Below are 72,089 nucleotides of genomic sequence, written 5' to 3' on the forward strand. Positions count from 1 at the left end.
AAAATCAGGTATTATTTAAAGTACAAATGCATAATTTAGTGAAGCAATTCTTATTTAAATACTTTTATTTAATTAATTTGTGTATCTGAAATGTATTTATAAGTGGGTTTTACTATTTATCACGGTTTTATATATATATATATATATATATATATATATATTGGAATTGTTACAAAAGGTTCTTTTAAACGTAACTTAGTACATTAATTTATTTTGGAAGTTCAAAACGTATTAAGAGCCCTTCAGAGTACTATAAAAGGATTTCATTTACAAACTAAATTAATATTTTCTTCAAACTTTCAATTCGTTATAATTTGAATTTAAATGAAAACATCATGGATTATAGGTGCGTAATCTACTATTAGACCGAACGGATTAAAAAATACTTAAAGTGGTTTTACTGATAAACTCTAAAGGAATTTTGGAATTTTCTAGAATAGCAAAGTAAAACTAAAACGTAAACCAAGTTTAAAACGAAACTAATAACTGGGAGAAAGGTTGAAGTAAGTATTTTTTTTGATTTTTCGTTTTTTAATTTTTGAGTTCCCTATATTATTATAAACTAAATTAAATATAATTTTTGAAAATTTGTGATAAAAGATCTGCTCCTTCGTGTTTTACATATATTTAAAAACTCGAGATTTTAATGAATTGTTTTCAAAGCATGAAAAATATAGCAGATCCTTTGATTTTAATTGTAGTTAATAGTTACTTAAAAAAAAAGTCGCTAGCTGACTTGGAGCTGGTGTAGTTAAATTTTAAAAATGTGTATTTTAAATTTTGTTTGTAAAAGTTTTTTTTGAAAAAGTTTAGTATTATAGTTTAAATTTATTAAATAAAATAAAATAAAATATAAATTATACATTTGGTTTAGTATTTTACTATTGCAAGTAAAATTAATAGTAATTTCAATTACTTTTTTAGTTTTTTTTTGACAAATATGCAAACTATTTAGTTATTTCAAAAACAAATACGTCGAATTATTTGGTATTCGAAATACTATTGGTTAGTTTTTATATCTTTAATTTTATTTTTCAGAACAATTTCTCTTTGTCTAGCTTCTTCTAACTTTAATTTAGATGGCCTTAAAGCCAAGTATTTAACAAATTTTGTAACCAAGTAGATGGAGCTTTAAACAATTTTTCAGTCATGTAGTCAAGGAAATGTTCAAATATACGTGTATTTGGTCATTTTGATGGTCAAATAGCCCAGTATGGAACTGCGAGATGATAGTCAGACATTGAGACGCGGGTGGCGCCCGTGCCCCAGCGTCCGCGCCCTCGCCCTGATGGTGCCCCGAGCCTCCGTCGACGTCTGAAATGTGAAATGGGGCACTATCATCTCGCAGTTCCATACTGGGCTATTTGACCATCAAAATGACCAAATACACGTATATTTGAACATTTCCTTGACTACATGACTGAAAAATTGTTTAAAGCTCCATCTACTTGGTTACAAAATTGAAATTACTATTAATTTTACTTGCAATAGTAAAATACTAAACCAAATGTATAATTTATATTTTATTTTATTTTATTTAATAAATTTAAACTATAATACTAAACTTTTTCAAAAAAAACTTTTACAAACAAAATTTAAAATACACATTTTTAAAATTTAACTACACCAGCTCCAAGTCAGCTAGCGACTTTTTTTTTAAGTAACTATTAACTACAATTAAAATCAAAGGATCTGCTATATTTTTCATGCTTTGAAAACAATTCATTAAAATCTCGAGTTTTTAAATATATGTAAAACACGAAGGAGCAGATCTTTTATCACAAATTTTCAAAAATTATATTTAATTTAGTTTATAATAATATAGGGAACTCAAAAATTAAAAAACGAAAAATCAAAAAAATTACTTACTTCAACCTTTCTCCCAGTTATTAGTTTCGTTTTAAACTTGGTTTACGTTTTAGTTTTACTTTGCTATTCTAGAAAATTCCTTTACAGTTTATCAGTAAAACCACTTACTTTAAGTATTTTTTAATCCGTTCGGTCTATTAGTAGATTACGCACCTATAATCCATGATGTTTTCATTTAAATTCAAATTATAACGAATTGAAAGTTTGAAGAAAATATTAATTTAGTTTGTAAATGAAATCCTTTTATAGTACTCTGAAGGGCTCTTAATACGTTTTTAACTTCCAAAATAAATTAATGTACTAAGTAACGTTTAAAAGAACCTTTTGTAACAATTCCAATATATATATATATATATATATATATATATATATATATATATATATATATATATATATATATATATATATATATATAAAACCGTGATAAATAGTAAAACCCACTTATTTTTCAATAAATACATTTCAGATACACAAATTAATTAAATAAAAGTGTTTAAATAAGAATTGCTTCTCTAAATTATGCATTTGTACTTTAAATAATACCTGATTTTGAAATTATATTAGAATAATTATATTGTTAAACTTCTTTCATTTTTAAAAATGTAGTAGAAAATGAAAGATATTTTAATTAAAACATTTCTTAATTTCTTTATTACCTAAAAATATTTACAATATTTACAAATTTTTATATTGTTTAACTTCTTTCATTTTTAAAAATGTAATTGCTTGACTTAAATAAAGCGTGAAAATTATTAGTTTCAAATGATATTTACAAATCTTATCAACTCGAAAGTCTGTTTGTTATATTTAAAAAATAGGCTTGTTCACTTTCGATTATTTAAACATTTAACAATTTTTATTTAACTATTGGTTATTTAAATAAATACCACTTTTATTCAAATAAATGCTTGGTTGGGTAAAAAACACAATTAAATAAGTTAAAATGATATTCTTTTTACCAACGTTTTTTAAATAAATCGGAAAATTTGTGGATAAAAATTAATCGACTGTCGAACACTAGAAGCAATTCTAATTTAAATGCGTATATTTAAATAGGAAAAAATGAACGATTCGATCGGACGCATATCATTAATTTAACGTATTGAACGTAGAGTAAGAGGCTTTTGTAGTAATTACTACCTATATTTGCATTTCAGAAATCTATTTTAACATATTGAACGCCAAGAAAAGAGGCTTTTGTAGTATTTACTACCTATATTTGCATTTCAGAAATCTATTTTAACATATTGAACGCCAAGAAAAGAGGCTTTTGTAGTATTTACTACCTATATTTACATATTGGAATGTAATTTAACGTATTGAAGGTAGAGTATAGAGATTTCGTAGTATTTACTACCTACATTTGCATATCAGAAATCTATTTTAACATATTGAACGCCAAGAAAAGAGGCTTTTGTAGTATTTTTCCTCCTATATTTACATATTGGAATGTAATTTAACGTATTGAAGGTAAAGTATAGAGATTTTGTAGTATTTTACTACCTATATTGGCATTTCGGAAGTATATTTTAACGTGTTGAATGTAGAGTATAGAGAGTGTTGTAGTATTTTTCTTCCTACGTGACTACACCGGAAACGTCTCTGTGTTATTCGCTTTAGTAATCAAGCCTACTCTGAACATATGTTTTACTCTTTATTCTACGAGGTTTAAACATACACCATTTCAGTACATTCTTAACTTATTCCATACGCTATTTAAAACACATGCGATAAAGATAACGAGGAAACAAGTTAACTTTGAACATATATGTTATGCTCTATACGTGAAGGATGTTGTAAGCTTAAATTCATAATGGTTAATGTGTAGTATTTTTCTACCTTTTTACATTTTATAGTATTTCTTTATCTATATTTGTGTATCGGAAATGTATTTTAACGTATCGAACGTAGAGTAAATTTTTCTTTATATATTTGCGTATCAGAGTTGTGTGTTGTCGTATTAAAAGAAGAAAAAGGAACTTTTCATAGTATTATTCTACCTATTTACATATCGGAAATGTATTTATATTTTACCGTATTTAAAATATAGGTAATTGTTTTTATTGGCTTGACTTAAATAAAGCGTGAAAGTTGTTAGTTTCAAAATGATATTTACAAATCTTATCCACACAAATTTAATTTAATTTTAATTTTAGTGTTTTATAGTATCTTTCTGACTATATTTGTGTATAAGAATTATATTTTACCGTATTTAAATAGTAATAAAAGCGAATTGAAAGTTTGAAGAAAATATGAATTAAGTTCGTAAATAAAATCCTTTTATAGTACTTTGAAGGACTCTTAATACGTTTTCAACTTGAATAAAATTAAAAACAATAATCTAAGATACCCTTTAAAGTTAAATTCCTTTAGAGTTTATCAGTAAAACCACTTTAAGTATTTTTTCAATCCTTATACCTATATTTACATATTGGAATTGTTACAAAAGGTTCTTTTAAACGTAACTTAGTACACTAATTAAGTATTTTTAATTTACCGTAATTAAAATATAGGTAAGTGGTTTTTATCTTATTTTATACCTACGGAAGCGATAAATAAATTAAAGCAATAAATTTTTGGAGTTTGGAGATGGGTGGAAAAAATAAGGCTCTTCGTTTTTCCAACTGCTTTTCTGATGTACCCAAAAATGGACCAAAATAGAACTAAAGTACCCTTAAAACGACCAAAGTCACCATTTTCGGCCCTATGTACCCCATTTCGGACCAAAAGTACCCCAAACTGGACCTATTAGCTTTATTGTAATGTTAAACTCCCATAGAGATTCCCCTAAAAGAAAAAAACTTGCGGTCCAATTTTGGGTACATGAATTATTTCGGAGAGGGAATCCATGTTTTAAATTCAAATTAACCGCGCGCCCGGGCAATCCGCGCCTCCCAGTTAATCCGCGCCTCCCAGTTAATCCGCGCCTCCCAGTTAATCCGCGCACGCGCGCGCTATCTTCCTGCCTAGGTTATCAATCATACAACTTACATAATTTCCACTTATTTCGTACGATAAAACGCGATCGAGATATTCGTTTTAAGAAATACTCGTGAGATTGGTTCAAGTGTCAAGCGTACTACAATGATATTAAAATGAAGTTTAAAAATATTTCCATTCTACTTTAACAACGAATATTCCATGACGTCAAAACACTCTTAAATTCAAATTAACCGCGTCCCCCGGGGTAATCTGCGCACGCGTCGCCTAGGTTATAAATTTTTACATCATTTCAACTTATTCCGTACGATAAAACTTGATAAGATATACGTTCAAGTATCTTTCGAGATAAGCGTAGATAAATGAACAAGTTGGCCTGGACACAATTGTTGATATACGAAAAAACAAATCGTCGCGAGAAATACCCTAAATACATTGACTTTTCGACGATTTTACCCCCATTTCACCCCTTAAATCCCGGACCCCGATCCCGAACCTGACCCCGTCCCCGGGGTCGGAGCCTCGCCCTCACTTTCCTTCTACTAGTTCAGCCACCAAAAAACATAAACAAGTAAGCGAATAACTTTATACATAAAAGAGTTAAGTCATAAAAATTGTGATTAATAGTTTATTTACGGATTTTATTAACAGATAATAAAAGATTACCATACAAAAATAATTATTTATTTTTGGAAAATTTTCGATTATGGATAAAAAACAAACGGATTTATTATCCAAACGCCGAACTCTATTTATATATAAATTATACAATTGCTTGAATTATTAATAAAATTATTTTATCCATAGGGCTCAAGTAGAAGATTTAGTAAAAATCCTTAAACCATTACAAGTAGCTACTGACCATCTTCAAGCAGACGGAGTGACTTCGTCCTATTTAATTCCAATTATTGTTTTTGCTATTAACGAAGTCGACCAAGTTGTAACTCAATACTATCAAAATTTCACACAAGCCCTCCTAACCCAATCGAAATCGAGATTTGAAAAAGAACTCTCTGATGATTCGTTTATAATTGCAACGATTTTGCATCCACGACAGAAGGTAGCCATTTTTGAAAGTAAGGACATTCAAAATTGGAAATCCTTATCAGTCAAAAATTATGTTTTTCTTACTTTTTAGCAACCATGGCAAAATCTCTGAAAATAAAATCTAAGGACGAAGCAATTGAAATTATCAAAGATACCGTGGATTCATTCGAAGCTCTCAATTGTCGTCCTACAGCAGTGACTTCATCAAATCCTAACAACTTTTTAGAAGAAAGAAAATTAGTTGGAAAGAACAAGGAATCTTGTGAGTATATATTTAGAATTTCAATGATTTGTTTTTAACATTTAACTTAATTTTAGCTTTTCTCAACTTTATGGATGATTTATACCACCGGGAAAAGTGGTTCACCAGATCCACGAAATAGATAGATATTTAGCGGAAGCACCTTATCAAGGAGATAAAATCTTCCAATATTGGAAGGAAAAAGAGTAAGACTACCCAAAGTTTGTATGGAAATTATGTGCAATTCAATATTTAACTAAATCTTAGTTTAATTGTAGACTATCTGGATTAGCCAAGTTATACTTGTCATTTTCTGCAAGTTCGGGGGATGTTGAGAGACTGTTTAGCATTGCGGGTTACCTTAAAAGAGCAAGAAGAGCAAGATTGTCACCCAAGAAGATCCAAGAAATTATATTTTTCCGGGAATACCGCTATGGAGAATTGGGAAAGAAGTAAAAGTTTTCAGTTCGATTGGGACTTGGTAATTTGTTATACATACATTTTTAAAGTTCCTAAAAATATTTGTTTTAATTTTGGATTAAATAAGTTAATAAAAATGCTTTAAACGTTCCTTAAATATTATAACATTAAATATAAATTGTTATAATTTAGTAAAAATTTTGAAGTATTAACGTTCAAATAATTGTACATTTTAAAAAGTGTTTAAAATGCGTGAGTATTAACGTTGAATTAATTTTTTTATGTTGAATAAAATTACAAATTTCATTTATGAAAAAAAAACAAATTTTTAATTTTATATTAATATTACTTAATGTAAAACGGTCTTAATATTATGTAAAATATATTTTGTATTGGCATTTGGTAATGGCATTGAGCCAATAAAGTTATATTTCCTTTTTACGTCGTCTAGTCGTTTTTTTGTGATTGTTTATTCGTCATCGGACATTACGTGGCCAAAAACACTAGAATTTTTGGCCAAGAAATTTTTGAAAGAGTGGTTTGTATATTTTAATCTTAAAGTACCATATAGACTAGGGCCATGTTTGTATAGTCTTAAGTATTTCAGTCTCCAGAAGGTTTTACTTGACTCTAATGCCAGAAGTAAATTAACTACTGATAATAATAATCAGCTAGGCTAATACCCAAGGCGCCACCTTAGGCTCAAGTCATCTAGCGACTTTTAATGCCTTTAAACAGGTGGCCGGGTTACTAATAATTAAGTATAATTATGTTATTCATTTATATATTAATATGAAGTTGATAATTAAATGTTTTAGATTAAAATGAATTGATAGTTAATTATATTAGTATAAAATTAATTTATAGTTAAATGCTTTAGTATAAAATTAATTGAGTTAAATTTTATTATACAACTAATTGTTAATTTTTTTAACATTAAATTAATTGAAAGTTAAATATATTAATATGAAAGTTGCTCATAGCTATAATTATGGGAATGAATTGATATGAAACCTTTACCCATTCTGAAAATTTGAAAATAATTTGAAAAAATATTTTGGTATTAACAAATCCTTAAAATAAATTTATATGAATCATCACAAATAAAAAAAATTAAACATTCCAAATGATAGATTGTTTATGTAGAAAATGTGAAATTTTATTTGACATTACACTTGTTCAATAGTACTGGAATTGAAGTGAAAGAAATCTTTTGATAACCATAAAAAATAATCGAAATGATGTCTGCTCTCTAATATGAAAGAAATTTGAAAGAGCGCTATAAAGATTGCATAGTAAATCACTAAAAATTTTTAAAGATACCGAATGATTTTACCGCCATCTACCTTAGAAAAATGAAATAATGAGATAAAATTTCCAAATTTTAACGAGCGAGAAAACCAAAATATAGAAGGGCCACCGCCATCTATGTTTGAGTATATGAAAAAGATAGACCAAAAACGTTTTGTGCATCACTGCTTCTAGGCCGGCATGCGCGTTGTTCCCGCTTTTTCGTTAATTTTTCCAATTATTTTCCCCTGTTCTTTTATTCTCCTGTCGTGAAATTTGTTGTATGATGCCTCTGGCTTTCTTTCGTCGTACGACTCGTCGTAATTGTTTCAGTATTTTTAAACTTGCGCTTTATCATCAATCTCATGCCTCGTGTTTTTCCTCGGACCTTGGCTGCTTTTTTCTTCGGTATTTCGGAATTTTTCTCGCTTTCTGTGCATACGGACCCGCGTCGTTGCCACAAATGTTTTAGTCAAAAGTCATGATTTCCTTTCTTTTTGGCATTTACACGGTGCAGCCGGATCCGCAACGTTTTAAACTTAACTTTTTTTTTCCTTCCTACATTATGCCTTCGCAAAACGATAAAATCCTTTGTTTACTAGTCTAAACAGACAATTTGCTCATTCGCGAACCTGTGTCAAGCCCTCTCGGGAAAGAGAACGGTCCTTCTGACCCATCGTCCCCGACTGAAGGGTGTGATGATATCATTGGTCTGCTTTCAAATCTCAAATTGACCCTGCGCATTATACGTCGAATCCCGAAGGCGGCCAGGTCAACGGTGGCTTGGGCCCTTTCCAATGCCCTGGGGAGGGTAGTTCGCGATAATTCGGCGGAAGCGTGGAAGGGTCTTTTTTGTTTCTCTGCCATGTGTCTTCAGGTCCCGGGCAGGTGTGAGGGAACACCAGTCTCTCTTGCCACTGCCGTGAAAGCTAACTTCAAATCATTCGAAGAAGGTTCGGTCTTTCCCGCTATCTCACGACGGGCCACACAATCCAAGAAGAAACCTTCGAAGCCCAATGAAATCGGCAAGATTGTCGAATATAAACTCGCCGACGGGGATGTTACAGGGGCGGTGCGTGTCATTTCTTCGGACGATTCTTTTGCCCCCAACGACGTGGCGTCTCTCGCTGTCCTGCGAAGTAAACACCCGCCCGCCACAACGCACCAGGATTTTGAGTTCGAACCCTCCGATTTAATTTCGTTACCGCATATTAACGTGTTAGAGTCTGTCGTCCGAAAGGAGTTTCCAACTGGTTCAGCTGGCGGCCTCGACAACATTAAACCTCAGTACCTGAAGGTCTTAATCGCCAACGGTACAGGAACGGCTGGCGAGTCCTTACTAAAATCTTTAACCAGCCTATGCAACCTGATGCTCGTGGGCCACGTTCCTCCATCCATCTGCCCGATTCTCTACGGCGCCTCCTTATGCACCCTGAAGAAAACAGACGGGGGCATACGCCCGATCGCTGTGTGTAACACGTTCCGTCGCCTTGTCGCTAAGTTAGGGTGCTCGCATATCATGCCATCGCTCGGGCCCATCCTTTGCCCAGTGCAGCTGGGTTTCGGTACTCGCGGGGGCGCCGAAGCCGCGGCCCATGCCGCTTGGAGTTTTGTCAACCACTCCCACCTCGATGCCAAAGTATTACTCAAAGTCGACTTTCGCAACGCTTTCAATATGGTGCGTAGAGATCGCTTACTCGAAGCTGTCTTCAAGTCGCTCCCGGAATTATATCTTTTCCTCCGCCAATGTTATCGGTTTTCGTCCCATCTTACATTCGGCGACGCTCTAATATCTTCGGCGACGGGTGTTCAACAGGGCGATCCTTTAGGCCCCGCCCTATTTTGCCTAATTGTCCATCAAGTGGCTTTAAAAATGGATTCTCAGTTTAATGTATGGTACCTGGACGATTCCTCTCTGGGTGACAGCCCTGAGGTTGTTTTGAAGGACCTGGGCCTCCTCCACGAGCTTTCCATTGCTCTCGGCCTCGAGCTTAACCCCTCCAAATGTGAGCTCCTTATCCTCAATGCTGGAGAGTTTGAAGATCATCAATGAAATCTATGTTCGAGTTAGCTGCCCCAGGCATAAAAGTTGTCGATCGGCCCCTCTCATCCGTGGCGATCTCGCAATGCCTCGCCATTAAAACAGAATCTTTGAAGGTCATGTCTTCGAACCTCCAGCATGTTCACGGCTTTTTCTTATTGAAAAATTCTTTGGCCATCCCTAAGTTGCTATTTCTCCTAAGAAGCGCTCCTGTTTGGCTCCACAAGGAAGGCCTAGCCTCGTTTGATAACACCCTCAGGCTGGCACTACAAAACGTCACTAATACCTTGATGGACGAGCTTTCGTGGGAACAGGTATCTCTCCCTGTCGTTTAGGGGGCCTCGGCATACGCCACTCTTCCAAACTCGCTCTTCCGGCGTTTCTTTCTTCAATCCACAGTGTGACCGATTTGGTGAAAGATATTCTCCCTAATCTTGTTGTCGACCCGCCCGTTTCTGTAGTTTGCGATGCCCTTAGCTAGTAGGGTCTATCCACAAGCGAAGCCCTTCCATCTCCGGATCAGCGGGGTTACCAACGCGTTTAGGAGGCTCCGATCATCGACAAGTCCGTGTCGGATTGTGCTGTTAGCGACCGCGACAAGGCTCGCTTACTGTCAGTGAGCTCCAAAGAATCGGGTGCTTGGCTCAACGCCCTTCCGTCGCCATCCTTGGGCACTCTTCTAGACGATGACTCTTTTAGGATAGCTGTCGGTCTACGTTTGGGAGCCCAAATTTGCGTCCCTCATACGTGTGTTTGCGGTGGCCAGGTGGACTCTTTGGGCACCCACGGCTTGAGTTGTAAGCGAAATTAGGGTCGCTTGTCGCGCCACGGTGCCGTAAATGACCTTCTAAAACGTGCCCTGGTTTCTGCTGGCGTTCCTTCCCTTCTGGAGCCACCCGGGATTTCTCGCCATGACGGTAAACGCCCCGATGGCATGTCAATGGTCCCGTGGTCGGGTGGTAAAGCCATCGTTTGGGATTTTACCTGCACGGACCCCTAGCACCTTCCTATTTGGTCTCTTCATCTTCAGCAACTCTCTGGGCCGCTACCCAGGCTGAAACAAAGAAGAGATCCAAGTATTCGGATCTCGACAGCAAATTCATCTTCCATCCAGTGGCCACTGAAACCCTTGGCGCTTTCGGTCGCGATGCTTTGTCGTTAATTAACGCCATAGGCCGTAGGATTCGAGATATCTCTTCCGACCCGCGCTCCGTAGAGTATCTGGTGCAACGCATCGCGATTGCGGTTCAAAGAGGAAACGCCGCCTCTGTTTTGAGCACCTTTCGGCCGGGTGCTTCTTTGGAAGACTACCTCTTCCATTTGAACTAAATTTTTGTTTTGCTGTAACCATTTGTCAATAAATATGATATGTTCTAGGAGTAGTAAACACACCCTAGACTACTTCTTGTGTACACTTATGAGATCCAAAGAAAGTTACCCTAAATTTTAACTTTTATTATGGTTAAACTATTTATAATTAACACTTACTTGAGGTGTTTATTGCCAATTTTGTTCAAAGTCGGGCGTAATGTAGACCTATAGTAGATATGAAATTTCCCAAATCAGACGTTACACTACCCGTTCGTTTTGCCATGGCAACCAAAAATGTTTTTGACCACTTACAAAAAAAAACCTCCATTTAAAAAGCATTTTTGGTTGCCATGGCAAAACGAATCCTTTTGGGTAATTTCATATCTCATATAGGTCTACATTACGCCCACCTTTGAACAAAATTGGCAATTAACACATCGGGTATTCTCCTTGTTTGTTAAATTTAAATGATTGAAACATTAATGAGCAAGATTTATCACAATTTTAGTAAGGCACTTCTTGCGTAAACTTATTAGATCTGAAAAAAGTTAATTACTGCAATATAAAGGTTAAAATTTAGTTTTAAACTATTTTTAATTAACATTTTTTACACGTAACTAATTAAGAAAATATAAATAAAATTGTTGTAACTTAAAGTCTTTGGTCTTTTAAAATTATTTAGACTAGGTCAGTAGGTATCTTCTATACGCTTAGCTTAACAGTATAACGCCTTCAAAAAAATAATAACTTCATCACAGTCCTATAGTTTTAATCTTAGAAAACTAACATTTTATAAAAAGATTGCAAATTAAATTTAAAACTTATGGCACTGGTTGGCTTTCCTGACGTTTGTAGGTAGGTTTGTCTTCACTCTTGTCGTCCACCACTTCTTAATAACTTCCTCGATATCCATGTGAATCACAAGCCTACTGTTTGTGCTTAGACGAACAGCTTCTGGAAATATAATAAATGTATAATTGAATTATAACAGTTGAATAATTTAAGATACTTACCAATATCCACCTTCTTCAGCTCTAGTTCTTTGAACGATATTTCGGAATTTGCCCCAGACCAATTCATTTAAAGTGATAACGAATGACTTAGAGTATTTTTAAAATCCTCTTTGTACTTCCCAAAAAGCTTTTGGAGCCAAACTATTTTCAAAATACAAGGTGAATAAATTAGTAACAGTGCTATCCCCAATTAAAATAAAATAAATTACTAACGGCCAATTGTCTCTTCTGGAGGTCTAAGAGGAGCAGTTCAGTAGCTTTTAAATCATCATGTGTTTTTAAGGGAAACATTGACGCACCCTCCAACTTATCCCACTCGTCACTGTCATCGTTATTGACAACATTACTCTTGGCAATACCTTTTTTTTTCGATTTGGTTGAACTTCGATTTCACATAACATAGAGAGAACTGATTTCCTGAATGATACTTCATCAAGGCCTTAAAGAATATCTCTTGTCCATTCATTAATATTATTTAACGAATTTTAGGAAATATTTCTTAGAGACAAATACATTAAGAGTATAAATAAATATTCTGCATATCTTAAATTAATATTCATAAGAAAGTTTTATTTTATTTGAGAGAAAAAAAACCTTAATTATAACCTGTTACAATACTGGAAAAACTTGGTTCTGGATGTTGGGAAGCGTGCAGTTCCGAATATTCGTTGGCCCGCAGTTCCGGATAGTGGTTAGCTCGCGGTTCTAGTTGTGGGGAAACCCGCAGTTCCGGATATTGGTTAACCCGCTGTTCTGGTTGTGGGGAGGCCGGAGTTCCGGATATTGGTTAACCCGCTGTTCTGGTTGTGGGGAGGCTGGAGTTCCGGATATTGGTTAACCCGCTGTTCTGGTTGTGGGGGGCCGGAGTTCCGGATATTGGTTAACCCGCTGTTCTGGTTGTGGGGAGGCCGGAGTTCCGGATATTGGTTAACCCGCTGTTCTGGTTGTGGGGAAGCCGGAGTTCCGGATATTGGTTAACCCGCTGTTCTGGTTGTGGGGAGGCTGGAGTTCCGGATATTGGTTAACCCGCTGTTCTGGTTGTGGGGGGCCGGAGTTCCGGATATTGGTTAACCCGCTGTTCTGGTTGTGGGGAGGCCGGAGTTCCGGATATTGGTTAACCCGCTGTTCTGGTTGTGGGGAAGCCGGAGTTCCGGATATTGGTTAACCCGCTGTTCTGGTTGTGGGGAAGCCGGAGTTCCGGATATTGGTTAACCCGCTGTTCTGGTTGTGGGGAAGCCGGAGTTCCGGATATTGGTTAACCCGCTGTTCTGGTTGTGGGGAAGCCGGAGTTCCGGATAGTGGTTAGCTCGCGGTTCTAGTTGTGGGGAAGCCCGCAGTTCCGGATATTGGTTAACCCGCTGTTCTGGTTGTGGGGAAGCCGGAGTTCCGGATAGTGGTTAGCTCGCGGTTCTAGTTGTGGGGAAGCCCGCAGTTCCGGATATTGGTTAACCCGCTGTTCTGGTTGTGGGGAAGCCGGAGTTCCGGATATTGGTTAACCCGCTGTTCTGGTTGTGGGGAAGCCGGAGTTCCGGATATTGGTTAACCCGCTGTTCTGGTTGTGGGGAAGCCGGAGTTCCGGATAGTGGTTAGCTCGCGGTTCTGGTTGTGGGGAAGCCGGAGTTCCGGATATTGGTTAACCCGCTGTTCTGGTTGTGGGGAAGCCGGAGTTCCGGATATTGGTTAACCCGCTGTTCTGGTTGTGGGGAAGCCGGAGTTCCGGATATTGGTTAACCCGCTGTTCTGGTTGTGGTGAAGCCGGAGTTCCGGATATTGGTTAACCCGCTGTTCTGGTTGTGGGGAAGCCGGAGTTCCGGATATTGGTTAACCCGCTGTTCTGGTTGTGGGGAAGCCGGAGTTCCGGATATTGGTTAACTCGCTGTTCTGGTTGTGGGGAAGCCGGAGTTCCGGATAGTGGTTAGCTCGCGGTTCTAGTTGTGGGGAAGCCCGCAGTTCCGGATATTGGTTAACCCGCTGTTCTGGTTGTGGGGAAGCCGGAGTTCCGGATATTGGTAAACCCGCTGTTCTGGTTGTGGGGAGGCCGGAGTTCCGGATATTGGTTAACCCGCTGTTCTGGTTGTGGGGAAGCCGGAGTTCCGGATATTGGTTAACCCGCTGTTCTGGTTGTGGGGAAGCCGGAGTTCCGGATAGTGGTTAGCTCGCGGTTCTAGTTGTGGGGAAGCCCGCAGTTCCGGATATTGGTTAACCCGCTGTTCTGGTTGTGGGGAAGCCGGAGTTCCGGATAGTGGTTAGCTCGCGGTTCTAGTTGTGGGGAAGCCCGCAGTTCCGGATATTGGGTAACCCGCTGTTCTGGTTGTGGGGAAGCCGGAGTTCCGGATATTGGTTAACCCGCTGTTCTGGTTGGGGGGAAGCCGGAGTTCCGGATATTGGTTAACCCACTGTTCTGGTTGTGGGGAAGCCGGAGTTCCGGATATTGGTAAACCCGCTGTTCTGGTTGTGGGGAGGCCGGAGTTCCGGATATTGGTTAACCCGCTGTTCTGGTTGTGGGGAAGCCGGAGTTCCGGATATTGGTTAACCCGCTGTTCTGGTTGTGGGGAAGCCGGAGTTCCGGATATTGGTTAACCCGCTGTTCTGGTTGTGGGGAAGCCGGAGTTCCGGATATTGGTTAACCCGCTGTTCTGGTTGTGGGGAAGCCGGAGTTCCGGATATTGGTTAACCCGCTGTTCTGGTTGTGGGGAAGCCGGAGTTCCGGATATTGGTTAACCCGCTGTTCTGGTTGTGGGGAAGCCGGAGTTCCGGATAGTGGTTAGCTCGCGGTTCTAGTTGTGGGGAAGCCCGCAGTTCCGGATATTGGTTAACCCGCTGTTCTGGTTGTGGGGAAGCCGGAGTGCCGGATATTGGTTAACCCGCTGTTCTGGTTGTGGGGAAGCCGGAGTTCCGGATATTGGTTAACCCACTGTTCTGGTTGTGGGGAAGCCGGAGTTCCGGATATTGGTAAACCCGCTGTTCTGGTTGTGGGGAGGCCGGAGTTCCGGATATTGGTTAACCCGCTGTTCTGGTTGTGGGGAAGCCGGAGTTCCGGATATTGGTTAACCCGCTGTTCTGGTTGTGGGGAAGCCGGAGTTCCGGATATTGGTTAACCCGCTGTTCTGGTTGTGGGGAAGCCGGAGTTCCGGATATTGGTTAACCCGCTGTTCTGGTTGTGGGGAAGCCGGAGTTCCGGATATTGGTTAACCCGCTGTTCTGGTTGTGGGGAAGCCGGAGTTCCGGATATTGGTTAACCCGCTGTTCTGGTTGTGGGGAAGCCGGAGTTCCGGATAGTGGTTAGCTCGCGGTTCTAGTTGTGGGGAAGCCCGCAGTTCCGGATATTGGTTAACCCGCTGTTCTGGTTGTGGGGTAGCCGGAGTTCCGGATATTGGTTAACCCGCTGTTCTGGTTGTGGGGAAGCCGGAGTTCCGGATATTGGTTAACCCACTGTTCTGGTTGTGGGGAAGCCGGAGTTCCGGATATTGGTTAACCCACTGTTCTGGTTGTGGGGAAGCCGGAGTTCCGGATATTGGTAAACCCGCTGTTCTGGTTGTGGGGAGGCCGGAGTTCCGGATATTGGTTAACCCGCTGTTCTGGTTGTGGGGAAGCCGGAGTTCCGGATATTGGTTAACCCGCTGTTCTGGTTGTGGGGAAGCCGGAGTTCCGGATATTGGTTAACCCGCTGTTCTGGTTGTGGGGAAGCCGGAGTTCCGGATATTGGTTAACCCGCTGTTCTGGTTGTGGGGAAGCCGGAGTTCCGGATATTGGTTAACCCGCTGTTCTGGTTGTGGCGAAGCCCGCAGTTCCGGATATTGGTTTGCTCGCGGATCTGGGTGTCGGGAAGCCAGCTGTTCTTTAGGTTGGTTGTGACTGTTTGAGTGTTCGGGATATTTTTCACCACCTGTATATATATTTAAAAAATATTCAAACTCTCAACGTTAAATAGATTCAGCTCTATTCCTCATAATAAATCACAAAGTTTACCGTTAGAATTATCGGGTGGGCCCTCAGCTAGTTGTGTGTTTCGAGGCATTCCACCCCAGTATGACACCTCTCCCCCTTTTCCCCGCAAAAATAACAAAAAACTTGCCTTTCTCTCTCGTCGCAAACACCCCTGTACTCAATGGCAGATTTGCTCCCCCCTCATGGCGAACGGAAACAAATACGCTCTTCCCTTAAAATTTGAAGAGACTGAGAGACCACCTCGACACATACGCGCAGATTTTACGACTCGGCCGGCTTATCAGGGTAAGGCAGTCCCGACTTCCTTAGTGACTACTCCAAAGCCCGAACGTCGGTGGTTCAAGATCGACTATACTTACTTTAGCGGGGGGGGGGGGGGGTGGAACGTTGCTGGCGCCTCGCTATATCTACCTATAGGCTAGTCGAACCACCACCAGTGACAAAGCGAAAGGAAGTCCCGGTTTCTCTGTCCCGTGCCGCCTTTGTCTTCGCCCCCCGCCTTTGGTACCCTTACTGATTACGCAAAAACACTAAAAGGCTATAGTTGAGCCATTAACAAAGCGAAAGGCAGAAGCTTCTCTCACCGTACCGCGTTGGCCTTCTCTTCGCCGCCCCACCTTTGGATTCATGGCTGACTAAGCGAACATTCCATAAAGCTCGGACGTACCAAGCGCTCATTATATTACAAATAAAAATATTTTTTAGCTGATAACTGTGAGCCATGCTTTGCAATTGGTATTATTTTCTTTAAAGACGGTGGGAATGTGGTTTCTGAACGTTGCTCTTTAACTAAACGTTTTTTGAGATAAGTTGATTTTAACAGAGTTCCATCTGCCCTTTTCTTTTATGCCCCTAAGAAATCCGCTTCTATATATAAATAACGTATCAAAAGTTATATTTTTTTCATCATATCAGCGCTGCCAGAATAGCAATTTCGTTTTTCACCCAGCAAATCATCATCCTTTTCACAACGCCAAGACAAATTAGATGCATATTATCATGCGGGAATTGTTTTACCATGCCTATTTGATTATTTCTAATTCCAGCAAAGGGGAGTTTTCACCAGACAAATGATATTCATCGTCTTCCTGGTTTAAGAAGGACTCATGGGTTCTTAAAGAGCAATTTAGGTCCAAAAATATTGTTATATTTCCAGGACGTTCTAAGTGGACTAGGCATTTATCACAAGATGAAAATCCAGTATGGCCTTTTGTATGTTTGACCAACGCCTTAACGGGTGTATCCATTATAAATGGACCATTTAACAAACATTTATAAGTTCTGCCTTGGAAGAAAAAGCCACTTTGATGTAGTTCTTTGAGCTCATTAATGACAGGCCCTAAATATTATTTAAGAGATAAGGGTTTAGATTCTCCGAAAAATATTCCTACTGGAAATTCTTTCCAATCATACCATTTGCGAAACTAAACACGCATACCAAAATTGGCCAAAAACTCTTGCCTGAACTTTTGTGTAGTGGCAACACATCAATATTAATCGCAAATGATATGTCTTCTTCATTCAGGATAACTTTCAAAATGCTGGTCCAATCCATTCTCGAAACCGATGTGGTAGTATTCCCCACCACTGATTAACTTTACTTCGGTTTGTCTTTGAGTATTCAAAAGGGTTCTTCCCTCTTTAGGTAATTTCAGACCGTTTTTAGTAAGGATACCTAATAATTCATTCAAACTAGAGAAAGTCACATTGTGATCAAGAGCCCATTTTCTTATATCAGATTGAATATTTAAACATTCCTGATCATATTCTAGAGAACTGTCAGAACTAAATACGCTTGAGACAGAAATGTTTGATTCAGTTTCCCCATCGTCTTCACTCGCGTCACTAAATAAATTACACATGGGAATATTTTCCACAAAGACAGGATTTTGCCTTAGGTTTACACCGCTAATAGTTGCATCTGGGCGAGGCATATCTGGTACGTGAATAGCAGCATCTTTGAACAAAGAACTAGCTTCAGCTACCTGTTCTGCAACATTACCTAAATATGCCCTTTTAATTCTATAAATTTGCCTCTCACTCAATTCCTAGTCACTGTCACTTTCATTCATTTGATCTTATTTACCCTTAAAACAAGGCTTACTTTTCATTTGAAACTGGATTATTCCGTCCACGTAGAATGACTAAATCGATAACGTAGCCACAACAACAACGCACTCAGTCAAATATGGCGACCAAAGAACGCCTCGGGAACAACAACGTACATGCATTAACCGTCTCTCCTCAATCGTCTTCTTCGTAAGACCTGCGCGAACTCGACTGCGCATCTGTTACGTCACCGTCGGCCAAAACGCCGAAAAGTAGTTGGCATATCTGTCGAGCCAAATTAGGTGTTCCGACTATTGGTTGGCCCAAGGTTGGCCCGGGGTTGGTCAAAAACTCCGACTCCTGGCCAACTGTTGGCCAACATATTATTAAACAACTTCGTGCTGATCGGGTTTTCCCAATGGTACGCCTTGGTTTTGAATGGGTGTGTAGTTTATAACCATTCCCTGCTATTGCAAAAATGGTGGGTTGCGCTAGGTCTAGACCTATTTTGCCTATTGCTCGTTTTCTTTTTGGGTTTATTTTTTTATCTTCTTTACAATCAGAGGCTCTATGCCCAACTTTATGTTGTCTGCTTTGTATTAGTATTGTATGCTTTATGCGTACGACTCTACGTTGAAAAAGCTCCCACAGAATGCACACTGGCCATTTCATTTTGAACTTGCCGCTTATATTCAGCTGTCAACATTTTCTTAATATTCTCGAGCTTGAAATCGCTATCGCCTAATTGATAAACCTGTAGGACTAGTGATTGGTACGCATCAGTTAAAGACCCTATTAATTGTTATGGCATACCGCCTGCCGATAAATGCGTGCATGGTTTGACCCTTTTAATAGCTTACGGAATAAAATTATTTAATTAAAATTGCTATCCTTGACCTTGACTTAGGTTCAAATACATTCAAGTTATAGGGGATTAGGGCTAAGTCATTTTTGACTTGTAAGCCCTTGCTGATTAATTACGAAAATAATGATTACAATTATTTTTTGGTATAAATTATCCTTGTGTAGAAAATTTGGATTTGGGTTTACACCGATTTTCTCTGGTTTAATTTTTTGGTTCAGGGAGAGCTATATTTTACTTTATATCGCCGACTGAAAAACGATATAAGGTTTTTTTTATCGTTTTGTTTTGGGAGGTTTCTAATTGCGCCTATATGATTTTGTTCCGGACTAAAGTTTATCTAAGTAAAATGACAAGTTTTGTTTTTAAAGTTTAGTTTTATTTTTAGGAATGGTGGTTTTTTCCATCCTTGTCGACTTCGAGGCTAGGTCGAGAGTGCCAATACATTTTACAATACAAATGAAAGAAAGTTCGGTTGTGAAATCAACGGACTCGATGCGGGAATCTTGGACGCCTGGGGAAAACGGGGGAAATTGGCTCAAAGTGGCGAAATTTTTGCGCCAAATCGGCGCTGTCCATTTCCCCGGTTCCAAGAATCCCACGTCGACAACCGAGCCTACGCGTTACAATATAATAGACATTTTTAGAGGATTATTTTTACATTTGGAAAGTTTTTAAGATATTATTTTTGCAATTGGAATTTATACATGTTTGGATTTTATTTTAAATTATACAATTTTAGTTCTACACTTACATTTTATTATTTTATTTATTTACGACATTTGATTTAAACATTTTTAATTAAATTACTAGGCGGTTTTTTAACACTCCCCCCGGTGATAATGCTAATTATCACCAGAAAGAAATGTTTTAATCAGTAATTTCTAAATTTGCTAAGTGCTGCACAGAACGTTTAATGTCATATCCTTTAGAATTTTTTACAATGCAAGCACGAATTTTATTGCCTCTACCTAAAATTATTTCTTTGACAATTCCTAACTTCCACATATGACGTGGTATTTTATCGTCATAGACGATTACAACATCTCCTACTTTAAACAATGTAGATTTTCTTTTATTCGGGTCGGCATGATGAGCTGATCTCAATTCCATCAAGTAATCATGCCGCCATTTTTTCCAAATCCGTTGCATAATTTGTTCGCGATGTTTTTGTCTAATTTTTAATTGATCTCTTTTAATTGTAAGACTTTCTTTAAATTGGAGAGGTGGCAACGAAGTTAATCTTCGGCCAATTACTAGATCAGCTGGACAGAGAGGTGATGGTTCATTTGGGTCATTATAAGTGTACGAAATGGGACGCGAATTTATTATAGCTTCCGTTTCGGAGAGTACAGTTTCCATCTCTGTATAGTTTAGCAAGGCTGTACCTAGCGTTTTCTTTAGGGATGTTTTTATTGAGCGAATTAAACGCTCCCAAAATCCCCCCATCCAAGCTGATCGTTCTATTATATAACTCCATTTTATACCGTGATTTCCAAAAAATTCTTTTATTTCCGCATCATTGAGTTTCTCCCATATTTTTTGTAATTCTTTATCAGCTTTCTTAAAAGTTAGGGCATTGTCTGAGTAAATGACACTGGGTAAACCCCTTCGGGAAATCACGCGTCTAAAAGCTAATAAAAACTCTCGAGTGCTGAGTGATGGAAGGAGTTCAATATGAACTGCTCGCGTAACGGCGCATGTGGCTAACAAGACGTACGCCTTTTGTTTATTGTTTTCAATTTTGATCATTGTAGGACCGCAAAAATCTACGCCTATAATGGAGAAAGCAGGATTTTCGCTGATACGGTCTTTGGGTAACGGAGCGGTAGGCACTTCGCCTAGTTTGGCTTTAAACCGTTTACATTTTGGGCAATCTTTTACAATTGTTCTGGCCAACTGCCTACCGGCCGTCAACCAATATCTTTCCCTGAATTGGGCGATGGTGTCTCCGATTCCCCCGTGATTAACTTGAGTATGACTTCTTATCATTAATAATTTTGAAAACCGAAAAAGTTTGTTTAAAATGATGGGGTGCTTCTCGTTGTATGTCAGGTCTTCGGATTCCCCGAGGCGACCCCCCAAACAAATAATACCCCCCTCGTTTAGTATGGGGCTTAAAGAAGCGATGTTGGACGAAGGGTGCACTTTTTCACCCTTTTCGAGTGATTTTAATTCTGGGCGATATTCTTCGGCCTGAATGTCTTTTACGAATTTTAATTCCGCGTATTTCATTTCTTCCGCGGTTATAGGGCCTGTAGTTTTGCCTAATTTCCTAGCCGCTTTTACAAATCTTAACGCGTAAGCTGTTACGCGCAAAATTTTATCTAGGGCGTTACTTCGATCTAAATCGACTATTTTTTGCACCCCTACAGTTTTGACTACGTTCACCGACATGACTAGTTTTCGCCTCTCCTCGGCTACTAATTTTAAATTGGGTTCTGGCATTGTTTTTGGCCAGTGCTCTTTTGTTTTTCCCAACCAGGGTGGTCCGTTAAACCACAGTTTATTTTTGGGCAAGTTAGAGGCTTTAATTCCTCGGGTTGGTAAATCCGCGGGATTATCTACCCCTGGGCAGTGCGCCCACTCGCTGTTTCTAGTTAAAGTTTGAATCTCACAAGCTCGATTGTATATGAAGGGTTTCCATATTTTTGGAGAGTCAGTTACCCACGACAAAGCTATTGTCGAGTCGGTCCAAAAATAAAATTTAGTTATTTCCTCCCCGAAAGTCCCCTTCACACTATTGGTCAATCTAGCGCCTAAAAGGCATCCCATTAATTCGAGCCTTGGGAGCGTAAGTACTTTTTCTTTTAGGGGAGCTACCCTCGATTTGGCCGTTATTAGGGAAACTCCAATTTGGTTTGTTTTTGTTACGTACCTTACATAAATAGCAGTGGCGTAAGCTTTTGCGCTAGCGTCGCAAAAACAATGCAATTCAAGTTGGACTACATCTTGGTTCGCGTCGCGAAAATAATGTCTGTTTATTCTAATTGCATGCAGTAGGTGTAACTCTGCGCACCAAGATTCGAATTGCGTACCTATTTCTTCCGGTAATTCCGAATCCCAGCTTAATTTTTCTAGCTTCCATATCTCCTGAAAGAGGATTTTAGCGCGAATCGTGAATGGAGCTAATAAGCCTATCGGATCGAAGATTTGCGATACGAGACTTAAAACTTGTCGTTTAGTTCGTTTAAGCGGACTTACGACCGCTATTAGTTTACTTAGGTCAAAGGTGAAAATGTCTGAATTTGGATCCCAATTTAATCCTAATATTTTGGTTTGTTTTTCCTCTTCTACTTTTTCGAACATTTCGATTTCCCCCGGAATGGAATGATTGTTCCAGAGTTCCCTAAGTTTTGGGGAATTTGTTGCCCACTTACGTAATTTCATCCCCGCTCCATTTAAGACTCGAGCTGACCCAACCGAGATATCGTAGGCCTCTTCGACGTCTTTTCCCCCCGATAAAAAATCGTCAACGTAAAGATCATTGTTTAGTTTATCAATGACTCTCTCGTCCGCCCCCCTTGAATTTTGCAGGTGGTATTTGATGGTGCAACTCAGTAAGAATGGGGAAGAAGTGACACCAAACGGAACGCGAGTCAATCTTAAAATTGCGTATTCGTTTTCGATTATTTCACCGTTTAATTCTTTAATCCATAAGAAACGGACAGAATCCCGGTCCCCCTCGTCTAAAGCTACCTGAAGAAAAGCCTTTTCTATGTCGCTGACCACCACTACGGTATGCTTACGAAAGTTTAATAGAAGGAGGAGAATGTTTGGGTTTTGATTTGGGCCTGGCTCGAGACAGTCGTTTAGAGATGGTTTTCCCGAGGAGGCGTCCAGTACCACGCGAAGTTTAGTCGTGGCGACATTTGCTCTGACAACCCCCTGGTGTGGTACGTAATAGGTCCCTACCTTTTTGGTTTCAACGTTTTCATAAGGAACTATTTCAGTTACACCCGTTTCTATTTGTTCGTCGATTACCTTTTTATAATCGGAGAAATATTGAGGGTCTCGTTTGAATTTTTTAATTAAACCCTGTAACCTTTTTTCAGCTATTGAGAAATTGTCAGGCAGAGCTTCTTTGCTTACCCTCCAGGGGAATTTAACGCAGTACCGTTCCCCCGTGAATTCTACGTCTTCGAAGAATCTAGCTACTGTTACGTCATTCGCTGGGTCTTTCACGTTTTCATTTTCTATCCCAATGGATTCTAGATCCCAAAATTTGTTTAGGCTATCGTTTATTTGTTTCTGCCCTAGGCTAATTAACATAGTAGTGACTGAGCCTTCAGCGTACCTATTTTTTGATACCCCTATAGGTCCTTGAATAGACCAGCCCAAAATAGTTTTAATCGCTACGACGTCTTGACTGAAACTTTCAGTTTCTCTTTTTTCAGACACTACGCGCCAATAATAATCCGCTCCGATTAAGATTTGTAATTCGGAATTTGTTTCTCCGGATTGATTAGACTCGTCAGCTAATTGTAGGCCTTTTTGGTTCATAATGGTTTCAATTTCTAAGTTATCCATACACGGCACAGCGTGGCAGATAAAGGGCACCTCTACCGCTTGGATTTCGACTTTTTGGTTTGGGTCGTCGCGGTTTTCTAAAGTTAATTTTACCCTATTTGTTTTTCTTTCAATTGGTTTCTTATCTCCGAAACTAAAAACGTCTAAATTTTCTTTTCCGATAATCGGGAGGTCTAATTGTCTAGAGAGGTCTTCCCTGACGAAACTGATTTGACTCCCCCCGTCCAACAGCGCTCTCGCCACCCCATGGGTTTCGGGGAAAGAGGGATTCCGGACAATGGCCGTAGCCGTTTGTAACAGAACTATTTTTGCGCCCCCCTTTACTGACGACACTACCGACGTGGTACCGCGTAAAGTATTTTTATCTTCGGGAGTTTTGGATTTTAAATGCGATTCGTTTTGATCACATACCGCGAAGTTATGGGTTCTTTTATGGCATTTTTTACAGCTTTTAAATTTTGAGAAACAACTGTCGGCAGTATGATTGAATTTTAGGCAATTAGTACATCTAGCACTATCCCTTATGATTTGTTTTTTTCTGCTCTAACGTGAATTTTTTACACTCTATAGTTTTGTGAGTTTTTGCATCGCAAAATATGCAATACATTTCGTAACCTTGCGGTTGAGCCTGAACTGACAACGTAGAAGCGGAGCCCCCTGTATGCCTGTTTTCGTTTCTATTTTTCCATTTTGGTTTTTCGTTTGGTTTATAGTTTGGTTTATCGTAAGAATTTTGGTATACGTTTTTGTTTAATCTCTGCTTTCCACCCATTAAATCGGCCATCTCTCTGCATTCAACTTGTTCTCTAAAAAATGCTATCAACTCTTCCGCGTCCCAGTGTTTACTAGTACCTGGTTTATTTTTAAGGAAATATTCGGTTCTTATATCGTGCGGGAGACATCTCAACAATGCGGGACAGACATAGCTGGCTTTTTCAGCAGCTGTTTTTACACCTAACGATTTTAAACATCTTAAGCTAATTTCGCACGTGTCTAAAAGACGACGTAGCTCTTTTACGTTACTAGATTCGTAAACTGGTTGTATAGACATTAATTTCGTAATATGTTCATTTATAGCTACGTGAGTTTTATCGTACCTTAGTTTTAACAAATCTACAATTTCATCGTAAGAGCTATCTAGCTCTGGGAACCCCTGGATAGCCTGAAGGGCTTCTCCTTCTAAATAAGAAGTTAAATGAATCATTTTTTCTACCTTCGAATACCGCTGGTTGTCTTCGACGGTGACTTTGAACCTCGCCCAGAAGCTCGGCCATTTGGTGTGGTCCCCGTTGAAGACGCTGAGTGGGATCGGCTGAAGTTTGATGCCTGGATTTCCACCGCTTCCGGCGCCGTGTTGTTGGTTGAGCGGCGATGGTCCCGCGATCAGGGTTGATCCACCGTAGCTGGAGCTGTTTTGTCCGGTGGCTTTCCTGATGGCTCTCGTCGTTTTCGACTTGTAGAGGATGATTCTTTCTCGTTCGGTGATCGCCTCGTTTCTTTCGGCGATGAGGTCGTTCTCGTCGTCAATGAGAGATTCTACTTTTCCGTCGATATCGATGAGTTCTTCTTCCTTTTGTAGTAGAATGTTTAAGTTGTCTTCCAGATCGTCCGCTGAAGTCGTTGAATTCTTTAGGAGTGCGTCGAGATCATTTGTTTTTCTTTTAGCCGCATCTCGGGCACAGGCTCTTGAAGCGCGCAGAAGGGTTAGTTTGTCCAACCGCGCTTGTTGGGCTTTGGTTAAAGTTTTAGCTGATTTATCCTCACTTAGATCGTCCGGTTGGTTAGGCATTTTTTGTTTCCACGTTTAGTTCCCGGGTTTCGGCACCATGTAGAAAATTTGGATTTGGGTTTACACCGATTTTCTCTGGTTTAATTTTTTGGTTCAGGGAGAGCTATATTTTACTTTATATCGCCGACTGAAAAACGATATAAGGTTTTTTTTATCGTTTTGTTTTGGGAGGTTTCTAATTGCGCCTATATGATTTTGTTCCGGACTAAAGTTTATCTAAGTAAAATGACAAGTTTTGTTTTTAAAGTTTAGTTTTATTTTTAGGAATGGTGGTTTTTTCCATCCTTGTCGACTTCGAGGCTAGGTCGAGAGTGCCAATACATTTTACAATACAAATGAAAGAAAGCTCGGTTGTGAAATCAACGGACTCGATGCGGGAATCTTGGACGCCTGGGGAAAACGGGGGAAATTGGCTCAAAGTGGCGAAATTTTAGCGCCAAATCGGCGCTGTCCATTTCCCCGGTTCCAAGAATCCCACGTCGACAACCGAGCCTACGCGTTACAATATAATAGACATTTCTAGAGGATTATTTTTACATTTGGAAAGTTTTTAAGATATTATTTTTGCAATTGGAATTTATACATGTTTGGATTTTATTTTAAATTATACAATTTTAGTTCTACACTTACATTTTATTATTTTATTTATTTACGACATTTGATTTAAACATTTTTAATTAAATTACTAGGCGGTTTTTTAACACCTTGATTAGAAGTTAACAAATATAGAAATAAAAAAATATTGAAAACAATCACTAAGAAGTAAAACATCCATAACAAAAAAAATCAATTATACAATTCATATAATCAACAAAGATGATGTACAAATCAGTTTAAGGTTATTATGTTAAGACCAAAACAATAAAAAAACTGAAAAAAAAAGATTAATGAAGACGAAAATAGTTTAGATTGGATACGAGATTTTTGTTTCGTTTTTAAGAAATAACAATTTCAAGTTGCGTTTAAAGATATAATATAATAATAATATCGAATTAAATAGTTATATTCCGTTATAGAATATTGATGCTATTTTCTTACTGGTTTTACATTGTGGCAATTTAAATAAAAAAAATTCTCGTGTTTCGTGGATTATTATTGGGTTGCAATATTAGTCTCTTTCCATGATAATCGTTGTATAAAAATAGAATTGTTACGTAGTCAACTAATAGTTGCGAAATGATTAATAACTCTTTCGTATGCGTTAGGAAAGGAACATTATTTATAGAGCGGGGTATAGAGCGTATAGCTCTTTTTGTAGAACACTTATTCTGCTTAGATTGTGCAGAGACCATATATCAGTTTTGAATAGAATAAGGCACTATACACTTCCTTTAATGTTTTACGGTTCATTATTGTTTTGCATTTAAACATTATACCACAAGTCGTTCTTAATTATTTACAGAGGTTGTCTATATGGTAATTCCAATTTAAGTTTGAATCGAAAGTTATTCCGAGGTATTTGTAAGATTTATCTGTTTATTTTATAGTTATCTATAGTTACTTCATTTGCCGTTTCTGTGTATTTACCTACGTTACTAAAAATAATATATTCTGTTTTAGATAGATTCAGTTCTAAACTATTTGTTTTTAGCCAATAATTAATTTTTTCTAGCAGATGGCTAAGTCGATAGATTTGGCACCATATAAGAGTAACGTATCGTCTGCGTATAATATTAAACCGGATTTAATAGTTTCTGTGATGTCGTTAAGATATAGATTGAATAGTAACGGTGATAGAACCGACCCTTGAGAGGTGCCGTTTTTGAGAACTCTAGCATCAGATAGCTTATTATTAACTTTAGTAAGGCAGGTTCTATTGGATAAATAGCTTTCCACCCAGTTATCTGCAGTGCTCTTATAACCATATTATTGAGTTTTCTTATCAGGTTTTTGTGTGGGATGGAGTCGAAGGCTTTGCGTAGATCCAAAAACACGCCTATGCATATTTCACTTTGATCGAGATGATTTATTATTGAGTTATAGGCTTCTGTTAATGCGTTTATTGTACCAAGACCAGTACGAAAATTATATTGATTATCAGAAATGAGATAAAGTTTAGTTGTAAAAGAAAGTAAGCGATTATGAAAAGCCTTATCAAATATTTTCGAGATAAAAGGTAAAATAGATATAGGTCTAAAGTTTTGACAATCACCTTTTTTATGTATTAGAACTATTAAAGTTTTTTTAAGTGCGACCAATTTTAGTAACGTATTAATGTTAGTTGATTTAGAAGCCCGATTTAATTTTTATTCTGTAATAATGTTTTCTTTCCCACGTTAGTCAGAATTTGACCTTGTCGTTTCCAATAATGTTTACGGGCTGGGTAATTTTGGGCCACCTGATGGGGATGCTGGTCGTCACCTCCAGGGGGGACCCGTGAGAATTTATTCTTAGCCTTGACTGTTCTCATTGAAGTGACCGCCAGAGGTAGCCTAAATTCCCTCTTCGTTATTTTATCTCTCTCCGTACATCCATCTTCGGGATTAGCGAGTCCCCCTATTATACGAACAATTCACAGCAAACCCGCTAAAACCCTTTCCCTGAGGTTTCTTTTACAACAAGTCCGAATTGAGGGTTGCCAACTATCTTATTCGGAGTATTTCTCCTTTTTGTGTTATATTTTTAAAAATAGCTTTAAGTGATGTGTGATACATGCGAGGGGCTAACCACTCTTAGAAAATCTGTACACCGGATTACGCTTAGATTAGCACTGCCAAAGGCAGGCACTTCAAAGATTACGCGTAATCCCATTAGTACCGTCAAAGGTACGGCTCTGTACACCGATTACGCGGAGTGATCAGCCCCTCGGATACATGCCTGGCGTCTCGAAGGTGCCAGGCTTGACATAATTGCAAAACTTGATTTATTGGGGACGCTACGGCTGACCCTTTGAGGTGTCCCGCTCGTGGGAACAGAAAAATTAAAAGTAGCGTGATAACGCTTTTCTGGTGATTGGTTGGGTCCGGCCAGGACTTAAGGTCCGGCTCCTCTGATTGGAGTGAATGTGCGCGGCTCGTGAGCCACGTGACTTTGGCCACGAACAAAACCAGGGTGTTCGCGCCCTTTTGGTCAGAACTGGCTTGGGTCTCACCTTTATTCGATAAGGTCGAAGACTCTCTAAGTTGTCCCGGGAACGGCCTTTGAAAATGCGAGTTTGCGGTGGCGGGAATCAGTGAAGCCGCGAGATTCTCGACCACGAAGTGCGGGTACCGTTACGGTCTCGCGGAACTAGAGAAGTTCTCGGTTCCCAATTACGGGGAAGTTGCCGCGTATATGTGTGCGTGATCATGAACAGCAAGAGGTGCGGTTAAGGACTCCGACCAACATGGACCGCCGATCCGGACGTAAAAATAAGTATTTTGAAATAAGGAGGATGGCTGTGCCATCAGGTGTTATGTAAATTGAATTCTTCATAAGTGTCATATTGTTAAAAGTGTATTATTTAGTTTGGTTTCCTTGGTAACCTGTAGCGCTCAGTGTGTGTTTAGTGATTGTAATTGTTTTCTTGTTTTATTTGGTTTACCTTCTTTAATTAAATGTTAATTATTAATTTTGAATTTCGTGTAATGGCAACTCTCAATTTAATGTTTAAGCTAATATCCCCTAGACATCCCTTTTCAAACTCGCTAACCCCGAAGGTTACGCGGGAGGGAGGATCAAACTCACCATTGTAGGCTTGGTCGCTGGGTCTCCTTTAGGCTAGGAGGGCGGAAGTTGTAACTGATAAATAAGTCTAGGATTTTGTTTGAGCAAGGTGATATGGACAGAAGGTCGATATTATAGTCACCAGCAATTATTACTTTTTTACTGTGGTTAATTTTCATAGTGAAACGTATAATTTGTTCTAGGTAAGTAAAAATTTATCAATGTTGGCTGAGTGCGGGCGGTAAATTACAATATAAATTTCTTCGGACTTATTATTTTTGATTGCGTAACTTTCAATATCTTTGTTAAAAATACAGCATTGATGGATAGTGGAAATTTGTAATTCATTTCTATAATTGAAACCTATGCCACCTCCAATTCTATCACCCAAGCCACAGAACGTTTAACCGGCATGATAAAAAACAACGTTATTTCTAAACCATGTTTCCGTAAGTGCGAATATTTCTGGGTTTTTAAGTTTACGAGATTAGCATAGAGGGACGGGAAGTTACAGTGTGCGCTACATATATTTGAATAAGCTATATTTTATTTCTTATAAACAATTGATTTCACCTTTTTAACTCTACACGATTTTTAGTATCATTAAAGAAGTAGATTTGGTCGTCTTTAACCACTGTAAATTGTGATTTAAATTTGGCCGAACTATTATCTGGACTTTTAATGAATTGTCGAAGGTTGTAACGGGCTAATTCTTGTTTAATTGTATAGTCATGTGCTATAAAGATTTGCGAGCCTTTTAATTTATCGGCGTTTTTCATATTTTCATTTCTTAAGGTAAGATTATCTAGCTTAAAGATTATTCGTTTATTTCCCCTCTACTATAGACTTGCTGGGGTAAAACATTGGCCTCAATATTAAGTAATTATTTATGAATAGTTTTTACTTCGCTTGCTAGTTGGACAAGGTCTTCTCCAGGCTTTCCTGGGAGACCAGATATGGTTATGTTACTAAGTCTTTTATCTGCTTCCATAGAATCGACTTGGGATATTAAACTCTGGATTCCAGATTTTCTTTAAATAACTCTTGTAATTTATCAGTTTCAAACTTGATAGTGTCTATTTCCTCAATTTTATCTTCAAGTTTGCCGAGTCGGTTCTCATGATCGTTTAACTTTTTGCATATTTTATCTAATTTTAAGTTGAAATTTTGATTGGATGTATTTAGCTTATCAAACTCAGCTTTATTATCAGATCTCATTTTTTGAGTTCTTCGAGGACAGTAGCTAGAGCCGCCTCAGATCCCATACTTCAGTACAAATATCGTTGGGGTGTAGGAGTCTGCTTATTGTATTAGAGCACCAGCGATATTTCAAAAAGGTAAGAACAAAAACAAAAATAATTTTTTTTATTTTCCTGGAATACAATATAACGAGTTAGACCATGCTTAAGTGATGCTGACGTTCTGAAGAAGTCGGCGATACGATCGGTCTTTAAATAACTTCGGAGTGAGAGCTTTTTTTTTTCCTTTATATTATTTTTTAATCTGTTTAGTTTTTTTAGGTCTTCCTATTGCGTAACAGTTGTGTATCTCTTTATCAGGCGTGTAGGCAATCGAAAAAAAACGAGATAAAGCATAGCTTTACACGCGATGTAGATGAAAGTGACACACTTAGCGAATGATCTATCAATAACAAGAGACTGGATCTGATGTTTCTTGTAGATGTAGGTTTGGTGTTCAGGACGTAGTAAAGGTGATTTGGCGAAGCACTTGTTTCGAGTGATAACCAGCGAATTTGGAGTATTCTTCCATGCTTCCCATATATCAGTACTACATATTGCATATCTTCATTAACACTAAGACCAATAATGCAATATGCTTTAGACTGCTTTGACTGGTATTTCGCCCTAACACCTGAAGCAGCTGATTCCCCTGGGTCTTGTTCTGTCTTGTTTACTATGCCCCAAAGATCTCTCTCCATTATCCGCAACACCATTTTAGTTTTCCATGTCTTATAATTATATGAGTCTATTTTAGCCATCTGGCCTACAACCAAATTCAAAGAATTCTCAGCCATTGCACTTACACGTTTTTTTCAACTCGGCAATCGTCAGGTATAATCATATAAATAAATATCTTCTTACGTGAAAACTTGCAATATTTTCTTGACTAAGACATGATAGACAAACGTTCGAGGTGCATCGTGGAGTTAGGCTTTGGCGACAAACACGTTGACCTTATTGACAAAGAACCACCATGTTGGAAAAAAGTTACATCTTAAATCTCTGTCAGTATCAAAGGTGTATTTCACATTAAACATTAAAGGATTAAATTAAAAGGTGTTAACAGAATCATTACGATCGATCGATTGCATTACCCACATGTTCAAAAACATTTATCTCAAAAACCGAAACCAGCAAGGCTGCCAGATTAAATTTCCCAATTTCTTTTACAAAGAGCTAGAAATACGTAATAACCCATTCTCAAAGTACTATTTCAACAAGTATGACACTAAACGAAGCTCTGAATGGTGTGTTTAACGTACAATCAAAAGTAACGCAATCCTTTAGTATGACACTAAATTAAGCTGTGAGATCTGTAGAATCAAAAGTAACAAAATCCATTAGTATGATAGTTGTTGAAGCCGTGTAACGTACAATCATAAGTGACATGGTACTGAATGAAGCTGTAAGCGTTTTTACACGATACTGGGTTCCCTTTGAGATATAAATTTAAATAAAATGCTTTGGACATACCTGGGGAATTAGCTTAACACATAAGTTATGGAACCTATTCAACGGCTTGGCTGACTTCTTGTGCTTTCGTTTTTCTGTATCCAGGGTAATATCCGAGCAAGGTAGCTCATCAATTTGGTCTTGTAGCATTATTACGAAAGTCGTTTTGTTGAAAAAACTTTGTGGATCCAGGATCAATAAAAAAACTGTGATATTGCTTACAATAGGCTTAGGCTTACTCTTTTTTGTCTCTTGAAGTAAAACTGTTATGTTAATTTAACCTAGGATCATGAAAACTCGGTACCTTACAATTATAGGTCAACTCCAAGAGCTGGGCTCGAGCTCACCTTAGTGTCACCAATTATTGGCCGGCCCTGGGGCTCGAGCTCGCCGTCTAAATTTCCCCGCCGATGTGATTTAAAACTTCCAAACCGTCTCGGGCTTGGCATCACTGGCACCCCCGGTCAGGCAGCCCTGAGCCCGGGAATCTAGACGACGCTAGCTTGTAACGCTTTTTTGGCAAAATAAATTTCGAACGTGGGCTTATGGCTTTGAAAATATCGCGAATTGGAAGGATATCGAGCTCATCATCAGATACGAAAACGGTATTCAAATCAGCCTCGGGCTCGATCTCACCTCATGTATGAAAACTACCAAAACCAGTCTCGAGCTCAGGCTCAAGTATTATGTCGAGCTCAAGGTTGAGCTCTTAGTAAGTTAAATTTTATCGTGAAATGGGTTCAAGCTCGAGCTCGGAGTAATTTGTATTTTAACAGGGGCTCGGTTTTCACGTGAAAACTTATCGGTCTCGTCTCAGGATCACAATATTTATTTAAAATACCTGAGCTCGGTTTCAAATTGACCTATGCCTACAATAGAAAAGTGTATTCCCCCACTACGGGCTCCTATATATCTCCCTCTACGGCAACGCAGCGCGAGCTAGAATCACGGATAAAGTGTATAGCGACATCTTTTCTACATGTTTAAAAAAATTCGTCTGCTAGTTTTTGTTATTGAATTATTGGCCCATGCGTGAATAAGACGAATACTCATCGCCATATATTCACTTTAGGAAATTAGTTTGTGTGTAAATTCATAAATTTTTATGTTATTTTACAAGCTCATTAATTTTATTAATGCTATAATAATTGTCGAATCGACTCTGGGTGTCATAAGGATATAGTTTTTTTTTATCCCATACCTAAACCTGGTAAGAATGGGGAAAAGAAATAGAGAACCCAAACAGTAATCGAGCGAGGGGCTGATCACTATCCGTAATTGGTGTACAAGCCTGTAGCTTTGACTGTACTAAAGCTATTATGTAATCGATAACATATTTAGCACTACTACTCATTGTAATCGGTGTACAGAATTTGAGGAAGTTTTTAGCCTCTCGGGATCGAGTTGATTAAAAGTCAAAAGTATTAAAGTTGAAACTTTAAAACAACATCATCACGTTTGTAATTTGCATTTTGTGGATGGTAAGGGACCCACCAAGGAAAACCGTTTCCGTTAGCAACTGTCCAATGAAGTAGTTCGGGATTCATAAGTTTTGATAAATGTTAACAAAACTGGGGGTAAAACTATTCTAAAATGGTAATGAATATTGAAGCAACTCTAGCTGACACCTTCAAAACTGGAAACTCGAAATAATAACAGCAATCAATTAAAATTATCAGATCAGATAAAGACAATCAACGAAAAAAAGACATATCAAAAAGAGATGGGAACACCTTTGATAGTAAGTCTTCTTGCTACCTGGCCTTACATTTGTTCATATTGTTTAATAAATAGTTTACTACTTTCAATTTAGGAGGAAATAAACGGCACTAACAGTTTGCATTCGGAACCAGTCATTGAAGTGTTTCCGCTTGATAGATTACAGAAAGAAATAATTAGAAAATAAGAACCTATTCTTGGGGACTATTGTGTCTAACCCTTACCTTTTGCTTATATCTAACCGTAAAAAGAGTCTTTTATCAGATCGACTTGAAGTTCAGAAGTCATGGGACAGAAAAGTGTTTATCTTAGAAAAGAACATAGAGAAAATAAACAATCTTTATTCCAAAGGTCTTCAAATTTAATCTTACAAGGATATAATTGATATGGCATCGAATTTTGATCATTGGGGTGTTACAGAACTTTGCATTTGATCCGTTGCAAACGCGGTTAACGACCTTGTGGATCAGATGCGTCAAACTGTTAATTGAACAACTTCTTCGATTGCAGCAACGTACATGTAAGAAATTTAACGGATGGGAAACATAACAAAACCTTTTTACTCGACCCATATATAAGCTTGAATGATTGATGATTGGCGCTTTAACGTAGGTTTCATATTATAATCATTGTGCAATGACAAACAATTCTAAATCTTAATTTTTTCAGTGGCTCAAAGACACGCTTCCGAGCTACCTTGATGAGTGGGAGGTGGAAGTGCAAAACATGGAAATTGAAAAGGGTTTCGACAAATCGAAAATGTTGCTATGCCGTGAAACAAGAGAAGGCTTACGAACTACTGGTATGAAGTTTATTATAGTTAATTCAATCAAAGAGGCCACTCAAGTATCCTAGAGATCAGGAGCCAAATTTGTGCTCAATGCTAATTTTAATCAGCACGTAGCTGCAACTGGATGTAACGATAAACCCAATAGCTTAAATTATCAACAAATTTTAAAACTTAGTCTGGCACGTACAGAGGAACACTAGTAATATTTGAGATTGATAGATTATCTCGATCGATTGTAAGGAAGGTGTTGAAAATTAAAATTACGACTAATATTCTACAAGGGTTAAACTTTTTCCGAAAACCAGGAATTCCACATCCCCCCTCCTCACCTTTCTGGGGCAGGAATTACTTAATAAGATCAAAACTGCCAACTAATTTGCGTGCTGCTAAGAAAGATTGTAGTTGAAAGTACCGCTTTAGTCCCCTCCCCACCCAAAAACATTTACTCCACCGCCATTGTCTCTCGGCTACGGCCGGTGTTCGTGACTTCGTGTAAGCCCCGCAAACTGCAAAACTGCCAAGGGGTAACGCCGCCGGCGCAAGGGAGCTAAAAACAAACTTCGAGGCTGAATGTAAAACATACGAGGACTAGAGGAAGCGAAGCTCTGTGAGTCATGATCACAGACGAGCCAAACGTCCTTGAAGACTTAAATCCAAGGTTACGTAATAGACATTTTTTTAAACTAAAATAAATTTCCCCAGTTACAAAGCTCTTATCGAGTAGGGTTAATTATCAGCTAGGCGAATACCCAAAGCGACTGATTTACTACCCATAGGCCCTTAAGGGTCCCCTTAATTTAGACAAGTTCCGGGCCCTTAGAATTGAAGAGGCGATTTTTTTCAGAAAATAAGAATCCAACCAGTAAAAAGTTTAAATCTTTTGAGGACGTACTCCTCTCTTGCGGATAGGCAGGAACAACTTGAAATCTGGCCAGAAATTTGAAAACGATTCAACGGATCTAATATCTCTATTCCTCTGCCCATGCCACCCTTTTTCCTGTTTATTAAACTGCGCCCAAGGCCAAAGCTACGGAGTAATAAGCCAATAACGTATTTAATTAATAGACTTACTTGTATGTTGCTTTAATATACGTCATGCTCATTTTTAGGGTTAATTGGAGTTCGTAAAATGGAGACTCCATTTTCTTGGCCTCGCTATCGGCTGGTTGGAAAATCAAATCTGTGTTATTTATTATAAATCCGTCAAGTTGTGGAACATAGTATTCACGATCGTTTATCTGTACAAGTTAAAAAGTGTAAATAAACTTCTTAAAAATTGAAACAAATAAATATAACTAACAATCTCAAAGTCGTCCAAGTTTTCTCCTTCCATTTTGAATTGTAAACTGTAACTCGAAAGTCGAAACTTAAACTAAAAGTTTCAGAAATAATATTTTCAGGCGCAGGCGTCGTTACATCGGACGATCCTAAATTTATGTCTGAAGGGTAGTCGTCCTTGATCATATATTTGAGGGGTTACATCGAAACTGAAAATAAGAAACTTATTACTAGCTCACAAATATTGAGATGTCAGCTATTTCAATTTAATATTTGCGATTTTCTCTTGTTTAGGAATTTGTTCATAGAAATAATGAAAGTGGTGCGTATAAACACTTTTGTTAAATATTAAATCAAATTTGAAAAAATAAGTCTCACTTTAATGTGTAACAGCAAACACAAACAAGTCCTATGGACATCCGATAGACGTCACACTCGGATCTTGCCTTCGTCCGTAGGACATCCCAAAATCCGGGGTTGACGTCGGTTGGACGTTAAAGGACGTCCAAATGTCCAGTTTGTCTATAGCCGTAGTACGTCCCGGGGACGAGTTTTCGGACATCCAACGGCGATTACGGCGGTCGTCCCCTGGATGTCTTTCTATAAAACCTAGAGATGTCTTTAGGCCTTTAATTTGGTTCAATCATGGCTCAATAGGGATGAAACTAGGACGTTTATTGGATATCGTATTCTGAACAAATAATTTAAAAAGCCAAACTTGATATTAAAATTTTATTCAAAATATTAAAATACAAGATAATGGAAAAAATCCAGCAACAAGTGTACAATTTGATTGTAATAACACGAACTCTGCAAGTATTAGCAGTTAACATATAAATTACAAAACTTATATAGTTATTTAATTTTTATATAACAAAATAAATTTCGAACTAAACAATTAAAAAATTAAATAACCTTCCTTATACAAATGTAAAAAAAACAATAAAATTAATTTTAAAATCAGAAGCAAAATAAAACTAAGCCATTTAATATTATTCCTTAAAAAAAAATTAAGACTTTCGGTTGAAAAATGTACTCTAGAAATTACTGTTTCTCGAAGCTTAATTTTAATATTTATCCAAATCTTACTTTTGGAATTACAATTTAACTATATAAAATATCACAGTATAAAATAAAGCTTTAGGCGAACCGTTCAGTGAGAGTAATGAATAATAAACTTAAAAAGTTAAATTGAAACATGTACAGGTCCAAAATGAACTTTAAAAACAGTGAACCTTCCCTAACATTCGGAGAATAGGTGGTTCCGAAAAAGAATTTCGCGCAGAGGCTCATGGAATATTGTTAGTTTTTTCACGAATCGTTGTCTGCTAAGAATCGTCTGCAAAGACTATGGCCCTACCACCCTAGGGTTGCAAAATGTGCGGATTTTAAAGAACATGATTGAAACAGTTACTGTAGTTTATTGTATTATTTGAAATTAGGCTACCAATTTCAATATGGATTTATTAAAAGAAAGGTTAGCATTTTTTTCTGAAACCAATTTTTATATTTTTAGTAATATATTTTCTATAATACTCTTATTTTATTTTAGCCCTAGTCCCCCTACTGATAACACAAGTGCAATGGATGAGATTAGGTTTGTATTTTACATAGCTACTAGTTTCCCACAATTATTAGCTTCTCTAATTATTTAAATATTGCATTTCAGAAAACTTAGCCCTAGTAAGTGCACGTCCAATACTATTTCAGATAAAATCATATTACCCAAAGGGCATTGGACCAAACAAATGCATAGCTTCCCAAAAAACTTCTGTGAAGAATCGATAAAAGTCCACTTTACAAGACAAAAAGCCACCAAACATTTTCAAAATGGCTATCGGATGTACAAAGGTGGAAAAGTTTCAAATATATTGCTGACTACGGGAACTGATGATCTAGATGTTGTGCCAACAAGCGTTTACCTGAAATGTAAAGTTCAAGCGTCTTTTACATTGGCACGTAAGTATGAGACCGCTACCAAACTAAGTGTAAAAACTGGTAAAGTACAGGCAGGGCAGTGCAATTGTAAGGCAGGTGCTGGTGGAGTCTGTATTCACGTTTCTGCGCTCTTATGGCATATGTTGGATTGTCTTCGAGAAAATAGAACATTTATACCAGACGATCAGGCATGCACGGAAAAAGCCAAAGCCTGGGGAGTTCCGAATGCCAAAGGGGCTTTAGCTACAAAGCATTTTAAAAACTTAAACTTCGTTAGGCACAATCCAAAAAAATCTAGCGACGATTTAATAGCTAAAGCAAATAGACTAAAAAATTACTCGGCTCTGGACAATTTTGAAACACCTTCCGACAATGACAACATGAAACTACGAATAGAAAATTTAGCCAAAAAATTAAAAAACACCAACAAGAGAGATTTTTTTTCTACCACTCTAGAAGACTCTAATTTTATACCAATTAAATTTGATACTAATGAAATACCAAGCACAATGGAAGTAAATCAGTTACCAAAAAACAGAATCTCTTTGCCCTTGAAAATTTTTGATATTCGACAATGTAAAAATGAAATCATGGAAATTATTGAGAATGCCTTTAGAACTACTCCACCACATCTAAAAATAACATTAGACGCAGCAATTATCCTGGAGAGCCAAACTAGAGGACAGTCCAACTGCAATATTTGGAAAAATGAAAGGATGTGTCGCATTACGGCTTCTAAATTTGCATTAATATGCAAAAGAAGAAAACCAGTCACACCGGAGTTTGTGAAGTCAGTGATGAATGGGCCAGATCTTTCACGCAATAAATTTGTCCAAGAAGGCATTAGCAACGAAAATACAGTTGCCAAAAAGTATGAAGAGAGACTGAAAAACGTTCAAACTTTCAATATTGGGTTATGTGTAAACCCATCACTGCCAATGCTAGGAGCTTCACCCGATCTATTGGTATTTGAGGAATCAACTGGGAAGTATATTTTATTAGAAATTAAAACACTATCAAAATGCAAATTAAATGGTATGTCAATCGCAGAAGCTATTGCGAAAAAAGAAAAAACAACTGCTTTCCTTAAAAAGGACGAAAATGGGGACTTACACTGCGATAAAAACCACAACTTTTGGTTTCAAATCCAAGGCCAACTTGGAATTACAGGCTTAAACTTCTGTGATCTTGTCGTAGACTGTGGTGACCATTTTCCATTTATCGAGAGGATAACATTTGATAATGTTAATTTTTGTAACCGTATGCTTCCTAAACTTTTGCATTTTTATTCTGAAAATGTAGTTCCCTTTATAAATGCCAAAAGTCATACTAGTCCCACAAATGTAGGACTTGGCCCTCAACCACAAAATGTATATATAAAAAAAACAATAAACAAATTGAAATTGAATGGAATTGAATTGAAGTTCCTGTGATAGCTAGTAATAGATAATCATGTACAAAGTTCCTATTAGTTTTGCCATTGACCACTAACAATATAAGTGATACAGAAAGTTTGTAATACTGTATATGTCTATGAGCGAAGTTTTTAGATAGAATACATATACCTACACATGCTTCCGCTGGTTTTCCAAAACTGTATCGAATGAAAAAAGTGTGGGGTACAATATATTGTATTAGTTAATTTTGTTAAGTAATTGCAAGAATTCATAAATTTCCCTATGAATTGTAGTTTTTAAATTTTACAACAATATATTAGAACTCCCGAACTAAAATGAATACTTCTCTCGTAGAGTTAATATTACAAAATTCTGGTGATGGGTAACATGTTTACCAAGTTCGTTAGTTTGGTCATTGGCCCCGAAGTGATGCATTTCGTGTTCTTATTATTGTTGACCAATAAGTGATATTAATACCTTTACCGTCCTATTTGTAAAGTCATTGACTAAGTGATAACTTGATACCTGATTTAAAAAATGTCATTTAAAATTTGTTTATTGAACTTTGGTTTTTTTCATTCACTACATTTACCAATGGCTCATTACAAAAATTTGTCAGATATGCACAAATTTTCCACACTTTCTGGAGTTGCGCGCTCATACTGTTTGGGAATACAGTATTTAACAAGTGGTATTTTTTTACACTTCGTATTACACGCTCAACGTGTATTCTCACACTAGCAATATCTCTAGTTTTATTTTCTTCTTCCAGTGAAAGCTGGGTTTTCTTTCCAAGAAATGGGGGAATATTGAGACCAATATTTTTGTCTTTTAACAAGGGTTCTATGGTAAATCCACGATCTGCCATTATTGCGTCACCTGATTCTAATAAGTTCAATATCTTGCTTTGATTTGTAACTTCTACATCAGACATTCGCCCTGGCACAAGATCCGAAACGAAGCTGACAAATCCATTTGGAGCTATTCCAATAAGACCTTTTGCTGTACTATGGTGCTTGTATGATGACCATGTGTCACTTTGGGTTGTGTAATCGTGGGGGGTCTGTATAAATAGCTCAGTCGCGTCTATTATAACACGAGTGGTAGGGTACAACCTTTTAAATTCGTCTGGCATGTCAGCATCAACAGATTTCCGTGATGGCCAAATGTTTAACTGCGACAGTCTTTTATGCAATAAATCAAACCACGTTATACATAGGGTTGAAACTGTTGATACTGAAATGCCAAAACGATATGCTAAATCTTCCTCAAATAACCCCACTTTTAAACGGCATAGTACCAAAAACAGTTGATCTTTAAAATTCAGTACCATTGGTCGCCCAGTAGTCCCCGAGCACTTCCGTTCGATTTTCCTTTTATAACCCCCGGGGTAGCTATAATAAGCTAGGGTAGAGAAATCAGGCTCAATGTATTCAAACAAAATGTTGAAATCATCCTCAGAACTAAAGCCGGTGTAAAACTGCAACATGTTAGGTTTAGTAACGCTACTTAAGGAAAATTTTTGGTTTTTCTCCAATAATCTAATACGTTCCTTTAAAGATTTATTCGCAGTTTCTATTGAGGCAATTGTTTCTTTAAGGTTTGGTATTTCAGAATTTGCACATGACAAATCTCTATTTTCTCTGGAAAGTTTATTAATCGTCTTTTCCAGTTCACATTTTTCCTTCTTTAGGAGAACATTCTCTTCAGTAAGTTTCCCGACGTTATTCAACATAAGAATAAGCATTTCTATAGTTTTCTGTTGAGGAGCAATAGTTTTGGAGAGAGTGTCAAAGTCTCTGGGCAAACTATAACTATGATCTAGGCCTAAAAGAAAATTCATTTATTAAAAAAATAAGTGATTTATATTGGCGGTTATAGCCTACAATTTTCATTTTGATTAGGTGTTATTTCTGATTGTGCGTTCCACAAATGAAGTTCACTTCTAAAACTGTTAGTTTCTGATGTAGTTGTCCCAATATTTGTTGGCGTATCAGGAACAACAACATAACTAGAAACCTCGCAGAAGTATTCCTTCTCTACAGAGTATTCTGCCTCGCAGACTTCATTATAAAAATAACATGGTATGTTTTGACCATATTTTCTCCTTCCATCTGCGCTGAAATGAAATCCGCATACTGTTTGATATTTAGAGCCCAAAACTCTTCGTACTGGGGTTGTCCACACTCGTTCCTTGGTTATTTTGGGGTCAGTTTTACAGTTTTCAGATATGGCAGTGACCCATTTCTGATGGAGACTCTCATCTTTTGGAAACGTACTAAATGTTGTATGTTTATTCCTGTATGATGACTTTCTGCAACCAGGAACGCAACATTTGCGCCCACCTCCTTTTGGTGTACTTGACATTTTAATTAAAACGAAGTGTCTAAATACGAATTAAAGTTATTATTTTGTAGTATACATTAATTTCAATATGAATATACCTTAAGGCAAAACCATAGAAGAACACCTAAAGTTGAAACAAATGAAAACCTAAAATATTATTGGTTAGTTAGTTCCATTGGAATTGGAATTTTATTCATAGTTTATCCTGATTCAAACTAACGTAATATATTTTAAATTTAATATTTAAATTTTCACTGTTTCACAAGCCTCGGCTTAAATCGCTGTAACTGGAGCAGACTGCCAGTTCCCAATAAGCTCGCTAGAATGATAGGCCAACTTTGAGTGGATAAGTTTGGTCGTACACGACTGAAAAGTAACTAAATCACGTGACCCTCCATCTTTTTCGGAATCAGCTATTCAATACAAATCTTACTTTTGGAATTCCAAATCCAATATATAAAATATAACAAAATTAAATAAAGCTTTAGGCGAAACACTCAGTGAGAGTAATGAATAATAAACTTAAAAAGTTAAATTGAAACATGTACAGGTCCAAAATGAACTTTAAAAACAGCGAACCTTCCCTAACATTCGGAGAATTCAATGCAAATCTTACTTTTGGAATTACAATTTAACTATATAAATTATCACAGTATAAAATAAAGCTTTAGGCGAACCGTTCAGTGAGAGTAATGAATAATAAACTTAAAAAGTTAAATTGAAACATGTAGGGGTCCAAAATGAACTTTAAAAACAGCGAACCTTCCCTAACATTCGGAGAATTACACGCAAATCTTACTTTTGGAATTCCAAATCCAATATATAAAATATAACAAAATGAAATAAAGCTTTAGGCGAACCACTCAGTGAGGGTAATGAATAATAAACTTAAAAAGTTAAATTGAAACTTGTACAGGTCCAAAATGAACTTTAAAAACAGCGAACCTTCCCTAGCATTCGGAGAATTCAATGCAAATCTTACTTTTGGAATTACAATTTAACTATATAAATTATCACAGTATAAAATAAAGCTTTAGGCGAACCGTTCAGTGAGAGTAATGAATAATAAAACTTAAAAAGTTAAATTGAAACTTGTACAGGTCCAAAATGAACTTTAAAAACAGCGAACCTTCCCTAACTTTCTGAGAATTCAACGCAAATATTACTTTTGGAATTCCAAAATTCAATATATAAAATATAACAGCATGAAATAAAGCTTTAGGCGAACCGTTCAGTGAGAGTAATGAATAATATTAAAAAGTTAAATTGAAACATGTACAGGTCCAAAATGAATAGACTTTGATCAAACATATTCTCTTCGGCTATTTTTAACAATAGGTGGTTTTGTTTTTTTTTTTTAGATGTATTATTTGTCAAGGATTACAATAATGCAAAAAGTTTTAACCGCAATTTATTATTTAGAAAGTTATAATAAATTTAAAATTGTGACTTGCCAGCAATTTTTACCTAGGCACGGCCCCCTGCACGCGCTCACGCTGCTCGCGACGATAGCGGCCCCGGCAAAGAATTTCCTCCCCATGTATTTTCGCGACAGCGATTTTCCGTCGCTTGGAACACTGGTGTAACAACCGGAATCTATCAAAGGGGCGGGAAGTTTAACATACGTTTCAATGGCGATGAATTTGCATTAGTTAAGTTTTTTTCCAACTGTTTTATTGAATTTGGAGAAGTTTGTAACAAACAATTAGTAATTACACTTTTTAAGTATGTAAGTTTTCATTTCAAAATTTTTTTTTTAATAAATATTTCAATAATTTGAGTGGTAACATTTTATTGCTAAGCCTAACCATAAATGGTTTAAGTTTTGTATTGGCAATGAGTTTTCAAGTTATTAAAAACTGTATTTTGTAGTTATTTAAGACTATAATTATGATAACTGCTCATAATTTTTGTCATATTCACCAAACTTTGTTCTTTATAATTTGCATAAGATAAAACATTAATATTTGCTCAAATGCCATTACCCTGGCTGCGTTACATCCTGTTTTTTTAATAAGTGAAAATTACCGGGAGGGGCAGGTCACTTCCATTTTGGGTGCGTCTTAATCATAGTAAAATTATTAAATCAAGGTAATCGTGATTAAATCAGCGTAATTAAAATTAAAAAAATTGTTGAAGTTTTCAACAGCAACACGGAGCAGAGCGCAGATACCGAAATAAATCCAGTGACATCAGCTACAAGTAATGAACGGTTTTATATATATACATAGCAATTAATGAAACGATGGTAGTACAACAGAAAACTGACTAGTAAGAACGGACTAGTACTGTTGAATGACTTTGTTACAAAATATCTTCATTGTTTTTTATTTCTTCAACAAAAATTAATCAAGATTAGAAAATCTAACCACGCTTTAAACGAGATTTAATCATTCTAATCAGGATCTAATCATTTTAATCAGATTTAAACATTTTAATTAGATTTAATCATTTTAATCACGATTTAAACATTTTAATCACAATTTAATCAATATAATCGGTCGAATCGAGATTTTATCGAGCGCGGTAAATACGAAATAATAATTCTAATCACTTAGTAAATTATTCTAATAAGCTCGATAAAATCACGCACAATTATAATCATTCCAATCACCAATATAATCATTCTGATTCTCGTTCTAATTTCTAATCGCGATTTAATCATACTAATCACGATTTAATTGTTTCAATCAGATTTAATCATTTATATCAGATTTAATCATTTAATCATGATTAAATAGATTTAAAGATTATATTAATTAATTAAACATGATTTAATCAACATAATCGTGATTAAATTGAATTTAATCAAAATAATAACGATTTAATCTTTTGAGAGGTGCGTCGTTAATCAAGGAAGTGACCTGCCCCTCCAAATTACCCATTTAAAAAATACCAGCATTGTTCTGTTCCATTGTGTTCATCTACTTTTAAGAAGACCAAAGTGTCATTTCATCAGTTACCCGCTGATGAAAATTTATGCAAACTGTGGATTAAGAGCATCTCTAGGAATGATTTTGTAGTCAACGAAGCATACACTTCACATGGAAGATTGGTTTGTGGTTTGCATTTTAAGGAACTTCAGTTAATGATAGTCTGTTGTGAGGCTAATGCGTAATCGTAGGATTTGGAACCAGATGTATGTCACTACCTATTACTTAATTGGTGGCATTACATATGAGCCAATATACGATTAGGTCTCAAATTCGAATATAACTACCATCAGAAACGAAAAGAATGTTTATCCACATCATCCAGCATATTTCAACCTCATCCAGCATATTCCTACATCATCCAGCATGTTCCTACATCATCCAGCATGTTCCTACATCATCCAGTAATTTTAATTGAATCTTGATGAATTTTACTTGAAAAAAGCTTATTACTAAAGTAATAAGCTTTTTTCAAGCGTGGGACTACTAAGTTATCGAGATTCTTAAAAGCAATTAACAAAAACCAATTTTAACTTAAATTATGGTAAAAAAAATGGGAATCTATACATTTAGACCTAAACCATATTGTGAACTGTGAGTGAGACTAGTGAGTCTGTGATTTAGAATGCTTACATGTCTCATACATAGATTTTCAGCAATCTTCAACATTGTCTGACTTTGTTAACTGTAAAAATAATATTCTAGTTTTATAATCTGCATTACATTTACTACTTATTTACTTAAATTGAAGTTAACTTTGTAAATATTAAAACAACTTACTATCAAAGAACTGTAAGAATAAAATCGAAAAACAACAGCTGATAAGCGGACACATGACTAGTTCTTTTGTTTACATTATTAACGTCGACAGCGTCTTCTTTGTCTGGTTTTCTCGGCGCGTATTTTGATTTAAAAAATATCCAAACGTATTTTACTTATTTATTAATAAGTAATTTAAATATTACGGAAAGAAATTATAACCCTAAAATTACACAATTAGTAATAATTAATGAAACTCTAAAAATTGGAACGTTTTCGCCATATACTCCAGCCATTTCTTAGTTGTTACGTCAGCGCCAAAGGTCGATGTAGGAAAAAAGTTAACTAATTTCACTTTCGCAATTTTCAGTCGATCGCCGGGGCCGCTATCGTCGCGAGCAGCGTGAGCGCGTGCAGGGGGCCGTGACCTAGGAAAATACGACATATTTCGAGATTTTTGTACTTGTTGGATGAGGTAGGACTGATGACGAATTAGATTTAACGACAAGATATATACTAAATTTTTAAAACGTGTGCAAACCGAAAATTTGTTTACGGCTTTTTTGGTTTTGTTATTGTTTTTTGTTTATTATTTGTCAAGGATTACAGTAATGCGAAAAGTTTTAACCGCAATTTATTATTTAGAAAGATATGATAAATATAAAATTGTCATTTGCCAGCAATTTTGGGTTAAGTGTAGAATAGCTGCCAACCACCCGATTTTTTATATATTTTTTTTTGGATAGAGGGCAAGATGGGGATTACTTTAATTTTCATTTTATTTTGGCGAAAATGAATATTAACAAAGATATGCATTTTTAAACATTGGCCTTTTACAGTGAATTTTCACTAGGACGATTCTTTAAATTCCTAGATTTTTATGCGTTGTGGATAACGTGGCGCTGATGACGAAAAAGAAAATGTGGAAATGCAAAACATACTAACTTACTTTTTTTTCAGGTATTTTCGCCGTATTTCAATGCATTTTAGGGGTTTTGGCGGGGATAATGGGTTAGGTTATTTATATTATTAGGTTGGATTAATATCGGGTTGACGATACTTGATGCGTCAGGCTTGGTACTGTCCTCTAGGTTGCGTTATAGATGGCCCATAGCTTTTTTAGTATGGGGTTGGGGAGGCGCCGTGCGCCACCAGCGCTCGAGCGAAGTGAGTGCGCGGCGCCGTCAGGCGCCAATACTTAGAATACATTCGACATTGTATAAGTCAACATTACACAGACGACATATAATATGACATAGTATTGTTAAAAAAAGGCTAAAATGCGTTGAAATACGGGAAAAATCCCCAACCCTTAAAAGTTAGTACTGTTTTGCATTTCAGCCTTTTTCTTTTTCGTCATCAGTCCTACCTTATCCAAAAAGTATTAAAATCTAGTAATTTAAAGAATCGTCCTCGTCAACAGTCCTACCTCATCCAACACATACAGAAATCTCGAAATATGTCGTATTTTCCGTTGTAAAAATTGCTAGCAAGTAGCAATTTTACATTGATCATATCTTTTTAAATAATAACTTGCGGTTAAAACTTTTTGCATTACTGTAATCCTTGACAAATAGCAAACAAAAAAAAATAAAAAAAAACACAAAAAAACAAAAGTACCTATTGTTAAAAAATCCCATATATTATCAGCAATACTAGAGATTACTATGTTATAATCTTTAACGTTTGTGTAGAACGCATTATGTACTTTATGGTGACTGATTCCAAACTATCGAGTAATGGCGTCGTACAAAAGAAACTACAAACTGGGCTACCAGATATTTTAAAAGGACTTTAGCTCGGCCAACTTAGATCAGCTTTTTCGCAGTAATTGGCTGTGATTGTAGAAATAATTCATCAAATGAAAATAATGGAAATAAAAATTAAGAAAATAATAATATAAAAAAATATAAAAATTAAGAACAGAAAAAATTAATTAAATAATTAAGTAGTTTTGATTTAACACGTAATTTCATTAATTCACGTTAAATAAACTCGTAAATTTAAATAATAATATTCTTAATAAAATTAATATTTTGTGGTTCATTAATCATTATCAGCTCAAATATAAATACAGGTGAAAAAAATTAAAATTAATTGCTGATAAACGCACCTCTCGATAGCATTGATGGACGAAACATTTCGGACGAATAGTGGAGATCCATGCGACGTCGATTGGGCTGAATATCGGATGTCACGAAATTGGTTCTACGAGGACTAAAATGGGACGCCAGTTATTCGTCCCGTAGGACGAATTTTGGACGGGACCAAGCTGGGCTCTAAGGACCATGCTGGGACGTCCCAGGGACGATTTGTGTTTGCTGGGTTATGGTCACTTGTAATTTTTGGCATTAGTTTAATAGTTCTGTTGAAATCTTTTTCAAACAGAGTAACAATAAGTAACGCGTTTTAGAATGATAGTTACTATTTGAGAAACAATTTCTTGCCGTTTTCATCAAATGGGGTGGGTCACAAACGAAATGCAAATAAAGCTTTTCATCCATTGCGTACGTATTCATGCATTTATAAACATTTTCACCTGTAAATTGTTTTATAACTTTTCTGTTGGTACTAGTTCCATCGAAAACAACGGCTAATAGTTTGATTCCATTCATTTCGAGTTTGCTAATAGATTCCGAAACTATGCTGGGTAAGGAATCGCTTGTCCTGTTAAGACATGGAAAATATCTCACAATGAATTTCATACTTCCTGATATGCTCCTTATCTTAACTTGTAATACGTGAGTGGCCTCTCGAGCTTCATTTTTAAGAATCCTTTTTTCTTCTATTTCATTTCCTATATCATTTAGATTAACATAGCCTACAAGCTCCGCAGTATTTGTTTTATATACAATGTCCTCCTTCACTTTCGTTTAATCAAACATAAGACTGAAATACTGCTGATGATCATCTTTACAGGAAGCTTCCGCCATTTCCCTCATCTCCTTTTAAATTTCAGGACTAAAGCCCGGAGAAGCGCCAATATGAGAAGCGTAATTATAGATTGTACGCTTTGATGGTAACTGAAATGCCCCTGATGTTTGTATTATATCATAAGCTGCCGTAGATTTCGGTTTTAAATAAAGGCACCATTGAATTATCTTCGGGTGCCCCCTACGATTACATTTGGTTTTTACTTTAAGAGCTGATAACTGCTGTTCCGCGAACACGCTAGCTAAGGAATCTGTAGGAAGAAAATTCTTGTTTTCCAGTCAGCGAGCGTTATGCCGTGACTTGCCGTCACGTGGTAGACGCAAAAATTCCTAAGCCTACTTTTAAAGACTCAAAATCGCTCCTTATATCACGTGACAGCGAAACGCTCGCTGATTAGTCGAACTCAAAGAGCTTCAAAAACCGGGAAAATAAAGTAGAGATATTTCAACATTTTTTTCTCCGTTTTCTCGTTTACCGGCAGCGCTGACGGCGGAAAAATCCGTTAAATTTTTCCGTGTGTACAGTCGTTTTCTCGTGTGCCAGAACAACGGGAAAAGGTGGTAAAACGAGAAAATAGAAAAAATCAGGAAAACACTGCCCGTGTGAACCAGCCTTTTGAGTCAAATTTTGTCCATTTTTCTTTAATTCACCCAAACGCTTAAGCCTTATTTTTTTCGTTTTCTTTGTTAAGTTTTCATTCCTGCGTTTCATTGTTTTTAATTTCAACTGAAGAGCCCCTCGTGACAAATATTCGTTCCTTTTTTCCTTATCTTTTGATTTTTTTCTAAACTATCTGTTGTTGTATTCTTTTTTTTTTAAATTCGGAACATTTACCACAAATTGATTTCCGTCGTAGTCCTTTCCTTAAGAGAGTTTAACATTTCCTCGAATGGACATGATCAGTAAAAAAAGAAATGTATCAGTCTTTTTTATTGAAATCTCTCACTTCAAATGAGGTTCTATGTTTTGCTTCTTTAATTCCCCCACATAAGGACCAATGTTTGAAAATTTTAACAGCTCCATTAATAGCATCAACGCTTGTAAACTCCGGTAATTCCGCGAGTAAATGATGATTAGACGGAAGAAACTGGCCATAAACCTTCTCTGCTGGTGTCAGTCTTTTCAGAAACACTCGGGGAGATTAAAATAGAAGAGGTTTCCACATTTGCTTTGAAAACTGCAATATTGTTCTTTGATGTGGTAGCGTTCCAATTACTTGGCAAAATTATTTGCGAAGAGGCGAATGCAGCTTTTAAACGTTGAAAATTGAAAACTTCCTGCATATCAACGTCTTGAATTTGTGTCTGCGTAATTGTAGATTCCATTTCATTTATATATTCTTCGGAACAAGAAGTTGTAGTTGCTTCAACTTCAATCGACATATTTTATTTCTTCATTCGTGGACATCAGACTGCGTACTGAATTTTCCCCATGACCAGAACTAGTGTCATAACCCTACAATAAAATTTATTTTTAAATAATGACAATTATAAGAGAAAACTCAATCTCAAAAAGCACGCCCTGCATGAGGCCCCTAACGCAGTTGCCTATTCACAAAAGCCGCCACTGATAAGATACGAAAAAAGTAACTAGCTCTGTCATATACATTGCCGCTTTTGGCGAGGTTAAATATGGCTTGATCTAGCATGGTAACCCTATAGAAAAATTGTCTTAAAATACTGCAGCTTTTAAAGAGGTCTATGTTAAAAAACTACTGCGTACCATTAGCTTTAGCGTATCTGGTATTTCTTCAAATGATATTGGGTCTGGATAAGCTTCGGTTGGCCCATTCTCTCCCACAAAATGCAATGAGCAAATATATAAAGTATACTTCTCAAGTCTACTCAATAAATCTGTATCATATCTTCCGCAAGCTTCTACCCACCTCTCACACTTTAGTCTATATTTCTTAGGCCCACTGCCAAAAATAATGTTTTTGTAAACCCTATTTCATTTTTATCAGAAAATCCAACCCTAAATGGTTGAAATTCAAACCTTTTCCAAATTAAAGGGTTTTAAAATATACCATATTTTATAACAATAGTTCTGATATTAGTTTAAAATTAAACCCTTGGCGGTTTTAACTATACACCAAAAGGGTTTATATTTGTATTTTTTTAAACCAAGACAGTCTTTTTAAAACCGTTTCAGGTTAAAATCCAAACCATTTTTACTAAAAATTTTCTCCTAATGGATTGAAATTAAACCATATTGGGTATATTTATTCTATTTGAGTAACTCACAGTAAAAAAAATGAATGAACTATAGACCATTAAGGGTTTCTTTACTTTGGTCAAAATTTCCAACCCTTAACGGTCGAAGTTATGACCAATTAGGGTCAGTTAGATGTTTTGCCTTCAACCCTAAGTGGTATAAGTTGAAACCCTTTATGGTTTATTAATGGTTTTACTTTTGACCCTTAATGGTATAAATTTCAAGCGTTAAGGGTTTAAAAATGGTTTTACCTTCAATCCTTAATGGTTTACGTTAAAACCCGTTGTATTTCATAAAAATAAACTCTCGCCAACGCCGTTTTTAAATTCCAAATTTAACATTGAAATAATTTAAATGTTATTTCTTTTAAAAGTCGTTTAATTGGAAGTTTTAAGCGTTTTTCTTTAGCAACTTAATAAAAAAGTTTGAAATAATAGAATTTTACAATTTAATTCCTTTATTTATTATTTTTGATATTGTTTTTACTTTGGCTCCACATTTTGTGTTCTTTAAACCTAAAAACAAAGATTCAACTAAACTCAAAGTTTAAAATAGAATTGTATTGAATATCAAAAATCCAATACGTAGCGATTAGTGCAATTATTGCATCCTTCAAGTTAGTTGTTTCGGCAACTTTAGTTTCGAAAATATAGAGTTCATACTCTTCGCTGCTCAAGATATTTTGAGCCTGAATACAAAATAACGGGAACTTTTGGTACTCTTGAAAAAAAACCTTTCATGGTTTTAATTGAAAAGTGAAGGAATTAACAGAATAGATAAGCATTCCTTTGCACCTATAACAAAGAAAGAAAATTTTATTATATTATTACAGATTTCTTCACTCTGTTGAGTTTCCGGACATTCCCGTTTAATAACTTCTAGTATTTCAGACTTCAACGTGGTGACATTTTTTTGGCTAATACCCATATCTTCTCGGAATATTTTCTTCAAATTGTTCTACAATTTTAAGTTTTGAAATTCGTTCAAATTCCAAGAGTATCTATTTCAAAAACAATAAATGAAATTAAATTTGACTATTGATTATGATAAGGTCATTTTATACTTGGCTAATATGTGAACGAGCGGGATACTTCTTTAAAACTAAGCTCCTTTATTGTCTTCCTCCTATCAGCTATGGTTTTGTCCATTTTGATGTTTACAAGAACCCAGTCAATTTCGGTGTTTTTCAATGCTGATATCATCTGTGTTTTGTGGGCTTGAATACTTTCTTCATCTTCAAAAGCTTCGTTAAAGATTCAGGCTAAAAAAAATAATAATTTGTTAAATTTCTCAAAGATTAGATTTATCCAAAAAATCAATATTTACCTCAATTCTTACAACATTTACAATAGCATTACTATCTACAGGAACTGTTGACTTCTTATAAGATTCTTTCCCAAATTTCTTCTTATGGTCCGCTACGATTTTTATTTTCCCCAGAGTTTTATGGAAAGATTTAAACTTGCCAACCAAACTCGTGTAAAATTGGTCCTAATAATAAATTCCGAATTGTTAGGGAACAATTTAAATACCATAGTAAAAAATGTCCCATTTTAGTTCCAAAGTCAAAAGGAAAACACAATTTTACTTGGCCAAAATTTTCTTATGTAATTTAAAAGCTGATTGTCAAGAGCTGTTACAAAAATTAAAAACCTTAATTTAAATTTGAAGATTTGAAGGGTGACCTTGACCTCAAAAACCTATAAAATGACTTGACCCACCCTTTTTCCTTTTGCTTGTGCAAATGCGTTATACACACCACGTTAATGTATCAAAATTATTTGGAAATTATTGAGTGCTTTTTGACCAAGGACATCAAGAGCATTGTAATGGTTTTTTCTTTTAAGATTCTCGGGGAGATCTGGTAGCGGGTATCGAAGGAAAAATTCGGTTCTTGTAGAAGTCTTGACTGCTACTGGTAGATTTTCCGCAACCCTTCAATAAAAAATATATAAATGCCAGCTTTGGAATAACTGGTTATTTTTTAATATCTTAAAAGGGGCTGTTCACAAATTACGTAACGCGGTAGGGGGGAGGAGGGATTTGTTCAAGCGTTACTTGGGGGAGGGACCCCGCCTCGAAGCGCTAGGACTAATAGTTTAGGAGGTTTAACCAAAAGTACACTAAAACTTATTGAAAAGTTATACCAACATTGTGGGGAGGACCAACCATAGTACGTATTGGTTCACGGTGAATCGAATGAGACCAACCGCAAGTCTGTGGGATAAATAGTTTCCAAGCTATAGCGATTTCTGTGCGGAACGTAATTGGTGCTTTTTAGAATGTTTTTTTTTTTAAAAAAAGCACTAAATTACGTTCCGCACATATATCATTTTAACTCGAAAACGATTCATCCTACGAAGCTATATTTTCGTCAGTCAAGTAGCTTCTTAGCGTACCGCGGGCTGACGGAAATATGGCGAGGCACTATGCGGATTAGCCTAAAGCGTAGGGGCTGGCCTATTATTTTTTAAACGCTTCTAAGTTTCTTGTTATTTTAGGGCCCGGTGCAGAGACGTTTTTAAGAATCGCAAAATTAACAGAAAGGCGGCGTGGTTTTGGAAAATCGTAAGCTTAACGCCAAATCGGTGTGCAGAGACATCTCGATCGCAAAATAAACAGGAATATGTTCTGTTTATTTTGCGAGAGGTCTACGGCAGTCGCTACTCGCTAGCCGCCGAAAAGCTCGCTAAAACAACGGCGGATTGTGGTACGCAAAGAGCGCGTGAAATAAATTGAGAAGTAAACGCTTTAAATAACAAAAAGTGGTTGCCAATACAGTATTTGGTTTTTACGTAGTATCAGAAGTTTAAAATAGAAAGGATCTTACTTATTCCGCTTGTGTTAAAAACGTGAAACAACCTTTTAACATCAATTACTAAATAAATAATTTAACAATAACGGTTTAAAAAAGCTCCATTTATATAGACCTTGAACACGTAGATAGCCCGGTTGCGTGCGCTTTTCGTAAAATTGAAATTCTAAACGCGCATTAACCTTTTTTAACATTTTATGGCCGCTTACAATTTCGCACGTCCTTGAGACGTAACTCCACATAAGTCATCAAGCGACTTTTGAAGCCCTTAATTCAAGGGGCCGGGTTACAATGCGTAGGAGGGTCGTGGCGAGCCCTGCATGCCACGAGTTCGAGCCAACCGCTCCCTACACTAACTATTACCGTTAACCTCAACAATTTTTTATGGAAGGGAAAACCGAAGATCTCGGGGGAAAACCCTTTAATCCAGTGGGGAGAGAACATGCAAACTCTACGCAGATGGAGTTATTCCGAGTTTTCACCCAGTGCCACAAGCTGGGATCGAACCCGGCTCCTCGTGCTGTGAGGCGAAAGTGCTAACCTCTCCTCCACCGCACCCGCTTTTTCCCCTTCGTGTCACTGGGACGCGAATCATATATCGAGCAAAAAAGCAAAACAATCGGTAGGCGAAAATCATGCCAATTTCAGAAAATTTGGCTCAGTGAAAACTTAGTTTCATTATTTCACCGCTTCGAAAGTTAATCTTCAGCTTTCAACCATTTTAACTCAAAACGTAAAGCTATTCCACTTTCAACGTCTAAATAATATACGATTCTCAAATTGCTACTCTAATTGCATGTCGAAGGCAAGGATTGTATCTACCAGGGAAATTTACGTTAAGCAACGTACGTATGTTACGAATCCCTTTAAAATTTTAACACAAACATGACACAGATTTTAACAACTAGGCTCAAAAATGAAAAAAAAAAGAAAAGAAATTAACACGTACCTGATGAGTAAAATCTGGTCCACTGAACTCTTTTAGGGATTCATCGTTGTTCAATTTTTCCAAAAATGTTTCGTACTTGTTATCTTTCACCTGAATTTTTTTTTCTTCTTTCACCCAAACACAAAAGCAAAATCTGCCATTGAATGTTAAAAATGTGTATCCGTATTCTGTTATAACTAAACTAATTTGATCCGTTTCTAAAAGAAAAGATAATCTCGAACGATCGTTAGATTTTTCAAAACTAAATTCCCGCCATTCGAGGCTAAAACTTATCAACCGTTACTTTCAATCTCACTGCGGACGAGTAAAAAATGGTCCTCAGCCCGCTTTGAACTGTACAATGCAAAAGAAAAACCCGTGCTAGAGTCCAGTAAATACACAATAAAAAAGTGCCGGAATTAAATTGAAGAAGATAAAGATGAACTTCGGAGAGCTATTAGGTTTGGGTACGGACTGAAAAAATACCTAAAGGCTGGACTACGGTGATTTTTAATATCGCGAAATTAGTGGAAACGGATTTGAAAACAAAACAACTTATAATTGAACTTCAAGGTTATAGAAATTTAATATTGTACAGTCTTGGCATCCACAATTTTTGGAGATGGCTGGCAAAGATGTTGTACGTGAAAGGAGTAGAGTCCTTCTCGTGAGAGAAGATTTTAGGCATTGTTTAGGGTCATCGGGTAACTGGAGTTGGGGGCGATGGCTTCGCTTACTCGGAAAAGACAAGGCGACCATGTATCATACCCATCTTTTCCTCGAAATGGTCATCAAAGGGCGAATTTCAAAATGAACGCCAGAGGTGCCTAGCTTTGACAGTCCAGTACTCCGAAGTACCCATGGAGAGAAAAGCGAGGCTAACGACAACGCTATTACGACAATAGCAAGAGAAAGGATACAATTTAAAAAAGGGACAGTTCACAAATTATTATATTTTTACAGATAGGAGCTTCGGTGATTGTGGTAATAATAGTTACGTAAGAAAAGTTATACAGGAAATTATTGAATTATTTAACAAAGAGTGAATTCGTCTCTACTCTTGCCGAGTAAAGGGGGTCCAAGACGGAAGACGGTTCGGGGGTTGATACCCCTTGTCGACGGAGGCTATTTTTCTACGAGGGAAAAATAATACCTGAAGGCAACCATGCAAGTGTGGCCTTGAATAGCATACCGTTCACTTTCAAGTAAATAACGCAAGGACGTTTCTTGAAAGTGGGTATATGGGTCAGTTGGACTGGGCGAGAACCAGTTTTTTCTGTTGATAAAAGGATCAGTTTTCGAAATTATTGTAGTTGTATTTCCAACAATAGACGAATTCGTCCATGTTCCAACTTACAAGGTTTTTTGCTGTGGTCAGTTCAATTGTCAATATTTAAGTAAAATACCTAAAATTTTCGGTAAACCGGCACGATATTAGATTAAACGTAGTAACATAAAATTTTATGAAAAGTGTCAAAGCAGTATGGCAGGACCAGAATCTGGACTTCATAGTTGCGTTCGGTGTACGTTTTATACAAGAACGTTCATGGCGTTGTTAAGTCACATGCAAAACAGTCATTCCCATGATAAACATTTTAATGTCATTTGCGGCAGGTCTTTTATTGACATAAAACCATACAAACGACACGTTAGGTATAAACATCAACAATTTCTAAGGAATAGTGATCATAATGTAGCTGACCATATGATGCAGGAGCAGAGACCTGATATCGCACAACAAGATGAGGGGTTCGACATTAACATAGACCTTCCCCTAAGACGTATAACAAGGAATTTTATTTCCTTCTTCCCCCTATGCTGTAAAATTTACAAACACCTGCGTCAATACATTCCTTAAATCCCTGCAATATCCGTTACACGTCATCAATGCTTTAAACTATAGATACAAAATCTGAGACTAATATGGCGGCCACGGCTAAAGCTACGCGGTGTGATACTACTCTTTTACCTACATTAAGAAAATTGAAGTACTAAAATACATTTGAAGTTAAATATACGTATGATGTGTTTAGCAAAATGCAGAACGAAAACACGTTTTTCTATCTTCAGCGTTAGTGGCATTTAACTTTGGTACGTAAAATTGCCTATTGAGAAAACGCGTGAATTTTCACGATGACCACAACAACGGTTGTGACGTCACTCGATTTTTAAAATGTACTTAGCGGGCAGTACTGTATTGATTCATTGAATTTTATTTGCCATATATTGAAAATTCGGTATTACTATAATAATATTACTTTTTTCTTAACTTAAATGTACGTTATAACTATGATTATTTTACTAATCATAGCCTTGCAATGACTGCCCAGTATATATTTCTCGATATATTTATTATCTAAACGTTATTAACGATAGCGCCACCTACTTTAAGAAAACTGAGAATTTATTTTATAGAAGTAAGTTCAAATAAGAATTTTTAGGAAATGATGTTAAAATCTTATACTAATAATTATATTAAAATATACTTTTTAGTTATAAAATGATTATTTAGAAATTATTATCTTAATATAGGTACAAATATAAACCATTACCCGATCAAATCGTCGATGGATTTTATTTAAACCCGTAGTGGTATTGCGAAAAAATTTGTAAACCCTTTCCGGTTTACTGTTTCAAAAATTCGCTTTTGAAACCATTTGGAGACATATCAATAACCCTTAATGGTTTTGGTTAATTTCTCAAACCAGTAGTAAACCATTTTTAGACCCTTTTAGACCATTACTTTTTACTGTGTAGTCCCTTTTGTTTCTTATTCTAGTCCATTTAGGCTTTCCCATTTTATTTTTTAAGACCACACAATTTACTAATTTAATCCATTTACGTTCTTTACATATACCCTTTCTGTAAGAAAGTGGCTTTGAAATTAAACCCTTTTGAATTTAATTTACACCCCTTAATTTGATTTAACCCATTATTTTAATTTAGCCTCCTCAAATGTATTTTTTTCCTTTTAAGACCTTAATCGATCTATTAATCTTAGGATGTTTGTTACTGATACACAACTTAACTCGAAAACGTCAATCTTTCAATGAAATTTTAATTAAAAAGTTTAATTTGCTACATTCCACAATCTGATACTGCTTTAATTTTTTTCTAATTCTAATTTTGTTGCATTTATATTTTAAATTAGTAACTACTTTTTTCAGTTTAGTATAATTGATTCCTGGTAGGCACACTTCTATAAAGGACAGATTTTTTTGTAGTGTGCGGTTATATACTATATTAAAAATCCAGAAGGATGTAAACATAGTGCAAACCGCAGTCTCCACATCAAGGGCCAGAGCAATTTTATGTTCGTCCACATCAATTTCATACTCTTTGCTGCATGCGATCGAACTTCCAGAGTACACAATTGCTGGACCTTTTGAATTGGCTTGAATATCTCACGGTTTGCAGAACATTCTTTGAACGTTTTCTTTCAACAGATTTGTCAAAAGTAAAATGGTTAAAATCTCTTTAACACTTATGAAATTTTTTACAATATTAAAAAAATATATATTATTCAAACGTAGGAAAAAAATATGTACCGTTTTTGTTTTGGACCTTACGTATGATATCGGATTTTAAATTCAAAGAATTTTTTTTGGTTAGATCCCACATTTTTTCCTTATAGGGGACCGACCATTGATCCTTTCAGCTTCTTTATTATATCAATTTTCGTCAATCTCGAAAATTCAGTTAGCATCTACCAAGCAATACACATTAAATTTTGTTAATATTTCACTTCTGAATTTATGAGGGTTACGTACTTGTCGAACATTAAATAGAGCAGGATACTCCAACTCAACTCTTTCTATATTTTCACTTCCAATTAATTTCGTTCTATCTGCAAATGTTTTGTCCATTTTGTAATCGATTTCATTTAGCTTTGCATCAATCCCTTTAAATCAGCGATGCTTCTTTCATCTTCAAATGATTCTATCGGTTCCTATAAAAACTGAAAATATTAAATAACTAAAGGTATTTTTATTAATTTAACCAGAAAAGAGAATAGCGTAATATATGCTGTATTGGCATTCATAAATTAAATAACGTAAAAATCATGTAAAAGGATCGATAACTTATATAAAAAGTGTAGACCAAAAACAAATACTATACCTCTATTCGTATAACTGTAACGCAAATGCCTGAAGTATTCGCTTTTGTATACGAATTATTTAAATTTTTTTCTTATAATCTTGTACAATCTCTATGAAGTTCAATTTAGTTCGAAATTTTTTAATTTCGATTTCAGCTGTTGGGGCCACTTCTCCTAGTTAACAAAAAAACACAAGCAAATATAAAAAAAATTACGTCATGAAGATGATCTTATGTTTCTAATAATATCTTTCATTCTCTTATATAGCCCTCTCCTGGTCTTTGTTTTAAATGAGGATACTCCCGAATTAGTTTCTGACCAATGTATATTTGATATGGATTCCTAAATGAATTTCACAAAAATTAGAAACATCTAAAAAACATTTTGAGAGATAACGAGATCGCAATCGTTAAATATGAAAAATTAATGATAAAATTATCTTTACGTTTTTAGCGATTAAACTCAACTTTTAATTAACTAAAAGCACTTTTTGAAGGGTCAACGAACGTCCTATGAAATAAAAAGTTGGTGCGGTTGAATTACCGCTCGTGACATAACATTAATTAAATAAAAAAATGCTTTTATCAAAGCAGTTGGAAGGTTGATTTAATGGGTAGTTGGGATCTATGAAGGCACAGATATTGGAAATGCTTTAGAATTAAAGAGATATTTTTTTGACTTATTTTAAAAAGCAAAATATATTTTTAAAATAATTTCCATCAATTTCTCCTCACCTTTCATATATTTTAAAACCCTTTCCTTAAATTTGAGCCTTGAAACTTTAACAGTAAACTGAGAAAATTTTAAATTGTAAAGGAGTACGCGTGTTTAGTTCAGATTTATGTATATTCTAATGGAAATATTTAAAATGAATTTTAAAATCGGCCGCCATGGATATAAAATAGCGCTGTGGGATAAAAAATTCGAAAGAAAAAGACATACTACGAGCTGAGTTATTTTGCTTGATAAGGCACCATATTTTTGAAACGCTTATTTCTGGCATTGATTTTCAATGCTATAGACGCAGTGCTTCCAGAATTTTTCAAAATATAAAAACGCTGAAAGGGAATAATGCAATTTAAAAGGAAAAACGGAAAAAGCTATTAAAATTTAATAAAGGGTCGTAATATCTAAATATCCAAAGCAAATTTTGAGGATATGTTTTTGCAAAATTATTAAAATGTAAGTAATTTTGTAATAAATAAAACCTTAAATTTGGAATCATTTTAAGAATTAATCTGAATATCTATATAAATTAGTATTACGAGCGAGGGATAAAAATGGGAATTACTAGGTCGTAAACGCGAAAAGCGGGATTTTTCATTTAATGAAATTATCGCAAGAGGAAAATTATCAAATGTGGAAGCCATGTATAGACGTCTGCTATGCTGTCGTAATTGGATTCTGCAGTTTTGTGTTTCAAACTACTACTCGCAAAATATTATTACCTTAAGTAATATGCTGTTTTGTGTTAAATAATTTTTTTATAAATACATAAGAAATTGAACGGTTAAAGGAGTTTGCAACTTTCTATGTAAGCTAATTCTCTTAATGAATTTATAAAACAGACATGTCCTAAATTCTATCTATCCAAGTCTGCATTTTTTATTTAAACTTCTGGTTTAAAGTAGAACTATGCATCTGTATGCATCATGAAAAACTGAAGATCCTCACAAGTCAAGTACCCGCTGGTAATAACAAAGAGTGAAATTAGAGTTACATTAAAATGACCACATTTCTTTCTAGAAAGGCCTGATGAAATGTGTGCAGTTACACTGCAGTAGACTGTTTGAATTGTTAAAGGGACTTTCAAGAAAGACCTAGTCAAATTGAAATAAGTCTTTAAGTCGTAACTTTGGGTTCACAATTTACGGCAACAGAATTACGTATTTTAAATTAACTAGAGGGTCTCTTGAAAGTCTTTTTAATAAAAGAAAATTAATGACTTATCTTTTCTAAGCTAAAGGACAAGACACATTGTTCTCCTTGCACTTACAGGCTATCTCTATAGGTAGAGAATATCATCTGTTAATTGTGACATAGCCGCCTAGATTTAACTCTAGGCGGCTATTATTGTGAAAATAGAGGCTATAATAACTGCACCTATTCTGTTAACTTTATTAACTTTCTGGATTAAATTGATTTCAAATCTCTTTTATTGATGACTTTTTTACTAGTTTAGTTTCTATAATGAGTTTCAGCAATTTAAATGATGTAATTTTACACGTAATCCTTTACAATTTAAAATTTTCTCAGTTTACTGTTACAGTTTTAAGGAAAGGGTTTTAAAATATATAAAAGGTGAGGAGAAATTGATGGAAATTATTTTTGAAATATATTTTGCTTTTTAAAATAATTCCAAAAAATAACTCTTTAATTCTAAAACATTTCCAATATCTGTGCCTTAATAGATCCCAACTACCCCTCAAATCAACCTTCCAACTGCTTTGATAAAAGCATTTTTTATTTAATAGCTGTCCCTTTGCTCTGCCTCACAGGGCATATTTTGGCTACAATTTAAAATTGAAAATAAAATCCATAAGTTAGAAAATAAATAGGTTTTATTTTTAAAAATATTTTGTACAGACATTTGAATATTATTTTAAATATTTTACTTAACCAATTATCATCGTTATTTCCTAATGTTATGTCAAATTGAGTTTGAATTTGCCACTAACACTTAGATAACAAGATAATAGGTGTATAACTGGTTCTAGTAAGCAAGTGAAATATGCAAATTTTGGTAAAACTTTAAATCAAAAACAGACTTTTGATGAGATAGTGTTTATGGGTAGCATAGCTGATTTGTGAAGAGCTTTTAATCGTTTACTTGTATCTCAAACATGTATCAAGAGTTTTCCAACTCTGCCGAGCTTTCAAATAAAAAACCAACCATGTGTAATTTATAGCCACAAGGCAATATAAATATAATGGGGTACACAACACAGTATTGTAAATGAATATAGTCACAAAGGCAATTAATATGAATATATGTTATATTAAAAAACTTAAAAAATTCTAACGTGCTTAGTGTAAGTAAGCACATTTATCAACAGTACTTGAATGGTGGATCTCCAGTCCTGTTCTGGCTGTACTACCTTACGACGGTATGGCTCGTACACTACTGATCCTCAAATAACAATAATTTCAGTCTACTCACTCTTTAAGCTTTTGAATAAATAAGACACCTTAACATAGAGGATTAAGTTTGAATGCCCAAAACGTTTATTGTTATGAAAATTTATTAACATACTTCACTACTGTTATTAAAATTCTCAAAATTATTTTCACAATGCTAAATGGATACACCTAAATCAAAATTCAATTATTCATTTTTTTTAACTCGGTAAAAAATCAGCTGGGTAAAAAAAACCTTATGGAAGAGATAAAACAAAATTAACTTCAAACTAAATTTCACTTTCCACAAAATTATTTCTGCTACTACTAAATACGTTATTTTAAACCTAGAGGATATGATCGGGTTCTACAGGCTAATTTTCTCTACGAGGCAAAGGCTTAACGGTTAAATGTTAACTACTATTAAACTGCAATTAAATTAATTACGATAATGATAATTTTTACCTAAAAAATACTTTGAAGCCATGCAAATTTTTTTTGAGTGTATAAAACCAAAATCTGGTGCCATTAAAGCGAATGTGTTTATGAGTGACATAACTGAAGTATTTTATACTGCGTGGAAGAATGTTATGTCTGAAGCTGAAAAAAGGTTATTTTGCACTTGGCATATTGATAAAGCTTGGAGAGAAAATTTATCGAAAGTAATTGGATCAGAAAAAAAAGCCTCAGTTTACAAGGCTGTTCGAGTGTTGTTAGAAGAGCCAGACCCTGAAAAGTTCAAAGTGATGCACCATGAAATGATAGAACAATTATTGGCTGAAGGAGACACAAAAAAATTTGGATATTAATTTCAGCAGTATTATAGTGTCAGACCTGAAACATGGGCATATTGTTATAGAAAGGGTGCTGGAATCAACACAAATATGTATCTGGAGAGTTTACATAAAGTTCTCAAACATATCTACCTGCGTGGGAGGAAAATCAAAAGATTGGATCACAGTATTCATATTTTACTACGGTTAGTCAGAGATAAGTCATTCAGCCGTTTAATTAAACTTGAAAAGGGTAAAAACACTTGGAAAATAGCAACTATTAAAAGTAGGCATAATCAAAGTCTTCAAAAGGATTCAAAAGTGGAAGTTGTTAAAAATGGAATTTTTAAAGTAGACTCTGGTAGCAATAAAAATATGGAATATATTGTAGAGAAAATGGGCTCTTGTACTCAGTCATGTCCTTTAAGTTGTCCTTTTTGCAAAATTTGCATTCATATTTTTTCATGTTCTTGCCCAGACTATTTGATAAAAACTACTATGTGCAAGCATATTCACCAAGTTGCTAAATTTATTGAAAATTCAAACAGCTTAACCGTAGAAGGTGAGAAAATAAATGAAATTAAACCTAGCAGGCCTCAAGACATTTCCTGTAATGATTAACAACAATCCGAGTTGGAGCTTCATTTCAATTCAGTAAGAAAATCTTTATTAAATGTATGCTCTGATGATAAAATTGATTCAGCCTGTAACGAAATAATGGGAATCTCAAGAGAGGTAACACCGAGCAAAAAACAAAAAATACTTGAAGCGGTTAAAAATGCCATATCAGTAGCAAAAGCCATGAAAGAAAAGTCCAAAAACAACGCAAAAGAAAATATTAAAAATGAAATTTTACAACTAACAGATGAAGCGAGAAATGAGCCTGCCATTAAAAAAGCCAAGCTTCAGAATCGCTTCTTTAGCACCAAGAAAAAGTCAAATACTGGAAAATCATCAGTTTCAAAACCTAATTTATCCGAGAAAGAAGAACTGAAGTCAGTTTTTCTTTTGGATAAAAATAATCCACCGCTTTTAGTTCTTCAAGCTAATGAAATGCATTCATACACCAAAAAATAAAGAAATAACGGTATTGACTGTATTGAGTTTTAAGATAAAACTCAATACAGTCAATGAGTTTGGGATTTTCAACACAAATTTAAAATAAAATCCTATAGCTATTTTGAGTATTTTAGTCAAATGCAAGTTTAAGAGGTAATACTATTTCTATATTAAAATAACTTTCAAATATAAAATGAAAACTTCTCATAAATCCAAAAAAATATATAAAAAACTAGTCATTGAACTTAATATTTTAGCTAGATTTATGTGTGCAGAAAAAATAAATTGATTCTTAGTGTTGAATATTTAACTTGTGATAAATAATGATAGAAAAGAAAAAAGTATTACTAAGTATTATGTGATAAATATATTTAAAATTAACCACAAAAATCTTTTAAAGCTTGTTTTAAAAATGTGAGAATTTAAAAAATATAATAGTAATAAATTCTTATTTTGAAACCTGAGGTACTAACATTTTAAAAATAATCTAAAATAACCATCATATGAGGTTAATATGCCAAAAAAGTTGGTAACAGTCAACACAGTGAAATAGTTCTAGTTTGTAAAATTTATTGTTTACTTGTCAAAATTAAATAAATACTTGATTTATTTTAAAATACGTGTGAGATCCTAATCAGAGTTAAATTTTGTTTTCATTGATATAACCTCAATAATTTCTAACAGTTTAGGAAGGACTAATAAAAATTATATGTACAGAATCATGTCTTAAAAATAGAGCATTTTCCGCTATTAGCGGACTTCTTCAATTTCAAATTTATATTGTAGCTGAATTTCTATTTCAGGGGTAAAAATTTCTAAAAAATGAAGTCAGTAAACTGTGACAGTGTAGGGAAGACTAAATTCATATAATATTTACAGATATTATGAAAATATAATATAATTTTTAGTATATTGCATTTTCCACTATTAGCAACTTAGTCAATTTCAAACAAATTTAGAAAAGTTTTAAATTCAGGGTTAAACATTTTGTAAAATAGATAAGTAAACTGTGACAGTTAAAGACTAAAAAATTAAAATTTACAGATATTTTAACATCATTATCATAGTTTTTAATATTACAGCTACAATAGCCTATTAGTGTCTTCGTCAATTTAAAACCGAAATTTAGCAAATATTTTTTAGAGTTGTAAATTTTACTGAGATGAACTAAGTAAAGTCAAAAATTATCACTTTGGTTGAGCCTATGATACTATAATAAACAGAAAATCAAGTTGAAAATTTTAATGGTGTTTAAGATATTAACACGTCAAGTTCTTATACATTCAAGATAAAAATGTGTTTTTAAAAAATCGTTTATATAACACCAAAAAACAGACGACGTCACGAAAGCAGACGAGAAAAACAGCGAATCAGAGATGCGTACAGGATCGGGATTGAGACACTCGTAAAAGAAACTACGAACTGGGCTACCAGATATTTTAAAAGGACTTTAGCGCGGCCAACTTAGATTAGCTTTTTCGCAGTAATTGGCTGTGATTGTAGAAATAATTCATCAAATGAAAATAATGTAAATAAAAATTAAGAAAATAATAATATAAAAATTAAGAACAGATAAAATTAATTAAATAGTTAAGTAGTTTTGATTTAACACGTAATTTCATTAATTCACGTTAAATAAACTCGTAAATTTAAATAATAATATTCATAATAAAATTAATATTTTGTGGTGCAATAATCATTATCAGCTCAAATACAAATACAGGTGAAACAAATTAAAATTAATTGCTGATAAACGCGCCTCTAGATAGCATTGATGGACGAAACATTTCGGACGAATAGTGGAGATCCATGCAACGTCGAGTTTGCTGAATATCGGATGTCGCGAAATTGGTACTACGAGGACTAAAATGGGACGTGCGTTATTCATCCCGTAGGACGAATTTTGGACGGGACCAAGCTGGGCTCTATGGACCATGCTGGGACGTCCCAGGGACGATTTGTGTTTGCTGGGTAGTTATAATATCTCATTTGATGCTATTTCTTATCTTGATAAGTTTACGTTTCACGGATATTTACAATATCCACATGTCAAAACCATTTGTCTCCTTTGAATATATTCCAAAAGGGTCGAAACAAATATATTCAGTGTCCGAGTTGCGAGAAACGAATACGTAGCTATAGATTAAGAACCCATAAATGTAAACGTGCATCGTGTACAACGTGCAATAAATCGTTTAAATCACAACTGAGTCGACATATTGGACGTTGCAGTCTAAGCCCTCACAAAGTAAACTTAGGCAAAGTAGAAGCGGAAATTGATAAACAACGAGTCCTCGCAGAAGCCGTTTCTCGATCTGGACTACCATCGCATATCTTTGGAAATTTGACAAGTGCTTGGGTGGAACAAATGAAAACCCCTAAATGAATAAACAAAGATATAGAACTTAGACCATGGCAGAAAAGTTTATTGGAACATTTAATCCTCTCAGACCGAAAAATAATATTTGTAATAGGAAAAGATGGAAATGAAGGAAAATCGTGGATGTTAAATTACTTGAATTCCCGTAAGCCCAATTTTACACATTGTCAGCAAGTGATAGTTTCGGGGAGTTAAATGCTTTTTCAATTGCAAAAGTCTGCTCTTGTGTGAACCACCTTTTCTTTAACACCTTGAGAAGTACAAAAATATGCGACGAACACTTGGCAGTATTTGAGGTTTAAAAGATGGTGAAATTTTTAGTACGAAATATCATTGTGTGAGTAAAAATATTAGTACTCCAAATGTAATTTGTGTATTTGGGAATTATATGCCTGAATCTTCCGGTTTAAGTTCTGATAGAATTGTACGATTTTATATAAAAAATAATTATTTATGTAAATATTAATTATGAAATATGTATAGTAGAAATGTTAATATAAAATTTGCATAATTGAGGACGTGTGAATATAAAAATTGTAAACTTCAGGTTGTTTTTGTTTAATTCCCAATTTTTTTAGGTATATGTTCATATTATAGCCGTCCTCAGGTTATCTATATAAAAACAAATGGTTGTATAAAAAAATGATAAGAAAGAATAATAAAATTGTTGATTTTAAACAGAAAAAGGTATGTCTGTCGAATGTTTGAGTTTTCTTAAATTTATATCATATACATTTCTACATGATTTTATTTCATTGTAATAAAGTCTCTTACACTTATGAATAGATAATTGTATAATATGCAATTAAGTTAAAAATATAAACACAATGCATCTAATTTAATTATTTTTAACTGACTTGAAAACCTTGATATATTTTTTTAAACTGTGTTTTTATGTTATACAATTTAAAATGCAGGTATTGTTTACAGTACAAATGCATAATTTAATGAAACAATTCTAATTTTAATACTTATATTTAATGAAATAGGAAAAATGTATTTATAAAACCATATTTTGTAACTCAAAAGGAACTTAAAGACACTGAAAGAGTTTCACATGGAATTGGGACTACTGGGTAGCCATTATCACGTTACAATGTGGTTTTTGTTATGGAACCAATGACAATAAGCAATAAACTTGGCTTATCTTTGATAAAAAAACGTCTCTTATTCCCCCAAGAACATGTATATTTATCGAGAATGTACTAACTCTATTAGATATTTTGAAGGAAGGGCGAACTAAAATTTGTACTTGTTTACGAAATTAATTAGCGTATTTAAAAAAAAAACATTTATTCTTAACAAATGCATTCATGTTGGGATATGATTTATGGAAAATGTACTTTCATGGGTTAGGCTTAGACATTTAGTTTTAGCTATTTACACTTTACAGGTTTTTAGGTCTAGCTTTAATTTTTTACGTATTGGAAAATGTATTTCAGCGTATTATTATAAGTAAAATTTTAGTCTTAAGAAAGTCCACCAGTTAGGAAATGATTTATGGATAGTAAAATATTTATAAGTACTAAAGACAGAAGCAGAAACTAGGAGATCAGAGGAAAAAGAACCAACGCGATCGATAATAATAATAATAAAGCCCATAAATACGTTTTGCGTTCTTTATTGCATACTATTACCATATTTTAGTTTGGGCTTACTGTATTTAGTACCATGGCGCCATCTAAACTTTGAAATAATCCTTAATTAAATATATTTATTAAAGGGCTCAAGTGATGACACTTCCCCTATTTCCCGTGACGTACCGAATCTCACGTGACTCGTTCATTTTTCTGTGCGCGCGCACGTTTAATAAGATAACTGAACTTTGAGCAATGGGTTTTTTCACGTAGAATTTCATAGTACCAAAAATTCTCGATAGGGGCTCGTGACGTACCGATTCCCACGTGACTCGTTCATTTTTCGGTGCGAGCGCACATTTAATAAGATAACTGAACTTTGAGCAATGGGTTTTTCCACACGATAATAGGTTCAGATAAGTCTCGTTAGAGGTCCTCCTCCTGATAAACCGTCTGTGGGGGTTTTTTCCACTGGTACTTAAGAAATGACGTCAGTGTAGTCATGGGAATCAATTCTTAGATGCAGTTTTCGTTATCTCAATAAAGAGACTTATCTACACGTCACTTAGCGTTCTTCCTTTCAGTCATAGGGAATTGTCATTGAAGGTCACGCAGTTCTTGCTCCGTTTTCAGCCGTTCGTCAGCTCTATTTTACGGCATAGGCTTAGGGTTTCCGACCGTCAAAGATAAAAAAAGTAAGTTTCTAATTTATTATATTTAAAATGAAATTTTATGCGTTCTTTTATATATTAGACAGAAAATAAGTCCTAAATTAGGTCGTGTAGAGGTAAGATTAGCGTAGAAAGTAAGTTACTATTTTTATTTTGTAGTAAACTATATATATATATATATTACACAATTTTCCAAACAATTTGCATATTGAAAAAGTGTTTATATTGAGAATTTTAGCGTAGAAATTTTACCATATTGAGAAAATTTGGTTGAGTAGGCTTAGTAATATATTTAGATTTAGCATGTAGGCTTAGTGAATGTATCATTTGAAACTATAGAACTTATTTTGTCTAGATCAACTAAGGAAAATGAAACGTATCGACTTGAAACGTTTCGTCACTGGAAAAACCCGCACGTCACTAAAGATAAACTAGCGAAGGCTGGATTCTACTATAATCAACGTGGAGATGATGTACGATGTTACAAGTGGCATGGAATCTTAGGAAACTGGGAATCAGGAGACGTACCAGAACTTGAACACGCCATTTCCTTCCCACGCTGTCCTTCAAGGGATAATTCACCCTCGGAAAAAAGTATGTCTCGCAAGAATGGGACATTCCACCTACGCCAAAAGCAACGACTGTCGCTGACAAATGCATCTCACCTGTACCTGAAGAAGAAGACGACGATTGTGACTGTCCCTCATGTGATAGATGGTACTGCTGTTAGACACTACAAATACGTAAGTTAGAACTTCTAATTAAATTATTTATATAAGTTGCTGAAGGTAGTTCGTTTCAACCCTTTAAATGAAATTGTATATATCCCTTACGAATTGATTACAATGATATAGATAAATTACGATTTAAACGGATTATATATAATATCTGGTTAGTCGTAGAACCATTTTTACGTAATCATGTAAACAAAGTTCTAAAATAAAATAATTAAATTTAAAATAACTTGTTTTTATTGCCTATAGATTAGAAATTAAGGGGATTGGAAGCGATAAAGAAATTATAGATTTTCGGAATTATAGCCATAAATTTATGGAGTTTGGGGATGGGTGGAAAAAATTACGGCTCTTCGTTTTAAAACTGCATTTCTGATGTACCCAAAAATGGACCAAAATGGACCAAATGTACGCTAAAAATGACCAAAGTCACCATTTTCGGCCATATGTACCCCAAACTGGACATATTAGCATTATTGTAATGTTAAACTCCCATAGAGATTCTGTAATATCCTCAAAAATCTATATATTTTAAAAATATAAAAAAAGCACACGCAGCATCTGTAAGCGCGCGCCACGTTTTAAAAGTAGGTGATAAATAATTGTTTTAAAATAAGGAACGACGGTTTAATTTGCAACTCATAAAAATACGCTAAGCCTAACATCAAATAAAAACGGAAATTCGTATAAAAAACCATCGTCGAGATTATTATAATGGCGACGTGCAAACTTGTCGCTTCGCTTCTCTTCGCCGTAAAGCGCTTAAAGACCCAGCAATGACGCTCAACGAGCTACTCATTCTTGCGCAATCGTATGAAATTGCAGATCAACAAGCAAATACTATCAAAGGTCAGTCCCACAACCTAGGACAACGACCATCAGTCGACGCTACACGACATACCCCGAATACCTTTCGCAAAAAAGAAATTCGGCATCACTCACAAAATCAACCAGGTTAATCAAACAATCGAATAGATCAAATTCAACCAACACACGGGTTCAACCACAATATCAGCGACCATATCACCAACGCTATCAATCACCAATCACCGATATGAATCTCACACCAACGTACCCCAATCACAACAACATGCGTGCTATCACTGTGGACAACAACGACCACATCGAGGACAAGACAGACCTCTATGTCCTGCGTATAACGCTACCTGCAACTGGTGTAAAAGATCGGGATACTTCGAGAAATGCTGCAGCAGCAAAAACCGCCAGACTCGAGACAACAATCAGATCGTGGCGACAACAGAAACTGACGAAAATGAGTTGAACAGTGACGAAGATGATCAGATGGATGAATGTCAAGAAGGGATCATGATTATCAATTCTATCACTAAACGTAATAATCAAGATTGTCTGCTGTTAACTCAACACAAAGTCAACGCTCAACGAAAACGATCACTGTCAATGGTTCAAACGTGAATATCCTGCTCGATTCTGGATCGCCTATCAATATCTTGGAAAACGAAACCTACATAAAGCTATCACCCAAACCAAACCTAACGACGTCGGATGTAAAGGTATACACTTTTGCATCTCGAGATCCTCTACCTCTTCTAGGTAAATTCTTAGCAACGATCACCTACAACGGCCAAACGATTCAAGCGCCCTTCCATGTACTCCACCACACTAAAACAGCCTACCGAATTTTGGGATATCGCACACTATCATATTTAGGTTTCTTGCCAAATATCACTTCAGTCCTACACGATGCAAATCCGTACGATGCGGTACTCGCCAAATTTCCGAGCATCTTTGAGGGCGTTGGAAAGCTAAAAAATTATCAAGCCCACTTATTCATCGATAAAACGATCCCACCAGTAGCGATAAACAATCCGAGAATTCCATTTCACTACCGCGAGCAAGTCAAACAAGAAATTGACTATTTGTTACAACACGACATCATCGAGCCAGCTGTAGGACCAACATCTTGGTTATCGCCACCTGTAATAATACCAAAAAAGGAAAACCCGAACAGCATTCGATTGTGTGTGGATATGCGCCAACCAAATCGCGCCATCAAAAGATCGCGTAATCTCACACCAAAAATCGACGATATCGCTCAAAAGATGTCCGGAATGACGGTATTCGCCCATTTAGACTTGAATAAAGGATATCATCAGCTGGAATTAGATCACGAGTCCAGAGACATAACCACGTTCGTCACCCATTTGGGAAACTTCCGATACAAACGACTTAATTTTGGAATTAGCTCCGCAGCGGAACTATTTGAGAAAGTAATCGAACCCGTTATCCAAGATATTCCAAACACCATCAATACAAGCGATGATATCATCATTCGGGGAAGACACACAGGTGATCTACTCGACAAGCTTGAGCGAACCCTACGAAAAATCAGCGAATCAGTAAACACTCTCAACAAAAACAAGTGTGAATTCGGAAAACAAACACTTCTTTTCTTTGGACACGTTTTCTCCAGCGAAGGGTTGAAACCCGACCCCAAAAAGATCGAAGCTCTCGAACGACTGCCATCGCCAAAGAACATAACAGAATTATGAAGTTTCTTGGGACTAGCAAACTACACTGCAAAATTTATACCCAACTATTCAACAGAACCACTTCGCCAACTAACAAAAAAAAACGAACCATTTATCTGGACTAATGTTCACGAACAAAGTCTGAACAAGATAAAAACAAGTATCAAATCAACTACCACGCTCAGTTTCTTCGATCCTAAAAAGAACACAATCATTATGGTCGACGCCAGTCCAGTTGGGCTTGGCGCCATGCTCACCCAATGCGGTCAAAGCGGACAAGAAACTATCATCGCTTTCGCTAGTCAATCCTTAACACAAACCGAACAGCGTTACTCACAAATCGAACGAGAAGCTCTGGCGATTGTTTTCGCGTTTGAACATTTTAGTCTTTATGTTTCTGAAGCTCCGTTCACCGTTTTAACCGACCATAAACCTTTAGTTACCATCCTAAACAATCCACGATCAATCGCCTCTATCCGCATACAAAGATGGTGCCTGCGTCTACAACATTTCAAGTTAAACGTCTCATACCAACAAGGAAAGACAAACCCAGCCGATTACTTCTCTAGACATCCTAACACAATGGAGCTAACCTATGAAGACGAATCAATCGCGGTAATTCATCAATTCGGAGCCATTACCGTTGAAGTAGTTTAAAAGGAAACTAAAACTGATACGATCCTTCAGAAAGTTATCCAAGCCATAAAAGACAACTCATGGGATCACGTGGAAACGCAAATCGACAGCAACGACAAACAACAATGGTTAGCGTACAAAAACTGCAGAAATGATCTTTCGGTACATGACGGGGTATAACAAAATCGTTATACCCAAAAATCTAATTCAACAAGCGATTTGTATCGCGCACGAAGGACATCCCCGACATCAATAAAAATATTAAGTCACTCGTCGAAACGTGTATCGCGTGTCAAGCGACGACCTCCAATCTACAACACCAACCATTATCAATGACGCCGTTACCAAAACACGTGTGGAGAATACATTCTGATTATTGCAGATGAATACAGCCGTTTCCCAATAACAGCACCTCTCTCATCTACCGCAGCTAAGCCGGCAATCATTGCGCTAAAAAACATTTTCAGTCTATTTGGAATCACCAAGAAATTAAAATCCGATAATGGATCACCTTTCAATAGCAAGGACTTTTCAGAGTTCCTACAAGAATACGGAATCGAACATGAGAAAATAACCCCACGTTGGCCACAAGCAAATGGTCTTATTGAAAGGCAGATGCCTACGCTAGCAAAGAGCATACGTACGGCCCTCATCGACCGAAAAAACTGGAAATAAATTCTACCTATCTCCTTAGTGAATTTCCGAAGCCCACCACACCCAACTACGGGTCAATCATAAGCTACGTGACTTCAACACCAAACTACCCACAATAATCAAACCACCACCGCAAGACT

General features: G+C 35.9%; 2 protein-coding genes across 2 annotated transcripts in view; one reads left to right on the forward strand and one right to left on the reverse strand.

Moving 5' to 3' along the window:
• Window positions 1-6,553, forward strand: part of LOC149945981 (zinc finger BED domain-containing protein 4-like) — an 11,899-nt gene extending 5,346 nt beyond the window's left edge. The window contains exons 7-10 of the mRNA XM_090170692.1: window positions 5,617-5,885; window positions 5,948-6,118; window positions 6,216-6,303; window positions 6,376-6,553. Of these exons, the coding sequence (XP_090026818.1) occupies window positions 5,617-5,885; window positions 5,948-6,118; window positions 6,216-6,303; window positions 6,376-6,553 (706 nt within the window). The remainder of the gene's footprint in view (window positions 1-5,616; window positions 5,886-5,947; window positions 6,119-6,215; window positions 6,304-6,375) is intronic.
• Window positions 6,554-17,637: 11,084 nt separating this feature from the next.
• Window positions 17,638-23,561, reverse strand: LOC149945982 (uncharacterized). Its single transcript, XM_090170694.1, has 2 exons — window positions 20,519-23,561; window positions 17,638-18,110 (listed from the first exon to the last, which is right to left on the reverse strand). Exons 1-2 carry the CDS (start codon window positions 23,559-23,561, stop codon window positions 17,638-17,640), a joined length of 3,516 nt encoding a protein of 1,171 aa, XP_090026820.1.
• Between the last annotated feature and the right edge of the window lie 48,528 nt (window positions 23,562-72,089).

Source organism: Leiobunum rupestre, chromosome 4 (genome assembly GCF_980474605.1).
Source record: "Leiobunum rupestre chromosome 4, qqLeiRupe1.1.hap1, whole genome shotgun sequence".
NCBI lineage: Eukaryota > Metazoa > Arthropoda > Arachnida > Opiliones > Sclerosomatidae > Leiobunum > Leiobunum rupestre.

Bases quoted from the DNA above. Each gene is read 5' to 3' on its own strand.
- LOC149945982 (XM_090170694.1), bottom strand. From the start codon at position 23,561: ATGGATAACTTAGAAATTGAAACCATTATGAACCAAAAAGGCCTACAA. The intron at 18,111-20,518 runs GTATAAAATGGA...GTAATGTTGCAG, and splicing joins AGAATTTTTTGGAAATCACG to AACAGGTAGCTGAAGCTAGT.